At 41.1% G+C, this 72,089-nt stretch overlaps 1 protein-coding gene across 1 annotated transcript; it reads left to right on the plus strand.

The window, feature by feature from the left end:
- Nucleotides 1-19,348: 19,348 nt before the first annotated feature.
- On the plus strand, nucleotides 19,349-31,470 carry ISL1 (ISL LIM homeobox 1). Its single transcript, XM_080638720.1, has 6 exons — nucleotides 19,349-20,480; nucleotides 21,313-21,502; nucleotides 24,452-24,711; nucleotides 26,642-26,928; nucleotides 28,484-28,651; nucleotides 30,893-31,470. Exons 1-6 carry the CDS (start codon nucleotides 20,453-20,455, stop codon nucleotides 31,007-31,009), a joined length of 1,050 nt encoding a protein of 349 aa, XP_080494846.1. The 5' UTR covers nucleotides 19,349-20,452; the 3' UTR covers nucleotides 31,010-31,470.
- Nucleotides 31,471-72,089: the final 40,619 nt, after the last annotated feature.

Here is a 72,089-nt window from a genome sequence, read left to right on the forward strand (position 1 = left end):
AAAAGAAAAATGAGAAAAAAAGAAAACTTATGTGTTTTCTTTTTAAAAGTATCTCCACCTCTGCCGCAGTTGTGAGACCTTTTGCCAATCAATTATAATATTGCTGGAGACACTCGTGTCTAACTGTTGTCATCTTTCTAGTACATTTATTTGTGTCTCCCTCAAGCTCAGAGGTAGAAATGGGGTGTCTGCTGCCTCACTGGTGAGCTGATTCACACAGGTGAAGCCAAAAGTTTCCTTCTTCTGTCTCTCTGTGAGAAAGGAGATAAAAAGTGTATTCCTGTGGGACTCAGCCTGTATAAATCACAGAGCGTGGCTCAGATGTCCAGCTTTCAGTGAGTACTCTGCTGTTTGTCTGACTCCCCAGGCTTTTATAACACACTGAAAACTTGAGTATTTAGGCATCTAATGGTGCAAATGGAAAGCTACTAATGCAAGCTTTTGCTAATGAGATGCAGTGAGGATTAGGTTTAACTAAGCTATGCTGCTTTTGGCTGCAGCACAAAATTTCTGGATAAACTTTACTGCCATGTCTCAGGATTTTACTGACACACTCATAATATTTCACTTCAGCACTAAGTCCAGGAATCAGTGTTAGAGAAGATCTTGGCTTTTATATACTAAGAGATTTTAATTTTTACAGTTGTTGACAGAAGTTTAACATCATAAATTCTTAAAACCTGAAATACCAAAAGTGAACAGAAAGATCAAAAGTGTATCTATTAAAATTGAATCACTGACACCTCATTTAATAGTTATGGATCCTTGGTAACTGGCTGAAAGCAGCATCAAAATTACACGTAAATTTAAGCAACCCCTCATGCTGTACATAATGTATAACACACATGGTGATGCTGCCTTCATTTAAAGTCAGAGAGCATTCCAAATGTTCATCAGCACTTCAGACTGACTTTGTGGAGAAAAAAATATAAAGGTGATTTTTTTTACACAGGGTTACTGAAACAGATGCCCCCACTCTGAGTGAGCAGTACTTCAAAACAGGAATCAGTAACAAGTAGGCCTGACTGAAATCAGTCTACTGCGCAAATCTTGAGAACTGTGCCAGACCATATCTTGTCAGACCAAGGAGACTAAGCTATGTCTTACCATGAGCTAACGGTATCAGACTGAGCTGAGACTAGACAAAACTGAAATTGCTATGGCTGCACAACCACACACACATCAAAGAAGGGTTAATTATAAGTAAATCACTTTATGTTACAGATATCTGTAGCCCTCTAAGTCCACTGAGCAATCCTGCAGAGCACTGGGCTGCACAGTGGTGATCTCCCTGTGAGCAGGGACCCTTCTCAGGGTTACTCCTCAAGGCTGAGAGACCCCTTACTGGGTATCTGATGTCTATAACAAAGTAAGTGACATTTTACAACAGGCCTAAAACTATATTGTGTGCCAGTAACTTTTATATATTCAGCAATATCTTATTAGAAGAGTAGTAAGTAGTGGAGTGATTGCCATTTAATCACCATCTAAATTATTTTATAAATTAACATTTAAATCCTTGTTAAATTATTGTCAAATAATTGTTAAATGGTTAATTACAATTCAATTATTGCTTAATCACCATTTGATTATCTGTCATCAATTAATCATGAATAAAACCCATTTAGTTAACCCCATAACAACAACTTCACTTAATAATTCACCAGCAACAGATACGAAAAGAAAACAAGCCTCCTTCTGCCTTTCCTGACTCTCCTGGATTCAGCTGTAACATTTGTTTTTCTCCTGCTTACTAGCTAGTGCAGTGCTGTGGTTTTGACTTTAGTCTGAAAACAATGCTGATAAGAAACTGATGTTTTTAGTTGTTGTTCAGTAGCACTTACTCTGATCAAGGACTTTTTCAGTCTCATGCTCTGCCAGTGAGGAGGGGCACAAGAAGCCAGGAGGGAGCAGAGACAGGACACCTGACCCAAACTGGCCAAAGGGGTATTCCATACCACAGCACATCATGCCCACTATATAAACCAGGGGGAGTTACCTGAAAGGCTCAGATCGCTGCTTGGGATGGACTGGGCATCGGTCGGCAGGTGGTGAGCAATTGTACTGTGCATCATTTGTGTTTATTGTTTTTTTCTTTTCTTTCTGCTTTTAGTTTTATATTCTCTCCCTTTGCTATTTCCATTATTACTACTACTATTAGTAGTAGCATATTGTTATTATAATATTGTTACAGTTATTACTGGTGGTAGCAGTAGTGGTTTTGTGTTATACCTTAGTTACTGGACTGTTCTTATCTCAACCCATGGGAGTTACATTCTTTCGATTCTCCTCCTCATGCCATGGAGTGGGAGGGAAGAAGCAGGGGGAGTGAGCGAGCAGCTGCATGGTTCTGAGTTATCAGCTGGCCTTAAACCACGACAGTCCTTTCTGGCTCCCAAAGTGGGGCACGAAAGCTCGGGGATAACGACAGCCACGACACTGCCTTACTGAAATGGCAAGGAACTTCAGGAGAATACGGCAGAACTATAGCGAAAAATCATAAATCCAAGCTCCAGGTACTGCAAAAAGGCTGAACCTTAATAAAGCTGTACTACAAATATTAGATTCATGCTATTTAGTTAAAGAAAATATCAGGTTAAACATTCAAGCTAAATAAAAACTAAGGGGTAAATTTGAGTATAGCCTTGATGTTCCTGCTGCAACTGAAATACATTCATTAATTCATGAGATTTCTTAGTCTTTCTTGCTTGTCACTTCACCAGTCCCATTTTCCTTCTTTATATTATAGGCTTGAACATAACCTGTTTAAGACAATTCAGTGTTTAGGTTATTAAGAAACTAAATAATCTGAACACACTAATGCTATTAATTTATTGTATCACTTCTCACATTAGTGGACACAGTAATACACAATGCTGTACACAATAATGGGTTTTGTCACTCTTTAATTTGATAATCATTTTATTTTTCTGAAGTAACCTTTCCTTGAGTCTTAAGTCAGTATTGCCATCTATTTCCAGAAGCTGCCTCCAGACTCCTCCAGTCATCTCCTGACACTGCTGGCTTGGAATAGTTGTTCACATATTGTTCAGAATAGTACCACTTGTGCATTCAGTTATGGACTGCAATTTCATCTCATTTTTCTGAACTATTCAGAGTAAATAACCTATGCTACTTAGGTTTATTCTGGCAAATGTTTGTGCACTGAGTAGCATGTCATCTGCCCTGATATGCATAATTTTTTTTTTTTTTTTAATGTAAAACCTACTAAAACTGTCCTGCGTAGAGTTAATTTGTAGTTTCATATATTCCAGGTAGCTTCTCCTTCATACACCATGTGCACAGACACACAAGAATCTAAGAACTTGTGTTTAGAAAAGTTGTCTCACTGAGTAATTTCAGCAGTGGAAGTTACTATAGCTTGTCATCCCTTTAAGCTTTGGCTACAAACTAGAGTAGCATGATGGGCCAAACATGGCACAATTCAATAAGAACTGTCCCCAGAATTCTAGCCAAAACAGTTACATTGCAGAACAGATGAGTAGAAAGCGTCAACTTGTTGTTAAGGTTCACCAACTACAGAAAATGTAGAGAATTAAGTCAGTGGCAAGCAATCTGGACAGATTATACCAGGAAACATACAAATCAGAGGTGGTTAATGTGCTGATACTGATCTAGCCTGGGTTGCACAGAAGCATTTCTGGGGTTGAAGAATAGGCCTGGAGCAATAAGTTTAACAATAGATGTACAGATGCAGACTTAGGCCCAAAGCTTACAATTTATTGTGTGGACCTGCTTTGAGGAAAGCCTGTAGCACAAACCAGGGAAGTGAGGAGTCCCACCACATACCAAAAGAGAACTATGCCACATGCAGTGGCAAGAGAGCTAACAAGCTCAGAGCTGTTGAAATTGCAGTAGGGGTAGAACTTGTTTCTGAGGTACAATTGATTCAAAGCATGTAAAAATTTAGCGGTTATGTAAGAATTTAGCGGTTAAAGTTAGCATCACTAACTGACCTGAAAGCAAACTAGAAATCTGTGGGAAAAGAGCTAATGTAATCCTTATAGACAGTGATGCTAATGACATAATAAATTGTGCTCTGAACTACTCTCATACTGTTAGTGGACTTCAAAGCAATTTCAGAAAGCAATCTCTGAAATCATCCAGCAGAATTTATAATGAGAAGAATAACCGCACAAGGCCCATAACAGAGTAAAGAAATAAAGGCTACAGCCTCTTAAACAAATGGAAGCAATTGGAAATCTCTGTTACCTTGCAATCCAGGAACAACTCTGCTTTTCTAGTCCTGAAATTCAGGGTGGTCATATGGTTTCAAAAGAAAGGAAAAAATAAAATATAAGGTCTTCTAGATGTACATCTAACACTAGGTGTGAATCTACTGCTCAGAACATGTTCAGTCACAGAAACCATTAACTGCTGATAAAAGCAGTTACAGAATCAGGCCCCAAATGGCTCTGATGACCTACAAAGTCAATACTTGTTGTGAAATGTTCTAAATGTCAAAGTTAATCTTAGCACCCATGTCAAGTAGGAGGTCCTTTTCCTTACGGAGACTTCCTTGAAAATGTGAGCCAATACAAGTCACTGTAGACTGATAGTCCAATTAAAATTTGTCACTTCTCACTCTCTCCCCCCACTCCTCCTGAAATTCATGGTTTGGAAGACTGGTCTTTGTGAAGCTGTGAAACAACTAACAGTTCCTCCATTATCTAAGGGGAAAGGGAAGGCTGGGAGAGACAAAAAGAAAAGCTGAGGAGCAGAGCACCTGGATAATTTGTGTTTGTAATGGAACTGAGATGTCTGGAAAACCATTAATGATGTTGAGCTGAATGTGACCCCTGTTATTTAGCAGCCTGCAGCTGAGCAACACCTTTCCCTTTCTCCGATATAAAGAAGAAACTTTCATTCTGAAAGAAGTGCAGACGGGGAGCAAAGGAGGCTACTGTGTAGTTCTTCTCCCACTTCTTTCTAGCAATTCACTACCTCTCCTCTGTTGCCAGAATGAAATTTAGGAATGTTCTGACAAGACACTGAGAAATTGCAAAGGGCAGAAAAAAGAATAGGAAGGAAAAGAAATTGACAGTGCACACATGATGAGGGAAAGGGTGAGCACTCCAGAAGCGTGCGAATAGCAGAGAAAGACCAGAAAGCAAAAGGACAATTCTCAGAAAGAAGAATAATGGCAGGAAATAATGATCTCTCTTATAAAAATATCCATTAGCTGGATCCTTCCTTCAGCATACGACTGCTGTGGGTTAATTCTAAAACCATCCAGTCGAGATTTCTGTTGCGTTTGAGGGGTTGGTGGAGAACGGAGAGACGCAGTCATGGGATTTCTGCACTGTCTATTCATTGCTTGCTACAGTTTCCAAGCATTCATTAACGTAAAACAGATACTCATGAAAATATCTGCATGCGCTCATAGCACAGACACTTATTTGTTCCAAAAGACACATTGAAAGTACTTTGTTGTTGGTTGCTCACTGCGCATTTGTGTTCTCTTGGCTTACAAACAATGAGAAACAATGCTATGTGTCACTGACAAACAATTATTTCTCAGAACTATCTGACAGTAAATAAGTGAACAAGTAATAGGAACCCTTCATTTTTAAAATATTCTTTTAATTCTCTGTTGTGTTCTGACTGATATATTACCAGGAGTCAATATATGGCACTATTGCAAATACTTAAGCTAAGTACACAAACTTATGAGAGTTTGGAGTATGTTCACCCCAGGTCCATGTAGTGTCACCTGAGCTTAAGCTGAGAGGGCACAAAGTTTTGCTAACGTGTGCAGTGTCCACAACCTTTCTGACATTTTAACTGGCTTCTTCAGACATCAGAAAAGAATTTCAAAGGTTTGTAGGTCCAAAAGATGAGAACAGAGGAACACAATTCTCTAATCTGCTGCTTGAAAAGCAGAAAAGATCATATTCCTAGCTCCTCGTCCAGCCACTATATGATGCATCCATGAACAAAATGTATTTATAAGCTTTGAGACATCACAACCTGGGTTTTCTTTCATCCAAGTCAATGACCCGTCACCGAGCTTCAGAATCATGTTTCTTCCTGTTCTCACTTTCATCTCTTCTTCACAGTTGTACATCTTCAGCAGAGTGGCTGGAAGATGCCTATCCTTTGCCTTCTCTCCTGCTTCCACCAGAGTAATAACAGCGAGGTGATAGGAGCTCTCTGATGGTATATGGAAGGTGTTATCTTGAGTCTTCTCAGGTACACCTGGGATGAGCCCTGCAGTCTCTAGGTTATTTTATAACAGGTGCCTGACAGCGGCATGTAGTGGTTTGCTTTGTTTTCTGTTGGTTTTTTTCTTTGTTTTTAATAGGGACTTCTGCTCTGCTTTTCCAAAAACGATCTCTGAGATCACTGAGCTGTAATTCCCTAACAGACTAAAGTGCTTTTTAGAATCACAGAATGCTTTGGGTTGGAAGGGACCTTAAAGATCATCTATTTCAAGCCCCCTTACCATGGGCAGGGACTCCTTCCACTAGATCAGGTTGCTCAAAGCCTGGACTTGAACACTCCCAGAGATGGGGCAGCCACAGCTTCTCTGGACAATGTGTTTCTCATCTCACCATCCTCACAGTGAAGAATTTCTTCCTAATGTCTAATCTAAAGCTACCCTCTTTCGGCTTAAAGCCATTCCCTCGTGTCCTATCACTACATGCCCTCATGTAGAGAGACATAGATTTTTCTCAGCTGTGGCTAAGTAGTCGAAGCTATGAACAGGGAAAAGACTGAAGACCTAATAGTTTTCAGGTGCTTCCCATGCTGGAACTCCTAACATCTTGGTCTGCATGCTGTCTGCAGACAGACATTATTATGGTGATCATGCATTTGGGATCATGCACCTCACCCCACCCCTGCACGCTGAAACACCTAATCTAGGGTTACAGATCTTCCTCATAAAAAAATGTCTAATAATTTTGGAGGAAGAGATGTAAATCTGCTGTGATTACACCACTTTTCTTGGATCTAACCCTTACTGTACTTACAATCATGCATATTCAGCCTGCAGTATATAGAGATATTCAACAACATGGAACGCAGGAAACATGCATTTCGTTCCATGTTCTTTTCATGTGTGCTGTTTAGTCTTCCAAGACTCATTTTTTCTGCCATTTTTTTTCCTCTCCTTCTCTTCACCAGTATTATAGATCCTAAGAGGTCTGAGGCAGACAGTTTTTATTATTATGTTTTTATGGTGGCAAACACCCTATGCCTTGATTCCCACTGGGGACTGTAAGGCTAATAGCATCTCTGGTGATGTTCAAGGCAACCTGAAACACAGCTTTTAAAGAAGTGACTACTAATATTGCCTTAGTACTTTTTTTGTATCCATCGTGAATGTATTGAGGCATACCCTGAAAGCCACTCTGGCCCTGTTCACGTCAGTGATGCACAGAAGCCATTGAGTTTTTTATTCATTCAGATGCACAGAAAACTGAGTAGCAGCTGGTTCTAAGACATGCTGAAGAGATGCTCTGTGACCAGAGCATCACTGTACTCCAGTGGAGCACACATCTTGTCACAGTCCTGTAAAAAGTGCCATGCATTCTCACATCAGCATTTAGGACCTCACGATACAGGAGTTTGAAGGATGATCTCAAAGTCATAAACGACCGCACTGAGCAGAGACTCTTCACAAGTATGTGCTTACAGCAATATTTGCCAATTCCTCAGCTTTTTGAAAGTCTTTGTATATCTACTTTTAAATGGATACAAAAATGAGATTTTAATAAGTATAGGTCATATATAGTCAAATCTTTAGGCAGTATTTCACCAGGAAAATAATCAGCATATGTTTACATCAGAGTTCAGTTCATCTTTGCAACATAATCAATAGCTGTTAGCCAAAAGTGATTTTAAGCTGAGTTGTAGGACTGAACCTGGTATTCAGTTTTCATAAAAGTAGGCCCCAAAAACACAACTCTGTGACACAAACCCTATACTTATTTTGCCAAGGCTCAGTTACAGGAATCAGAAATAGAGGATATTTCCTTTTTTCTTCACTAATATAATTAATAACAAGGAAATTAAGAGTCATAATGGTTAGTTTGCCTGTTTCTTTCTCAGAGTTTGTTGCATATGCCTGCATTACCTAAGAAAAACAAAGTGCAAATTGCCTCAGATAGTCAGCATTTCATACTGAAAAAAGCTTGCCATGATGTTAAATTAGTTTCACAAGCTAATGTTGTATCAGCACACCCTTTTGTCTGTGGCTGTAATAGCTCTGTTACTGACATATTCAGGAAGGGGAGGTGGGGAGGAAGTTTCTATATAAAAGCCTGCAATTAATCAGTTAAAGATCTAGCTACTAAGTCAGAATTTATTGGTGGTTACATAGAGGATACTGAAATGATAATATTAGTGAGTTGGCAGATTTATACAGACTATATGTGTTCTATTTACGAGACACATTTTGTCTCTGAAATTTAATGAATGAGATTGCATCAAGGTACTTACTTAGCAATCCAAAACTTTTTAAGAATAATATAGGGTAGTGGGATTATCATAGAAGCTAAATATTCACATGGAAATGCCTATTTTGTGTTGGAAGTTTTCTAAAGATCTTGTTGATATTGACAGATTAATCGCACATTTGATTTAAAAAAAAAAAAAAAAAGACAGAACAAACCTAAAAAAAAAAAAAGTACAACTTAACTATACTCACTGTTTAGGGTTCTTCTACTAAAGTAGACGTGCTAGTCTACCAATTTGTCTCCTAATTATATATGATTCTATTACCATTCACTAGCCACAAGATATTCCTTCTATAAAAAAGACTATAGTTTGTGTATGACTCTACTTAATTCCACTTCATTTCTCACCACCTCCTTGTTTCTTTTCCATTTTGTTTCTGTGTCATCAGAACATGAATTGGAATACATTAAAGGATTCATAAAATTATGCTTCATTTTTAATATATATTTAAGCCTAAGAGTTCAATTTTCAACAGTATTTTGACTGTCTATAAGTGATTTCCCATGCTCATTTTCTTTTCTATAAAAGCACTTTTGTTAATTGGTTTGAACAGTTTGGTTTTGTCTTAGGTACAATTTTATGGAGCTTATATAAATTTTGCTTCTGTAACTGGACATAGACGAAAAGTGTTCTAATGACTGTGATATACTCAGTTTTGTTACTTTCTGGAAAAAAAAAAAAAAAAAAAAGAAAAAGAAAAATCCTCAGCTATAGTGTATCTATTAGACAAAAAAACAACCCTAAGGTTTTGGGTTTTTTCTCATATGAAAATTGCACTGACCTGAATGAAACAGAACCTTTTACTAAGACCACAGAACTCAATGCTGAAACTTTTATGACAAAGATACTGATAAGTAAATAAAACTATATATACCTGTCGTCTGATTCTCATCAATGTAATTGATCATCTGAGTAAAGATTTGCACATTTAAACTCCAGAATACATGTTTCTACAGTTCTGGAGTGTCATGGTTGACTATTACAGATATTCTTACTAATCTAAGTTATCTTCATGTATGCTCAATCATTCATTTTTCTTCCACTTATTGAATAGGAACAACTCACAGGAAGAAAAGATAACAGGAAATGAAGCTGTTCGTAAAACAGAAGCAAGTTGCAAGAACCTTTGCCTAATACCTGCTTGACTTTCTATAAAGACCATGAAAGCATTGCTCTGTTATTTCTCTAAATCAAAGAGCAGTCCTCCTGAAATACATGGTTATGGGGTTTTTTGAGCTCTTAAATTTATAGAAGACTCCAGTGCAAAATTAGTTTAGATACAGCCAACCTGTATAACCAAAAACACTTCTTCCAAAACAAGAAAAGACATGAAATCAACTAACAGTTCAAACTGTGACTTTCAGAAAGTCCTTTCTTCCTCTTCCATAAGAGCTCTGAAGCATAGAGGCAAGATTTCACCCAAACCAAACTAAAAATTAGACTTTTATGATGATGACAGTATGTAATATAAATGTAAATATTATTAATAATTCAGATTTATTGTATAATCATTGTTTGCATTTATTATATCAATATTGTAAATTAATGAAAGGTGACAGAGATTCGTGAAGCTTATACTTTATGTGCCTGCCTTCAAACCTATGTTTCAGGCTATTTATGATAGTAAACTGACTTGAGTTCTTAAAAGTAGAGCAATGCTTAGCCATTTTATAAACAGAGATTTTAAACCCAGGAGTCGTTCTTATACTATTTATTTGCTGAAATGTAAGGATGCAGAGCCAGTTGCTTTTTAGGGATGAGAAATATGTCAGGATATTGCACTGTAAATCAACAACAAACTTCCCACTGACAATATTGGCAGTAGAGTTCCACCTTTTTTTCACCTGAAGGACAGTTCTGTGTATCTGTGAAATGGGTATAATGACTGTTGCCTGCCTCACCATGTTGTTTGGCTAAAAACTTCTGACTGAATCCTGAAGATCCCACTCTGTGCACAGATACCCACAACTTCCTATTATTAAGGACTGAGTCCTGTAGTTAATGACTGTATTGAGTCTTTGAAACCCTAAGAAATCAACAGATGAGCACAGTATTATGATTATCATTAAAGCCAACAATTTCATCATTGTTCCAAAGTATATTCTAAAATCACAATCATTTGTGCTTCTATACAGGTGTTTCATGCATCTGACACATCTTATTTTTGTCTTATCATGTTAGCCATTTTCTCAACTTTTGAGTCCTGGGTGCTACAACAACCACATTGGTGAAGCTCCACCAAGAAACAGTGCCAACTATCTAATAGAGATTTGAGGGAGAGGAAGGACTCAACTCAAGGTTCAGCTCATCTATTCTGACCTCCTGCCATAATTCCTGCAATAAAACTGGTTTTTTCCTTTCCACCAGTAAGCAAATGTTATCAAACCCAATAGTTTCAGTATTGACAAGATGAAGAGGCAGAAAGCCTGAAGCAAATAAGGCTGACCCCAATTATCTTTGAACATCCACATATAGCAAAACATACACACATCATAAAAACATTCTTATCTTGTCACACAGAGGTGGAAGATGGTTCACTGCAACATGTGGTGCCAGTATTAGGTTTTCTAATATCACACAGCAAAGCAATTTCTAAATTAAAAAAGAAAAAACTAATTTCAGGTTTAAAAAAATCTGGTAAGAGTTCTCCATCTGCCACATATTACAGCTGACAGATGCTTCCTTTTGCATAGCTAAGATCAACCTGCCTTTAGCCAGTCAGCCTGTGTAGGATATACAAACATTGTTGAACATATTAGTGGAAAAGTCTTAAGGCTTGGCAGAATTTTCTGTTCTTTGCCTTCTATTTTTGCCTTGATTAATACCTATCCCTTTCTGTACTGTTCCTCTCTGTCTCATATTTCTACTCTGTGGTAGATGCTTTTTAAGAGTAGCTTGATTCAGCTGCAATTGACCTTTTATGGAGCAGTGCTGACTCACATCAAGTTTTTATAGGCCCGCTAGTTTCTGCACATATGTGGAGCAGGGCTCCTCTTTGACCTACAGGAGTTACAGAGAGAGAGAAATTTTTAGGAAGGGAGGTTGGGGGGTTAGTGGCTATTTCTTTTTGAAAGAGCAAAGCTTTCTCAAAACAAAACAAACAAAACAAGCAAACAAAAAGGTGTTTTATTTTTTAGGAGAAAGAAATAATATGCAAATCCAAAAGTAGCAAATAATTAAACAATTACACTGTTACAATGAATGTAAACACAGCCATGCTTTGTCAAATATATTAAGACTGATTATAGTTGTAACAACAACAACAAAAAAAAAACATTGTCAGAGAGACTGGAAAACTTCTGCAGTCGAGTACCGAACCACTGTCATTGGTAGCAGCATCTGATTTGTCAGTCACAGCATCAAACACAGACACACAGAGCATCTCCAAGGAAGAAGCTTTTTTTTAGTTTTCCTGCCCTGCTTCCATCTTCCTTCTGTTCAGTCCTTATTTTACCATGCTTTAATATGATTTTCAGAGTCAGTTTCTTTCCTCCCTCCTTATTTTACCAGTTTCCTTTAGGACTACTATCAATTTCTTACACATTTCTCTCATCTCTGCCTCTCTTGGTTCTACGTCCTCCTCGTTATATTTTTGCTTGTGCTTCTCCTACCCCTACAGTGACATTACTCCTTTTTTTATCTTCTCTCTAGACTTCATTCTCTTTACTGTAGTCACTCCTCACACACACATTTTGTCATACAACATGGCACAAATACAGTCTTCTGATGATGGCATATGGTCTTCAGATCAGACCATATCAGATCATGCCTAGCCTCTTTCAAGGCCCCCCATTCATTTTGCTGCTCTTCACGATGGTGGAAACGACATGGCCTCTTTACTAATTGCACTTGCAGCACAGCCAGTGTACTATCATCGAGTACAGTCCTGGTGCTAGAACTGGGTTTATTGGCCTGCCTCCTCCAAAGAAAAAGATTTTCTTTTCTTTCTAATCTTTCATGAAACCAAGTGGACTAGCGCATAGCAGGCAATCTACAGGCAAACTGGAAAATCGTTGTAAAGACATCAGATTTCCTCTGATCTGCAGTTCAAATGATACATTTTATGTGCAAATAGGAAGTTGATACCATTTAAAAATTCCTGATCTGCAAAACATATATTTGACAATGAAACTGTTAAAGTATACACCATACTTCTGAGGTCTTAAAATGCTCAATTCACCCTGCTTTTGTTTACAGAGAAAAACAGAAGCTTCGCGCAACAGAGTTTAAAAAGTCACAATATGTGTATGCAAATAACCATACAGGCAGAAATTGTCCCTGCCCATGGCCAGGGGGCTTGGAACTAGATGATCTTTAAAGTCCTTCCTAACTCAGACCGTTATGTGATGCTAAATCCACATCCTTTAGAGAAAAAGGACAATTACAGGCAGCCTAAGCTCTTGCTACACTTACTAATGATACATTTCTTTTCATGAGCTGGGGCTGAAGGCAGAATTCTGAGCAATAAGAAGGAAACCACAAGTAGCTTTAATAATGGTTATATGCTCCAGATGAATGTTACAAATGTGTAACACATGTATTGATGGTATCTATTGCACTAATACTCTGATTGTCTTTCTATCTATAAGCATATATAACCCAATACCACTATATTGTATGATATAGCTTTCATCTTCATACGTAATGGATGGCATATGTCCCACTAGCAGGAAAAAATGCCAAGCCGTAAGTATGTTGTGTGTGCTGCTCTTAATGTAAGATTTATGATTTATTGATGGCTTTTATTTGCCCCCATTCAAAACGGAGACAGCTGAGGTATGGACAATGCATAAAAATCCCCCCACACACACCTTTCTTTTGCTTTCATGCATGAGAAATGATTGTGCAAAGGGTCATAGTCCATCTTTAATTCATCCCTCTGACATGCTGATTGTACTGCTTTTAAATCAGGCTTCTCCTATTTTGTATGTAGTCACTTTAACAAGTTTTGAAAATTGCAGAGTTGGCATCATGCTAATTTTCTTAAGGGTTTTTTGTTTTGATTTGGTTTGGGGTTTTTTTCTGTTGTAGTGAGACAACACGTCCTCAGAACAAGTAAAACAAAAATGTGTGCATTGCAGGGATATTCATGTGAGCACACTGTACTTGTATTTATGTAGACGGAGTTCTAATTGTTCTCTGTTTAGACTTCATCTCCTTTCTGCATCTCCCTACTGCTTCTCTGGTCATTAATTTTGCGAGATTTATTTTCAGGATATAAGCAATAATAGCTAATTTAACAGGCATCATTGTGTGCTTACACATATCTACTTTCTTTGACTAGTTAACTCGACCTGTCTAACCTCCATGCAGATAACTCTGTGTATTTGTTTTTAAAATGCAGGTTGAGGTTTGAGATTTTTTTTTTTTTTTTTTTTTTTGGGGGGGGGGCCTTGTGTTTTGTTGGGTTTTGATTTGTGAATTGAAAATTTTGGGGTTTTTTTTAAGTTTTGGAGGTTTGGGGGGGGTTGTTGTTTTGTTTGGTTTGGGGGATTTTTTGTTGGTTCTTTTATTTTTATAGATTGCGTCTGTCAATTTTATCGTGTTCTTTTGGGAAGCAATAAATATAAGTACATCCTCTGCTAGATCTTAAGCAGACCATTGTCCTTCAGGCAAGTAATCCGCTAGCAATCGTCGAACTTAGTTTATTCTAGTCGCTATACTCCTGCATTTATTCGGTATTGTCTCCCCTTTGCTGCTGTTGCTGAGTCCTGTTGGTGTTTTTTGTACCGTTTCAAACCCTGTTGCTAAGGTCAGCAAGGCGCGGGGGAGGAGGGCGAGCCCCTCGGAAGGACAACCAAGCAGTGCCTTCCACACCGCGAGGTTCAGAGCTGGCGAGGCATTGAAGACGAGACTGTGATCGGGGTGGGTGGCACTAATGAACTCCTAATTGCATCCGAGGGACGGCGCCTTTGCTCAGCCAGGAGGAGCCCTTTGCGGCAGCTTGTGCCGCTCGCACCGGGAGTCTTTGCTGCTCCCCCCGCCGCCTTTAGCCCCTCACCTTGGCCGCGGGGCGGGCTGTCCGCGCAGCCGGGCTCACACGCGGAACTGCGCGGAGCAGGCAGCTCCTTCGTGAAGGCTGAAGCGGAGAGGAGCGGAGCAATGCAGAGCTGCCCGCTGCCTGCCGCCCAGCGAGGAGCGATCCACCGGATACCCCAGAGCTCCGCGGCCGGGGCGAGATGCCCCCCGCCAGTCCCGCAGCCTGCGAGGGACACCGGCACCGTACAGCAGCGGCTTTCCACGCCCGTCTCAACTGCTGCTCGTGGTGCTGTGTTACTCTTGATGATGATGAGGATGCTATTAATTATTTAGGTGGGGTTTGTTTGTGCGGTTGATTGCTTTGGTTTTCTTTTTGGTATTTCTTTTCTTTCCAAAGCCACACTCCAAAGCTGAGGGCCTGGTCTTTTTCCTAGGACTTGAAGAAGCTACCCGTGTAGCAGCACTGAGCGGGGACGCTGATTTAGGTTATTTTGGAGAGGAAAATTTTCAGTGGGAACGAGCCTATTTACAAAGGGATGGGAATAGGCTGTCCCCCCCTCACACTTATGGCAGGACAGACTCGTGGGGGGAACAGGGCTATCCCGCTGCTCTTCATCCCCCCCTCTCCAGGCCGTTTGTCCCCCCGACTTGGGCCGGGAGCACTCTGGGGCCGGGCTCGGCTCGCTGCCTTCGTTAGGCCCCCCATGGCTCCTCACGGCCAGCGGGGACAACGAAAGGGCTCAATCCCCCTGGCAGGACCCACTCCAGACCCTGGACTGGAAAGCGGGCCTTAAACTCCCTCGCTACCCAGGGACTTCTGTTCACCCCGAAGACAAAATCGCCGCCGTATTTCCTGTCCTCGAACACTTCCTGACACGGGGAAGATAACAAAGGGGAAAGTTTAAAGCAATAAATATCGCCGACCCGCCTCGTTCCCCGTGTGCGCCCGTGTCTGCCGCTCCTGAGGCCAGGCGGCACTCGGCTGAGCAGAAATTCGGCGTTTCCAGCCCTGTCTGGTCCCGACCGTTCGGCGCGACCCGCGCTCTGACACCTTCTTAACACCTTTTTGGGGATTCCAATTCTCACACACATGATCCCCCCCAACTTTGGGGGGTTTATTTTCCCCTCAACTGCCAAAGACCTTTGCTCCCTGCCTGCACTCCCCGTTACAGCGTGCCCCTTTCTAGCCAGATTAAACTGGGGCCGATGCCTCTGGACCGTCCTGTGACAGTGGACTCCGGAAAGGCTCACGGACAGAAAGGGTGGCTTTCTGAGTATATTTTTTTAAGCGATAGCGCGATTCAGTAAGCCAAATTGCATTTTTAAAGTCACGAGGGTTTCCTGGGCGCGCAGAAGACCATTGACAGTTTTCTTATGTTTTGATAGATTTAGCACTGTTACGGTACACTTCTTCCTCACACGCAGTAGCTAAGACTCGAAGATTAAAGATCGCACACCTCTAGATGAGTCAAAGCTTACACTCTGGAGGAGCTAATACATTTCGTGATTGACTTCCCCGCTGCGTTCTTTCCTGTTTCATCCTTGCGCGAAACTCCTTTCCCCTCTCTGCGCATTGCACGGACGCAGCCCTGGTCTCGCCACGTTCCGCAAGGCAGAGAGGGGAAATCTGAACTCTGACTCTTCTTGCAAAGCATCTTTCTGGCCCAAATCTCATCAATAAAAGTTTTAAACCGGAGCTGGCCGGAGGACCTTTGCCCCTGCCCGAGAGGCGAGGCTGTGCGGAGTCGCCGCGACATAGAGGGACAAAACCAGCCCTCCCAAGTGCAGTGGAAGTCACCGTGCGCAGGTGGACCTCGCTGCATCCCGCGCCCGGGTCCCCGGAGGCAGGCCCGGCGGGGCGGATGGGGAGCCCCCGCCTCCCCTCCGCTCCCGGGGCTCGGCCGCCGCAGCAGTGGCCTGCAAGGGCATCTCACCCAGCTTCCAGTGCTGCCTCCCTGCCGAAGCCAGGACTACCTCTTCCATCATCTCCCAAGGCAGATTTTTTTTCTCCTTCCCCCCTCCTCCCTGGAAGCCGTTCTAGTTTTCACCGCTAAGCAAACTCAGCACAGAATTTATAGCTGTCCTTATGGGGCGGAAAGGGTTACTCGCCGCTGTCGGGTTGGGGTTTGGTTTTTTCTTTTTTTTTTTTTTTTTTTTCTTCTTCCCTGTTCGCTTCCCTCGAATGGATATAATCTCATTTGAGCCCCTCAACGTGATGAAAGCTATTGATTGCTGTGTAGAGCCACCGACTTTTTGCTGGCTCCCCCAGCTACCTCCCAAAAGTAAATAAATAAGAAAATTACAAAGAAAAAGAAAGGGGGGGGGGGGGGTGTGTAAAATTAACACTAACATGTGTTTTCGGAAGTGTCTCAAATATGTACAAATCCCATTTTATGTCTTCCCATTCACGTGTATATTGATACCATAAAAGAGAAATCCTTCAGCAGGGTTTTTCTCTAAATACCTTATTCATTGAAACTGGCAGTTCCACTCATTATTCCACTCCCTTAAACCCGATTCTGATGGTGGCTAAATATAGAGCTTCGCCTTCCTGGGAACGCGAATCGAATACACAGTAAGCAAATCAGTGGCACAGGAGGGGGAAAAAAACCCTTGATCAAAGCCCTCCTTTTCTTCCCAATTCTGGATTATTGGGGCGGAGACAGGTTTCTCGTTTATTGCACATCATTGGCAAAGATCAAGCTTAAAATACAGTCACCTCTTCCACGAGTAGCAGTTAAACCCCCCAAAGTTAGAGGGTGGGGGTTAATAGAATTAAAACCAGATTGAATTATTTTCAGAAGCGTTTATCAGAGCAAGGAGGAAAGGAGCTTTAATCAGGCACAATTTTTAAAAGTAATACGAACATTCACAGGGGGAAAATGAATAGGATACAGTATGGAAAAGCACCTTCGCTGTTTCAGTCTCACAAAATCAGCTGATTTTTCTTTTCTCAGTCATTGGGATGACTCTTTTGTTGTTGTTGTTGCTGTTAGTTACTGGCTTCTTTCGCCAATTCGAACACCATCAGGTCACCGAGGGGGCTGGAGGTGGGTCTCGCCATGCCCCGTCCTGGAGGATAGGGGGAGAAGCGGATACTTGCAGAGTGCCCGGCGGAAAGGCACAAAAGGTACCAAACGCGCCCACCGCGCGGGGCCGCGGCTGGTCGCCTCTCGGCCAGCAGAGGTCGCCGTGCTGCCTGAGCGCTACCTGCGCACCCCGTCGAGAGGACAGCCTGTCAGGGAACTGGGAGAGCGGGCTGTGGACCGGACTCCGGCTGGGTGCGACTCCCAGACCCACCACGATGGTGCCGCCTCTGCGCACGCCGAGCTCCGCAACGCCCAGTGCGGCCACGCAGGGAGTGCGGGGTGGGTGTCCGGCTGCTACTGGCGTCGGGGAGCTCGGAGGAGAGGTGGACAAGGCGGGGCTCCCCCGGTCCGGGGGGAGCACGGGACGGCACTGCATCCTGAGCCGACTGAGGTGAAACTGGCCATAGCTAGATGTTTGCTCCGTCCAAACACGTGCCAGGCTGTCCAAAGCTGCCAGCAGCGGCAGTAATTCCTGATACCTGCTTTTGGTTTACTCAGCTAACAGGCAGAATTATGAAGTATACGTATACCGAGTCTCTTTTAGATATGTATATATACACACTCATAGGCATGAAGACAGACACCGCCACACATATGTATATCACCAGTTTCTAGGATGTAGAAGTGATCAACTAACAGAGTTGCATTCCCCACTGTTTATTTAAATGTGTAATATGTAAAGCAACTCTGTGTGTGTTTGCAACCGTATCTTTACCTCCTGACACTATCTTGAGATCACTTCAAGCTGGCTTAGTTATCTCTACAAGTGGCAACATTGGGTCTCACTTCTTGTCTGAAATAAAGCTGGAGAGTGCATTGGCTCCCTCAACTTTGGGAAGGAAAACATCTTGCAAACTAAGTTAGGGTTCCGGGGAGGTCTGTTGTTTAGTAACTGTCTCTTCAGAAAACGTGAGTTTCAGAACTTTTTCTTGGCTGTTTCATTGCAACCATATTTTCCAGCGGGAAGATATTCCCTGTGAATACTGCTTTGCCTCTCTTCTACCCAAACTTGGCTGCCTCTTAAAAAACAAAATAAGACTTTGGAAAAAAATACATTTTCCTGACGAGTAGTGATTGGAGGGCACTTATACAGTATACACGTTGATGAGGGCTGTGTAAGAGCCCATATGGAAGAAAACACAAAAGTGGGATCTAAACAAACTTAGAGGGGACGTTTACGATGGTGGGGGGAGGATTCAGGAAAGCTTGGGGTAGACCCACTGGAGAATGGGTACAGTTCCGTGCACAGAGTAGACGAAAGGCACCGTACAGCTTAAGCGGAGCCTGCCCTTTGAAAAACATAACACAAAGAAATCGGTGCCCACCAGGAAGTTGCATTTTCCCTGATTTGGGACGATTTCAGATAACGGGCCGCTGGAGCCCAAAGCCCTGCAGAGCCGGTGCCTGGTAGGGCTGGCTGAGGGGCGCCCTGCGCCGGTGCGCAGCTGGGAGCTCAGGCACTACACCGCGCCCAGCTGCAGGTCTCCGCTTCCACACATCTCCTCCAGGGAGCAGCGCCGCAGAGCCGCGCAGTCCTCCTCTTCTTCCCCCCACCATCCCCCACACCCCCCCCCCGGCCCCCCGCCCACCCACCCTTTTTTTTTTTTTTTTTTTTCAATTTTATATAAGAAATATAGGGGATTCTCCGCTGGCCCATTCCCAGCCAACCTAGGAAACCGCCTAAGCACAGGATGCGTTTCTATTTGCAGACTGGGAGGGGTGAGGGGGGTGGGAGGGAGAGAGGAAAAAAAGAAAGGAAAAGGATTTAAAAGGGATTGGAAAACATAAATAGAATGGAGGGAGTGTTGAAAGACAATTTAGGGTAAATATTTGTACCTTCTTCGACCTTGTGTTTAACAGAAATACATGAAGCTTTTATCCCCGATTTTAAGAGAAAAGGGGGTTGGAGGACAAACATAAACAGTCCCACCTCGGGGCAGCCGCTGGGGCCATGCCCAGCCAGGCTGTCCTGCCCTCCTCTACCAGGGCAGCTTTGCCTGGGGAAACCAGGACAGCGGCTCCCGCCTAGGAAAGATAAACGCCCGGAAAGGAAATAGTTGGATTAACACCACCACCTTCCTCCACCAAAAAAAAAAAAAAAAAAAAAGTTATACATATATATATATGTACATATATATGTGTATATGTGTGCATATATATATGGAAACAGCACGGTGAGCCCGAGAGGGGGAAGGGTGAAGGAGCCGGAGAGGAGCCGGGAAGGAGAATGAAAGGTGTGACGGGAGATAAGCGTCGGGGATGGAGGAGAGCGACAAGAAAAAAGTATAAAGGGAAATACAAATGAGGAGCGAGGAAAAGTTGCCTCCGAGCGCCCGAGCCGGAGCCGCCGCGCCGCCAGACGCTGAAATATGATAATCAGCGCAGCTGCGCCGTGCAGCCCGCAGCCAATGGGCGCCGCGCAGGCGTGACGTCCCCGCGCCTGACGTCAGGCCAATGGCGAGCGGGCTGAGTTGGAGCAGAGAAGTTTGAGTAAGAGATAAGGGCGAGGCGAGTGCCCGAGTCGCCAGCGCCCAGCTCGGCACCGCACCGCGACACCGCACCGCGACACCGCACCGCTCCGTGCAGCGCGGCCGGACCCTGCCGCGCCCCCCGGCGCCGCGCCCCGCACCGCTCCGCGCCCTACCGCACCGCGCCCCCCTTCTCGCTCCGCAGCCCTGACAGTATCTCCCGCGCTGGTGGTGTCTTGCCTCCTTTTTTTTTTTTTTTCATTTCGAGTGTCTACTTTTTTTTTTTGTTTTTGTTTTTGTTGTTAATACTTCTACTTTTTTATTATTTTTTATTATTATTTTCATTTTTAGCGACAGCTCTCAAACCTACTTTGGGGTCTTAAAACGAAACCGTACACCATTTCACTGTGGACATTACACCCTCTTACAGATATGGGAGACATGGGAGACCCACCAAAAAGTAAGGCGAAATTTTTACCGTTGTTGGAATAAATGTACTGTCTATTGTAATCGTCTCAGGCAGGCTAACTGCTAAAGAGCTGAAGTTCATTTGAATGGTCGAGAAGGTGCCTTTGTTGCCATGCCTGCATGCTTGTTATGTTTTAGCTTCTTTAGCCTTGTATGTTAACAGCCTGGGATCCTGCTCTCTTTTAAAAGTTTGGGCAGCAGACAGGATTTTAATGGGATCTCCAAGCATGGAGCTTTAAATTCTCCTCGTCCTAGACCGCGGTGAGGCTGTCTGACTACCCAGCACCTAGTCCGTGTAGGGGAATTAGCTTTAGACTTGCAAAAGAGAGCAAGTGACAACCGTAAAGATGCTTGTTCTTGCTAGCAGCCTGTAGTCCCCTCTTTGGTGGCACAGGGCTGAATGGGAAGCGCACCGAGACGCGTCCACCGTTTCAAGTCATAGCCTCTTAAAAAACGAAATCAAACATACAGGTGCATTCCCCGTGAGGCAAGGCATGCAAACAAGCAAACAATAAAATGAAAACACCGAGGGAGTTTGGAGTTTTGATTCTGTGCAAAGCTTGTGAAATGAGAACCTTCACCTCTAAGACTGTTCACATCTGCATTTTAGCATATGTTCCGCCTCCTTTCTGAGCTAGGCATGGTTTTGATGGCATACTTCAACAATCTTCAATTACCATCCAAAAGTGTGATATTCAAAAAAAAAAAAAAAAAAAAAGAACAACGCTCCCAGAGTACTCCCTATAAGGGAACGACACTAAAAGTGTGTTTATCTCTGTAGGAGTGCAAGCAGATAGTCAATCATGTATTTATTTTCATTTCAGAAAAACGCCTGATTTCCCTATGTGTTGGTTGCGGCAATCAAATTCACGATCAGTATATTCTGAGGGTTTCTCCGGATTTGGAATGGCATGCGGCGTGTTTGAAGTGTGCAGAGTGTAATCAGTATTTGGACGAGACCTGTACGTGCTTTGTTAGGGATGGCAAAACCTACTGTAAAAGAGATTATATCAGGTACGCCATTTACCTTGTTTAATTCTTCATTGATTTTCCTTTTTTAATTCTTTATTTAACTTTATAAATCTGACTGAGGTAGGAAGAGGAAAAATTGTAAGAAGAGTCTGAAACGACAACTGTTACGTTTCCAAGTGATTTAGCTATAGATATACAGGCAAGGAAAAAAGTTAGAGGAGCCAAGTTTTTTGTTCCACAAATTTCTGTATACGAAAACCCCACTTTCGGGAACAGCTAGCGACTGTGTGGGACCCTCCCGAGGACTTTGGCAATGTATCCTGTGATTCTAAAAGTGGGAAATCGTATGTAATGCGGCAAATTTTCAGTGGTGTAGGTACTAAGTCCAACACGGAACTGAATGCTTCTTAACAAAACCTGAGAAACGTGTGTGTCTGTGTTTTTGCAAAGGCATAAAGGCATTCATAAGAAAAATACTTAAAGCATGTATGCCGTAAAAATAAATACACGGGTAGAAAGAAAAAAAAAAAAAAAAAAAGAACAACACACACAAAACCCGTTATTTAACCCAGGCCTATCAAAAACAAAAAGGCAAAAGAAAAACAAAAACAAAACCGAAGTTTCCTTTAGAATGAAGGTTCATTTTATGGGGAGGTTAAAACCTAGACTGAAATGTTTCTTTGCTAAAATAACTGACATTTAATCTTTTTAAATATTAACCCCTTTGGTGATATCTGACTGCCTTTTCTTTCTTATCTTATCTGTACTGATGAATTAGACAGAGCAGATCAAATTGCCCATCATCTGTTCGCGAACAATTGGGTATATTTAGATAATGGAACCGCTTCCTTCCTCACATTAAAATCTGGTAACTGATAAAATGTGAGAGTTGCCAAACCTGACACTATAGAGAAACCAAAGGAGGAATTTCCAGTGTGTTTATTATTTGTGCTCCTGGGTCATGCTGATCCGTTTCAGTGTCGCCTACTGCGTTTGCCAAACCAGAACTTTGCCTGATACTGAGGTAGGGACAGTATTTATTTTTTTACAGAAAGTTTAGGAACCTAGTACCTATCTATCCACCGAAGATACCTTTTCTAGTTCCTTTGTAATCCTGGACTGAATAAAGCACTTGAGTCTTGACTCCTCCAGTGCAGAATTCATAAACAGATCATTCCTTCAAGCCATTGTGAGAATTGCTCAAAGTTTTACCATAGTAAAAACCAGACCACTTCTTATTTATTTATTTATTTATTTTTATTTCTTTCTTTGCTTTTAAACGCACTTAGGAGCTGTGTTTTGAACATCTCCTTTTTACTAATTTCAAATGAAAGGGGAAGGTTTGTACAGAGATGTGCTCACCTCCCTCCTGCTAGAACTCAGCGGGAGAAATGAAGAAAAAAAAAAAAAAGGCAGCTCTTTTAAGTTAAAACTGGAAATATTAAATTTGCTACAATTTTAAAAATCAGATGTATATTATGTGCAAGCCGTCTTTGAATTAAACCGTGACCCAATCTACAATTGTCAGATATGTGGGCATTCCCCCAACTTTTGTACTTATTAATGAATGCACTCTGCGATCGCTCTGTTCTTTTTCTGCTTAGCTGTATTTTTGGGGAGGGTGTTCTTCTCAGAACTTTAATTCGGAAATGCGTAGTTCTACATATAGATTTGTACACCTCTGTAGAGTCAGCAGCTAAAGTTGTGTATAAATATACATCTGCACCCACATGCTTACACTACAGACTATCTCTAAGGAAGTGTACTTGTGAGGAAATGGGTTGAATATTAGCTCAGCTTAAGCAATAGTTTTCACAGTTCTGTGGATCGTGTATGTGCATATGTGCGTGTACCCGCACATCTGCGAAAAGATGTTAATGTTACCTAATGCTAAGGAGTCCGTCAGAGGAGCACTCGGCAAGAGCCGGGAGATTGCAGTTCTAGGCACCCGAGTTGGAGCGTTTCCTCGTGTTCATCTGCTGATGGGTGAACTATTCCACTCTCCTCCACGGGAGACGAGAAGCCCGCTGCTTACGTCAGAAACCCATTATTTGCGGCGTGGGGCTGTCAGCGAGAAGCTGCCCTTTCACTCATGCTGGAGGGCTTAAGCCCCGGGGCAAGTTGGGATCGTCAGCGGGAGGTAAACGGACCCGGGTGGGCTGAAGCAGGGGCAGGCTGCAGAGTCAAGGCACCTAAAATGCCTTCTGGTGAGGGGCGGGTGGGAGTTTCACTGCTTATATACGTGAGCGTGTGTAAACGTATATCTAAGAAGATGTGTGTATAAAGTAGACCTGGTGAGATGGGACAAGAGGAAGAGCCCACTCCGCTGGCAGAGCCGCCCCTGCTGCTAAGTCCCAAGGGCTGAGCAGCCGGCAGCCCGGCACGCATTAAGAGCGAAGTCTTGAGTGGGTTCCTTGCAAAAATAATACCTTTAGGTGAGGCTGGCATGTTTGCGAGTGAGGAGTGAATGGCGGGTTCGCCAGCTTCTCCTTCACCCGGTGTAGCCGGGCGTTTCGGTTCAGCCCCGGGACAGTCTATATCCCGCCGTAAGGAGGAAGGGAAGGAGAAGGCAGGGAAGGCCCGTCGCCTGCTGCAGCCCAGGCGCTGGGGCGGGAGGGAGAGGTCTGCATCTCCTCGGGAAGGAAGGGGGTCGTTTTTTTGTTTCTACCGCTGTTTCTCCTTCAACCTCCGCAGCCCCTTCCCTTCCCCCTCTCCTTACACACCGGTGTGTCCGGGTCCTCATCGCCTTTCACGGCAGGGTACCGGCAGCAAACAAATCCTATTTATTCCTTTCCTCTACTGACTTCTGTATTTTTAAGGCTTGTTTAACTAGTGGACTGCGTGTGGCTGCCCACGAGTGGGAGTGAAAACCTCTCTCTTTCTTTTTCTCCTTCCTTTCCCCCCCATCTATTCCCTGCCCTCCCCTTTCCCCCTCCCGTGTTCTCTCTCCTTCCTTCCCTTCTCCTTCTATCTGGGCTGGGCCCTGCTCAGGTTATACGGCATCAAGTGCGCCAAGTGCAGCATCGGCTTCAGCAAGAATGACTTCGTGATGCGCGCCCGCGCCAAGGTGTACCACATCGAGTGTTTCCGCTGCGTGGCCTGCAGCCGCCAGCTCATTCCCGGCGACGAATTCGCGCTGCGGGAAGACGGCCTTTTCTGCAGGGCGGACCACGACGTGGTGGAGCGGGCCAGCCTGGGCGCCGGGGACCCGCTCAGCCCCCTGCATCCAGCCCGGCCGCTGCAGATGGCAGGTACCGCCCCACACCCGGCGCCGCGGGACCCGGCGGGGTTCAGCGCATCCCGGCCCCGCTGTGGAGGGAGTGGGCAGCCACTTGCGCCCAGTCCCGCAACCGCGCGGAAAGGCGGCCCTGGGCTTGCGCGCCTGCGGCGAGGCGGCCGTGAGAAAAGCCCGCGCATGTGGTGCGCGTGAGGCGGAGCCACCTGCGGGGGGCGCGCCCCCCATCCTCCAGCCCTCCCGCTCCTGCTGCGCACCGGGTGCGGGGGTCCTGTGTGTGCCCCCCACCCCATCCGGGGTCAGCCCAATGGCCTAAGCCGGAGCGGGACGAGCCGCTGCAGGGAGCAAGTCTGTGGCAATGAGCTCTCCGCTTCCGGAGCGTGTGGAGCTAAGCACTGGAGGAAGCGGGGACCGAGGAGAGATAGACTTCGTTGCTACAGGCGAGCACTTAGGCTGTAATTTAAAACTGTCAACAAGTTAATCTTCGGTAATTGCCTTTTAAAGTGACTCTGCCTTCCTGAAACGTTTTATGTGATTTGGTGAGAATTTCAGGTTAAAATTCGGCATTGTAACTTCACAGTCACCTCACCTTACAACTTTGCTTACATTTTTAGTTCTCGATGAGCACATTAGATACTCAGAGACGCTTAGCTTTAGGAAAGGGCACGCCTCTGAGGCAAACTAGGCTGGACAATATACGGTTGGCTGGCGTTATTGCTGTGCAAGTAGCTGTAACTCGAAAAGTTGTTTACAAACATAGGTATGTTTAAACGGGCTTCTTTCCCGCTTCTGAGCCACTTTCAGGTGACGTATCTATATACAGGGAGAAATAATCCCATAGCTGATCACGGCAGAATTGTGTAAAGATGGTGCGTGCTCTCTACAGCATGTTTATGCATGCTCTGAAAGGCATACTGTGAGGGCAGGTACAACACTGCTAAGGTCTGAAGCTTCGTATCGTCTTTATCGCATTTGCTGATTCATTGTTATAGTCAAAAAAGTCGGAACTCGACTGTACAAAAGCGAACACTTCTGAATATTAGCTAACCAGAGTTTAAGGGGATAGGGGGGTTCAAATTACATCTATATAGCTACAGCTACACAATACATATAAGAATATCAGAATCACAAGAATACTTTCAGTTCTTGATGTACATACCCGTAGGTTTGCACTTCTTGGTGGCTTCCACAAGTTGCTAGGCTTGCTCCCCTTTTAAAGAATTGGCGAAACGTTCCTATTTTTTTCAAGTATTTGTCAAAAGTTGACATAAATTCATCTAGCACCTCCACTTTCTAAGATAGACTCCGTCTTCCAAGCTCTGAGATACTGGGCTGTCGTAGGATTTTCCTCCAAGGTGGATGGAGGAAAATTCACTCCAATGCAGTGGATTTGGCTTGTTCTGCTTCTATTTGGTGGCAACAAAGTGCCGGGAGCTGTTGCATGTTATCGCGGCCTTTGACTAAACTGAGCTTGATTCCGTATGCAAGAAGCAGACAGAAAATATGATTAATATAAGAAGTATTCTTTCATTAATTTTAAGGCAAAAAAATCTGTTTTGGTGATTTGTCAGGGAATAAATACATAAAACCCTCCCACTCCTTCCCTAGCGCACGCACACCTTGGCGAACTCGCCCTCTCCTGTCAAGTCTCACACAGGTTCAAGCTTCTGTCATTAAGGGTTTTAGAGGGGTGGTTTGTTTTTGCAAATTAATTATCTGTGGAGTCAGAAATGTCAGTCCTGTCACTCCACCGACGCATAAAGCAGAGGAGGCTGTAGGAGCTCCGATAGATCTGACTGCTTGAATGGCCTTTGAAAAGTGGGTTCACCATCACACCCCCCCCTTCCTTGCCTCCCCCTGTCCCACCAGCTTAGATTCATAACCTCTGCAGACTCCCTGCTTCCTACTCATGGGGATCCTGTTCCTCCCTTCCCCTTCCCTTACAGCAGAACCTATCTCTGCCAGACAGCCAGCTCTGCGACCCCACGTCCACAAGCAGCCCGAGAAGACCACGCGAGTCCGGACTGTCCTTAATGAAAAGCAGCTTCACACCTTGAGGACCTGCTACGCTGCCAATCCCAGACCTGACGCCCTCATGAAGGAGCAACTGGTAGAAATGACTGGCCTCAGCCCGAGGGTCATCAGGGTTTGGTTTCAAAACAAGCGGTGCAAGGACAAAAAAAGGAGCATTATGATGAAGCAACTTCAGCAGCAGCAACCCAATGACAAAACCGTAAGTGGCTTCAGCTTCTGACCGTGCACTGCCTCCCTTCCCGAGGAGAAACACCTGGGTTGTGTCCAGCCCGGCCAGCCTCCGGGGTCTGTCTGACGCTTTTGATTTTGAGGGAGCTCCCTTAAAACAAAGAAAATGATAGTGGTTAACTATTATCCGCTTGTTTCTGTCGTCAGTGCAATTAAAACAGATCACAGCGAGAAGCCGGTATAGGCTGCTCAAGAGAACACATGTCATTTTGAGGGTCTAAGGATACACAGAGGATTAGACTAACTTCTCTGCAGCATGAATTGCGACCTGCAGAGCTTAAGGGATATAATAAGACCAGCCTTGTGTAATATTTATATTGCAAATGCAAAGCAGTTCTCGAGGGGAAAATGATGCTTTCACCCTCTTCAATGGTTTTATGCAGGAGTAAACCGAGAAGTAAACCCCATGAGTAAAAGGGAAATTTGATGTATTTTCTTAGTGCTTTACATACTACAATGTGCATGTACAATGTTCAAGGCCAGGTTGGATGAGGCCTTGGGTGGCATGGTTTAGTGTGAGGTGTCTCTGCCCATGGCAGGGGGGTTGGAACTAGATGATCTTAAGGTCCTTTCCAACCCTAACTATTCTATGATTCTATGTGTATGCTTCTCAGTGCATTTACTGCAGCAAAAGACAAAGGCAATGCAAAGTTTTTGGAATCACCATCGTGTTTGCAGGTTAATTTAACTATATATAGTCATCGTGAAGAAATATATTCAGTTCTTGTCTTCAGGCATATGCACATGTGGTGCAAATAAACGAAAGCGCTGGGTACAACAGAGCAAACTGTCTCTCTCCCTTTTAAGTCAACTTTTTTCTTTCTTCGTCTCCCCTCCCCCCTCGTTGTTGTTATCCACTTGAAGAAGAGTCTGTTTTTCTCCCTGTGTATATTGACTGACCTGAGAATGACTATTAATTCATAAGCCTGCCTGTTTAAGCAGAATTTAAGGAGTTTCATTTTACCCTGTTGGAATGTAATAAAACACGATGTTATTAACTCTCCCGAACAATATATTCGTCGAGGCTTACAGTTATTTTGTACACAGTGTTTGTGCCACAGGGCTTACTGGGAGGGCTGGGGTTTCTTTTTTTTTTTTTTAATGTTTCAGATAGACATACCCCAGGTTTGCCGTGCCGTGGTTATACGATACAGTTAAGGTCATGCAAAACAAAACCCGCTTGGATGCGAAATAGAAAGGCATAGAAAGGCAGCATGATTAACCGTTTCTTGTGCATCGGCAGCCAAGATAGAGAGTGCTCGTGTTTTAAAAAGCTTGGGGTGGAGGGGGTATGCCTTGAGAGAAATGGGAGGATTAAAGGGAAAGAAAGTAAACTTCCACAGTGATAAATGCAGCGGGTAGGAATAGGCTGACCTAGAGCAGAATAGAGTAAGACATTCACAGCAGATTAACAAAGCAAATACAAGCGACTGTATAGATAAGATAGAAAGCAGTTTATTGACTCAGCGCTTATATACAATAAAGTTAACCAAGCTCATTAACAACTTTTGCTGGGCTGTTTACAGAATATCCAGGGGATGACAGGAACTCCGATGGTGGCTGCTAGTCCGGAGAGACATGACGGTGGTTTACAGGCGAACCCGGTGGAGGTGCAGAGTTACCAGCCTCCTTGGAAAGTACTGAGCGACTTCGCATTGCAGAGTGACATAGACCAACCTGCTTTTCAGCAACTAGTAAGTGTCGGTTCCCAGCCGGAGCAGGCCAGCCGGTACCCGGGGCAGAACAATGGGGGATTCCCTAAAGGTACCGGATGCTCTCAGAGAGATGAACCATCCAGACTAGCCGGGTTTTCCTGAAATTGCAAGGTGAGCATGACAACACTCTGTAAACGTGGCGAATTGGATTAATTTCACAGGTCTTGGTGTGAAACCTAGCTTAGGGCACAGCAGGGCTCTTGCTGAAGTGTGAGAGAGATGGATAAGGCCTGAAGTAGGTCTCAAACATAACTCAGCTCGCACACCTCTGAAAATTGAGAGATCCACAGAACTAAAACATTCCTCACGTGTAAATTATATGCACATTGGTGAAAGCCTTTTCTAAAACTCGCCCCTCCCCACTTTGGACCAATTTTGCCTTTCTGAGGTAGGGCAGATTTTAAATAGTTGATTGCAATGTCAGCCTGAGCCGCTGTTATTTTCACAAAAACACGAATAGATTAATTAAAGTTTTGAAGTCCTTGTTTTAAGCAGACACCTCTAGATATAACTTCATATAGCTATAGATACATATGTACACACAAACATATACATACATATAGCTTACATTAAATGTTGTTTGGAAAGTGAAGTGCTAGTACATATTTAGGTGAAAAATTCAAACAATATAATAAACTGCCTTTAGCCAAAAGAAAACAGACCTCTTAGAATAAATTCTGTTCTTAACTCACTTCCTCATGCCTGCGTCACTTGGCAGCTTATAAGGGACCATATAATCTAATACCTAGGCCCAACAAGGTGAATTAAGGACAGAAGTTCAGCCTTAATTCAATTTCTTGGCCTAAATTTATTAAAACTGGATCCTTAATAAGATACTTTTTTCAGTGATTCAAAACCCAAAAGTTAATGATGAAAAATTAACATATAGACCGTTTTTTGATCTGCTGGGCATTTTTCTGACATGAAGCAATAGAAAATGTAGGCTTGTAGCCACATCTAAGGTAGTTTTCAGACCTTTTCAGTGCCAACCCCTCTTGCAGGATTGCTTTTCTTTTGCCGGTGGTGGGTTGCAGCCTGCTTCCCCTCCCCTGGCACATCGTGCTCTCTCAGGAAGCTTTAGCACAGCAGCAGGACTGTTTGCATCATCTTACCTCTAGAGCAACTGCAGGTTTTTCTGCTTTAGCCAAGCTGTCAAGCAGACACGAGAAAAAAAATCATCTCTTTTGGCTGCCTTACTTATTGTGCCTTAACAGAATAGGTGACCTTAGAAACTTTTAATGCAGTGAGTTTCTGTATGGAGCAGTTGTTAAAAAAAAAAAAAAAAAAAAAAAAAGAAGAGGGATGGGCAAGGATGGAAGACGGATAGCCCAAACACACACATATAGGTAGATAGATCTTTAGGTAGACAGATCAAGATTGATATATATGGGACATAATGTCTGACACTGGAAAGAGTTAAAATAAAGAACAGTGGATGGAACAGAAAGTTCACCGACTGTTCAAAACACGTCTCTAATCTGGAGAAGGCCTTAATCACAGGATCGGCAAGCTAAATAGGTGCCAATGAAATGCTTTTGCATTAGTAAAGCGCTACCTTTCAAACCATGCCTTTTCCCATCGCTGCTCCCAAACCTACGGGAGCCGCAGGGCACGTTAGGATGGAGAAGTGTGACCTTTTTTATCAAACTGACTCTCGTTAAAAAGAGATAGCACCCTCACAAACGACAGAGAATGGCTTGTTTCAAATACTTTCTGCTCCTGGATGCTCCTTCCTCGTTTATTTTAGCATGTGCACAAAAGAGGAAAAAAAGTAACCTTGCAGTTTCGTGTCAAAAAACCACATGCACTCTTAAATAATTGACTAGAACATCCTGTTGGGATTGCCAGTCTTGGAAGAAAGGGAGGAAGGCCTCATTAATAAGTCTGTTTGTTTACTTGCTTGATTTCTCCATCTTTTATATCTATTTTTATTATTATTTTTTTAACCTGCTTTTTTTCCCTGTGACTTGGCTGAAGGCCTGAAGAAGATTCCTGTGAAGTCAATGGGGAAGCTAAACAAAGCAACAAACTCTGACACAGCCTCCTGTGGAGATGTGTCAGGCCGTTTGGCTGCATGCCTGTGTGTTTATTTTTGGGTTCTTCTTTGCCTGGTACTCATCTTTGATTGTTACACTTGTAACAACACTTCTTTTCTTTTTCTTTTTTTTTTTTTTTTCTTTTTTTCTTTTCTTTTTTTTTTTTTTTTTTTTTTTTTGTCAGGTTAATTTTTCGGAAGGAGGACCCGGTTCCAATTCTACTGGAAGTGAAGTAGCATCAATGTCTTCTCAGCTTCCAGATACACCTAACAGCATGGTAGCCAGTCCTATTGAGGCATGAGGAACATTCATTCAGATTTCTGTTGTTGTTGTTTCTGCCCTTACCCTCACCCCTGCTGGAGAGAGTGGGAAAGTGATCTTGTTGGGATTCCGAAGTTTAGGGGGAAAAAGTATTTAACAGCCCTGTAATGAACCTAGCAAGGAACTGCTCCATGAAATGAACGGAGTCATGTTTGAAAAGACAAGGTAATATGGTAGCAACACTGTGAAGACAATCATGGGATCTTACTAGAATACTTAAAAAAAAAAAAAAAGAAAAAAAAGAAAAAAAGAAAAAGGAACCCAACAACAAACCACGCGCTATTCAATGATCAGAGGAGGATTGAAAAGACTTTTTCAAAATGTAAAGGATTTGTACACGTGGCTCACAAAAAGAAAACAAAACAAAACAAAAAAGTGGAAAAAAATTACCTGTTCATTTGACTGCAAATCTTAGGAAGAAACCAAGGTAGAGGGAGCTTCTATCTAATCTCTCCCAATCCGAACGGTGCTGTTTCTATATTGGTGATTGCCTTGCCAAAAGGAGCTCCAGCAGGTTTTCCATCATCAGGAAAGAGACGATGTAGCCCTGAATTGTTGAAAGATCCATTGCAGGAAGGTGGAGCTACATTGGTTTGCAATGTTGTTTTTAGTTGACTCTTAATATGGGGATATTTCCTGGGTCTCTTCTAGCATGTACTGTAGCGGGGTTTTGGTTTTGTTTGGTTGAGATCCACTCTCTTTATCAAGTCTGAAGCGATTTAAAAATAAGTTTTTGAATTCCTCTTTAAAAGACCAATTTATAAAAACATTGCAACAAGTTATACCTCTATTTTGCCACAAAGCGTCTCGGGATTGTGTTTGAAATGTGTCCGTCCAAGAACATTCCCCTCCCCCAAAGACGTGTATAGTCATTGGTTAAAACGACTGTTTTTCTCTCTTTCCCTTTCTCTCTCACTCTCTAAAAATAAAGAGAAAAAAAAAAAAAAAAGGAAAAGGAAAAAAGGAAAGAAACCCTTTTTTGTTTGCTCTTGCATTGCAAATTATAAAGTAATTTATTATTTATTATCGGAAGACTTGCCACTTTTCATGTCATTTGACTATTTTTTGTTTGTTGAAGTAAAAGAAAAAAAAAAAAAAAAAAAAAAAAAAGGAAAGGTTGTACCGTGGTCTTTGAATTATATGTCTAATTCTATGTGGATTTTGTCTTTTTTTTTTTTTCTTAAATATTATGTGAACTGAAAGCGCCATATGTAGAATTATTATATCTTCAGGACTATTTCACTAAATAAGCGTTCAGAATAAAGAAAATAATAATAATATTAATATTAAATAATGAACAAAGTTCCCTCTTCTAAATATTTACAAGTTAGCAGCTAAAATACCTGAAATAAAATATTGCATGCAAAGCAGGTCGTTAGCGAATAAAAGGAGTGTGATATTTTATTGCAAGTATTAACGACCAGCTTGTAAATTTCCGTTTCAACAACTATATCAGGGCTATTTGGATGCCTTAGCTTTCAATCGATAATGTTAGAAGCTCTCTTGTCCCCGTCCCCGCATCCCTTGACCTGAAAAGTGATATTACTCTAGGCATGATCTGACATAACGTTAAAACATCTAAAAAACTGGGAGCTCAGGCTTTTTTGCTGAGTTCTGTTATTTTTTAAAAATAATAAAAAAGAAAGTGCTGTATACCAAAGCCTCGTTGTTGAGATTGTTGAAGTGACCTGTACTTTAAATATAAGCTCCTGATAAAAGGGACGCTTTTTGCTTAACAAGTCAAGTATGACCATTATTTATCAGTGTCTGCTGTCAAAACAATTGAATAATGCTGCAGGAGGTATACGTTATGGGGATATTGCTATGAAATTGCACGAATAGTGTTTCTTATTTTCTGTCGACTTCCCTCTCTTCACTCCCTCTTTTCTTCCTTTTTTAATTTGCGGGGGAGAGGGTGGTGAAAGCTAGAAGCGTGGGTGATTTCTTGGGGAAAAGTATTAAAAAAAAAAAACTAAAAAAAAAAAGGGTTGTTTTTGCTCCGAGTGCTCCCTAGTGCTCCCGGCCAGCACAAGACAAAGGCTCGCTTTAAAAACTCCTAAACTGGAATATACAGAGATTTTTCGTCTGACAAACACAAGTTGGTTTGCATGATAGTTACTCCAAAGTCTAATGTTTTTTTAACATAACCTTCTTTTTTCTCCCTTCTCACCATCTCAGCCCACCCTGAGCAAGCTCAGCTATAGAGACAAACCACTTCGACAGTACTGAGAACATAAAAAAAAAGTTAAAAGTCTAATACAAGGATTTCAATAATCCTGATTAGAAACTGGATTCATTTTGTATGCTCAAGTGTAATACATTTTTGAGTACTTGATAAATATTTAAATAAATATGAAATCTACCTTAAACTGTGTGATCAGTAACCTTTGTGTTTTTATGCAGGATCACAGGCTTGGTTCCACGCTTCGGGTGGTGGGAGGGAGAAAGGGTGTCATTTCTCCGGTGTTTTAACCTGTAAGTTGCTTGAGTCGCTCTTATTGACCCGGGGGAAAGAAGGGGGTTGGGGATGTTGGAGACCGACATTCCGACCTGGGGGGTGTCTTCAAATGGCGCTGGAAACCTGTAAGGTCAGGGCAAAGCGAGGGCCTTTGCATTCACTCTTCACCGCCTGGGAGCTAACGTGTAGGGGGAAAGGCACAGGGTTACGCTGGGGGTGGGAGGGGGGTGACCCAGCGGGAGAGCAATTTCGCGTCGGTGGGTTGCTGTGACACCTCCCCCTCCCCACTTTTCCCAGGATCTTAGGGTCGGTGAGGGTCTGTCGTCTCCGAGGGCTACACGGGAGCGAAAGGTGGATTTTGGCAGTTGCTCCTTGCCAGGAGGCAGCCCCCCCAGCCCTGCGCAGTGCTGCCTGGCGCCCAGCGGTCCCGGCGAGCCCTCCCGGCTGCTGGGGTTGCCGCCGAGATAAGCGGCCTGGCGGGAGGCAGGGGTTTGCTTTTGGGCTGCCAAAGTAGCGTCTTGGTCCTCCAAGTGCATAGGGCAGCGTGTCTTTGGAGGGCTGCGGGCGGGAGCCCCGGTCGGGATGTGCCTCCACTCACACCTACGGCCGGGCTTCTTCTTGCATCCCCAAGGGGCGCTTGCCCCTCCGAGCCTTCCACGGGGGCTGTGGTCGCTTCTCCTGCGGTTACTAGGGGTCTCCGCCCCCCCCCGGCAGCAGACATCCCGCTCCAGCCCGCCCGCTGCGCAGACGTGCTGCCCGGGGTCACCGGAGCCTTCTCCCGCGAGCCCTCAGTTAAACACAACTCGTCCTAATACAATATCATTTCTCTTGTGTGTGGTGGTAGGGGATTCTTCTATGGCCTTTGGGTCTCTTTCCGCTTCATACACTTGTGGCATATTTCCCTCCATTCCTCCAACCTCCAAAGACTATTATCCACCATGGAACAGAGACAAACTTTCGAGAGGTCTCTCCTAATGCCTTCAGGAGAACACCCTTTCTGAGCTCGGAAAAGATTTGTGCAAGCGAAAGAAAACATCCTCTTGGTGAAATGCGTGTCTTTATAGTGCTCTGTGCACCTTCCTGCTATGCTTTCTCTTTAGGATACGGGTACGGCCGGCAATTAACAGATCCAGGTCCTCCGGTTTTCTTGCTCCAGCCTCCCTCAACAATGTCAAGTAAGGTCTGTTAAGCCTTGATGTAATTTCTCTGAGAATTCTGTTTTCACGCGCAGAGACCAATATTCAAACTCTTCTAATTTCAATATTTGCACCAGGTTAATTAACTCTCAGCATCTCCAGCCAACGTAGCATCGAGACACAGAAGCCAGGCACGTGAATTCCAGCGCTGAGATCAGTCGAACATGTCAAAAGTAAGTGCTTGCCTTTATATATATATATGTATATATATGTATATATGCATACATGTTTTAACAAATTCACGTTGGGTCAACCAGAGATGGGCAGTGGTGAAAGAATGAGGGGCCCTCAGGAGATGCCGGCCCTTGGGTCGCCGCAGCCCCAGTGCAGCGCCCGGGAAGGAGCCACAGCCGGAGCGGATGCAGGGTTAGAGGTGCTGGGTGCGTTTCACGAGCACCGTTTCACAACCCCCCTGCACGCCCGAAAGGCCGACAGCTTTTTACGGTGCGAAGTGCCACTGCTGGGCGGTTTGCGTGCTTCAGTGAAACTGTAAGTAGTTAATAAAGGGGCTGGAAAGAGATCCTGTTTACTGATTGTTCCTGATTGTTGTTTTCTTGATAACAGAGCAAGCCACTGAATGACTGTTTGAGCTCAGGCGCCACAAATATAAACTTAACTGCTCCCAGTGTGCCGGCCCTGCTGGAGGATCACTCCTCAAGTCCCGGGACTTGTGAAGTGCAGGCGGAGGAGGCAGCTCCGAAGGAGGCAGGCACCGGGGGGAGCGGGTGGATGGAAAAGGCTCTCCTGCGTAGGACCGAGCTTTCCATATCGCAGGGCATCTGCCGCGGGGGTACCAAATTAACCAGTATCTCTCCCGAAGCCTCCTGCCCGTGCCGGGGGTCCGGGCAGGAGCTCTGCGCCACTCTCCGCAGCATCCCAGTCCGGGGGTGCAGCTTTTATGTTAGATTCCCTTTTCGTTTGAATGTCGTTGAACTTTCTTGCCGCGACTGAGAGCCACCAAACAAGTGCTCGGGGCTGACCCGTGGAGGGGAAGGAGAGGAGAAGTGTCGTAGCCTTCCCTCCGTGCTGGGCCGGGTCTTCCGGAATCAGCAGCACAGGGGCAGCGACAGGGCCGCTCTCCGTCGCGGATCTCCTGGGATGTGTGGTGTGGGGAGAGAAGGAAGGAGGAAGGTTTGAAAACAGGATTTTGCTGAAGTGCCTCTTTGCATTTTTTTTTCCCCTGCGAATTTTTTTTTTTTTTTTTTTTTTTTTTTGTTTTGTTTTGTTTTTCTTTCCCCTGGCAGACAAAACAGGGCAAGGTGTGTTTGTCAGAGAGAGAGAGGGCGGAAAAGTTTTCCAGAAATAAGTGACACACACCAAAGCAGACCTCGCCTCCTATCTCCGGGCAGACGTCGGGCGGCAATGGGAAGAGGAAAATAGGGTGTTACTGTGGCTTTTCTTTAGGAGGGCTGTTCAGGTCGGTAGATCTCCAAGGCTAATCCAAACAACCAGTTTGACTTGTGAGGTCCAGAGTCTAGACAGAGCTGGTGGCTCGGCGGCTTCTTATCTGGTTTTGGAATCAGCCAAAAGAGACTTTTCTTGATGTCCACAGCAGCACTGGGATCTGCCGGGGCCGGGGAGCCACCGCACCTCGCAGACAGGACAACAAATACACCCACCACCTGGAGGCTTTACAGCCCGCTTTGTTGTTCCCTGGCCTCCCCCCGCCCCGGCCGCCGGGCAGGGGTGACGGGCGGGCTGCTCAGTTAAACGTACGCCCCGCTGCTTGCCACCGCAGCTGCCCCTGTGCCCCCCAGGGCACGGGAGGGCCACCCCCACGGCAGACCGTGGCCGTGAGTACTCGAGGCCCGCTGGGGTCAGATAGGATGGTTTTAATATTCCGTTTTTGTCCCCCCTCTCCCCGCCCAGTGTGTGTGTGTTTGTCGCTACTGGTAATTTTTTTCCAGTTGAAATTTTGCGGAGAATGGGAAAAAAAAATATATAAACCCACTCTAGTTCACCAACATTAAGGAATATTAGAAGCAAATCAGCTGAAAGAGAGGAAGTCAGTATGGATAGATATTTGGGAGCAGAAAATTGCCTGTTGTATCAGCCCCTTTATGCTGAGTTTATGGATATTGCAAGCTGTAAATTTTTTTGAGGTGAGTGAGATCAATAAAAGCATTTAACCCAACAGCAACTAGCATTTTGGAAAGTAGAGAGAAAGAGGCAACTTTTGATTGGATGTCACTCTGTTCACTTGTTTTCTTAAGCTTTCAAACTCTCTGCTTTTTGGGCAGCTGGATAGTAGGTTTCCACATTTCTGTGGGTGAAACAGTGCATGAATGGCCTCTGCTGCTTCTCTACTGTAACACAAAACTGTTCACAGTGAATCTGCATGATTCCTCTCCAAACTCTGTGCAGCATGCTTCTCAGTGCAGTTGAGTTCAGGGCCATGATATCCCATTTTGGAAGAAAGTAAACTGATTGCTATAACCATGATGCTATTTGCAGTGGATACTGTAATTGAATCTGCTAATGTGGTATTATGAAATTTGTCGGTGGGTAGGACTCTTTCTCTGTGCAGTTTAGGTTTGTGGTTAAGTGCTGTTTTCTAGATTCAGTAGCTGTGAATTTCCTTGTGTATAGACCAAATTATATTGCAAGGCTTTTGTAATAACTTTCCATCAAACACATTTAAACCATTTAGAACTCCCAATAACTCAGGGAATTCAGGATCAAGAGAGCAACATATCCTAGGAAAGGAATCTTAACCATAATCCTGGTACTTCTCTATTTTTTTCTCATGGGTAAAACTTTGTGTTTATTTTTAACTGTCACAAATACAAGGTGTTGTTTGAAAAGTGTTAAACTTAGCAGATATATAGAGATAATATTGATGTGTCACTGCGCATGATAACATAAAATATGGTGGAAATTAACTTGAAAAGTTTATGAAGTTTTTCACTACAGCCCATAAATTAACCTTTTTTTTTTTTTTTTTACAAAGATATAATGATATATAGAAGATCTTACAATATATATGATACTTAAAAAAAGCCTCCAATATTTGGGGCCCAAACACTTTTTTCCCAACTTGAGACACAAACTGAGGTCCTAGTCCTTGAAGAGCGTACTGTAAGTAATCTGAACTAATTAATATTAGATCACTGTAGTGAACCAGAAATTGCAGGAGCAAACTTTCTAGTTCACACAGGGCCTTCTGTAAAGGTAGTAAAAGATTTGCTGCTAACCTTTACGGAAGCAGGAATGCATAGCTCTAAAAGGTCAAAACCAACTCTTGCTGAACTTAGTGGCAAAAATCCTCTAGACATGTGGGTATCAAATCACTGTTTTGATTTTGTAGGAAGAAAATAATTTCGTTTTTATCACCAAAATTTTTTTCATATTTGACCTTAAAGGTCTGCATAATTTTCTGTTGTAAGAGAAAAACCCTCTTAAACTATCAGTTCATCAGTAAAAGCATCTTGCTTTGTGTAGTGATCAGAAACAGGAGCCAATATCTCATCTGGATATACAGAATAAAATAAAGTAAACCAAACCAAAATAAAATAAAATAGCCACTCCCTGTCTCACTTATTGCCCCATAAAGGAAATTTCATTCATTGTGAATTCTGGGGGAGGAGACTACATATAAATCACTTGCATTATATTTTATAGGAGAGAACTCTTAGCCTTAATAGAATTAGCCCCACACCAGCTCTGAAGTTCTAATATACACATATTTCACCTTCATGATATGAAGAAAGGAAGCGTTTGCAGGATTTGGCCCTGTGAGCACGACTCAAATTCAGGCTTGTTCGGAGCCAAGCGACTGTTCAATTGTCTGTTGCAAAATGGTTCCAGTCTTCACACACAGCGCAGTCAGTGGGATCTGAGGTGTGCTAAAGGTGCAGTGTTTCCATGAGTGAAAATGAATTGATAGTAAATACATTTTTATTTTTTTTTTTTTTTTACTTTACCCAGGTTCTCTTTCTGCAGCACAAATTTCATGATTTTAGCAGTTGAAAGGCCAGAGCTTCTTTAGTTATTCAAGTAACCTTATACAGGGCATCGCCTTTACAATCTGAAAACCGTGGGAAGTTTTGATAATTAAGTCAGGATGAGCAGGATTGAGCACTTACTGGCCAGAGGTCTCAAGCTGTTGTATCACTCTAAATAAAAGTGTTTTAGTCCAGCATTCATTCTAGATCTTGCTGGCTTACTGGTTAGTGTAAACTGGGGAAACAACTAGCTCCCTGTATTCACACAGGAGCAGTATATTCAAGACATTAGACTTCAGAATATTTTTTAAATGCTGGGGTTTTAAGTCTCTGTTCTTGTCATTCACTGTCTTTCCTCTGACGAGTTAGTTTCCGAGGCCTGTCCTTCCAGTAAACACAGCTGTTTTATGCCCTGATCTTAATTTCTTTTCTGAGTAAAGCCCCACTGGACTTGAAGAGAGTCATGTGTCCTCAATTCAGTTGAGCTCATCCTGTTTCGAAGTCAGCAATCTCTGCCAATTACATAGTGGCAAAGGCAAGAAAAGAACATCAAGACTTTTGCATTGACCACCACATACCATATTTCTCATACTATTATGAGGTACTTCAAAGCAGAAGAATTCATCATTAAGGTAGTCCTGGAAGCGAAGTTTCACCATTTGGGAATAAAAGAACATGGTGGTGTTAATGCAACTTTGCAGTAGTAAGTGGCTAATATAAACATGAAGCCTTGTGTCTTATAGAGGCTGAATTCCCACAAAATAATTTTTCGACACTGCACTTATTCCTATTTCTATGGCAAAATTATTGCTAACTTCCACAGGAAAATTTGGTCTCTTTATTCAGTAAGTGCATCAAAGTAAAAATGGGAATTAAAAATGAAAAAGCATGACAAGTAGCAGCACGGCAATTAACAGTACAAGTTTTATGCTGCAAGGACTGAAAAGGGATGGAAAAAAACTCAAAAGCTGTCTTGTACTGAAGGATCAAATATTTGGCTGATTATTACAGTTTCTGACTCCCTCCCCCCAAAATATAACCCCAACAACCCAATCATTCTTCAGAGTTTTATCTGCCTTCAGCTATTTAGCAAGACAATTCTATACCTAATATGTCAGAAAGTATTTTCAGTTTTAATATATATTTAAATATACTGCTGGATTAAAGGCAGTTAAAGCATCTGTTGATAAAGCAGAGAATGAAAAAAAAAATAACTAGCTAATGATAAATTAGGTATAGTGAGTTATATGCTGCAATTCTTAATCATCTCCTTTAGTAAGGTGGTGTTAGTCTGAGTTGCCCTTTAGTTAATGATTGTTTTATACCTTTTTTAATACTGTTTAATATTTCTTATTTGGGGATAAAAGTGAATAGAGCTGGGAGAGGTATGGACTTTTGTGAATGTGGAGTCTAAAAGGAGCAAATAATTAGTACTTCCACTTAGGTCAGTGAAATTCCCAGGGGCAGGAGGGTGGTAAATACAACTGTGAGGCCATCACAGAAGAGGAAAAGGGAGGGTAGAGCCAGCTTATGTCTACTGTGACATGACACAGAGCCTTTGACACCTTGATAATGCTCTCTGGTATTGAAGCCTTTGTTTCACGCGGCTCAGCCTTGCGTGGACTCATGAAGGGGCTCACTGCTAGCGAGAGGCAGCAGAGCTCCTTGGAGAAAAGACAGTTTCCAGGTTTTTGGACAGAAGCTGGGAAACCTTTGTGGAGATGGTTAGACAGGTACTCTCTTTCTAGGAGGGATGCTGAAAAAAGTTGTACCAGAATAGCTCCCCAAGCATAGAGCTTCCTCAGATTCACATCTGCATGGAAAGAGGCACTGACCACAATGAGAGCTGATGATGGATAGAGATCAGGCATCCCTGATGAACTTCCTCATGCCTTTGTTACAGTTGAAATGGAGTACTGGTAGCTGGTCTGCAGAGCTTACAGGGGAGATGCGGGCTTGTGTTTCAGTCAAGGCTTTCTCCCTCCCTATGAAAGCCCCTCCTGAGTGGTTGCAGGAAGGCTGGGACAGGGAGCTGAAACATGCCTGTTCTCAGGAGTGTGGCTGCCTTAATGCATTTCTCCTCTTCCTCCCCCTGCACTGCTCAGACCGTGACTTGGAAGACTCCAGATGTGGGAAAGCCCTGCCTTGGCTGGCTTCTCCTGACTTCCCAGGCTCCTCAGTCCTGCCTCTATCATGAGCTGTTCTGTTGGTGCAGCCCCAGCTACGTGCAGGACACTGAGCTGGCTTAGGCAAGGTTTCATGTGGACCTCCTCCATTTCCTCAGCTGGCATGGGATCTATGAGGGGATGTAGGCCTCCCTCCAGAAAGCCAGGATGTGTGACTGAGCACATGGAACCTGCTGTGTAAACCCTGTGATGTGAAAGGACCAGCATGGTTCTGCCTCTGCACAGGCCTTGTGAGAAGGCAAGGTGCTGCAACTCACCTCTTCTGCATGCTGCCTGGAGAGCAGCTGCAGCTCCCTGCTAGTGCCATGCTTGACATGTCTGAAAGCCTGCACCATGGCCAAAGCTTGGGAGAGAGCAAGGGCTGCCCACCAGCCAGGGAAAGCTTTGGTGGGGCAGACTGCATGCTGCAATAGCTGTGTTTAAGACACCGAGCTCTGTAATGGATTACAGGCTATGGAGTGTCATCTGTCGCTGGGCAGGTGGATAGGGAGAGCTGAGTCCTCCTGAGTGGGGTCCACAGAGAAACACCTGCTGCTTATCAAGCAGAGGGATATATCACAGATGCTACCATTCTTCAGCATGTAGGCCTCTGTGCTACTAGAAGTCACTTACCAGAATTTATAGCCCAGGCTCTTCCTTAATAGACGGCAGTCACTCATTTTTCCCTTCCCTTCCCTTCCCTTCCCTTCCCTTCCCTTCCCTTCCCTTCCCTTCCCTTCCCTTCCCTTCCCTTCCCTTCCCTTCCCTTCCCTTCCCTTCCCTTCCCTTCCCTTCCCTTCCCTTCCCTTCCCTTCCCTTCCCTTCCCTTCCCTTCCCTTCCCTTCCCTTCCCTTCCCTTCCCTTCCCTTCCCTTCCCTTCCCCCTTCCCTTCCCTTCCCCCTTCCCTTCCCTCCTTCCCCCTTCCCTCCCTCCCTCCCTTCTTCTCTTCCTCCCTTTCTCCCTTCCTTCCTTTTCATTTTTAATTTGAGGGATGCAAGTTGTCATTTTTAGCTTTCAGAAGATACCTGGAGCAGTAGCTCCCCCTACTCTAAAAGTGATCAGTGTTTTCAATGGTTACCTAGGTCAGACAGATGTGGTTTCAGATTCCCTCTGCGCCTGAGGGGATTCAGCCATGCATCCCTCCCCCAGCCAAGGCAGCCCTGTGTAGGGCTGGGGTATGTGTGTGTGATGGGGTGTTTCCATCTTTTCCACTGAACTATTCTGCAGCACCGGGAAGACTGGAGAGGTGAAATGAGAGTATGAGGGTTGAAACCTGTGTCATGGGAAGCAAGTCTGAGTCAATTTAAGGATGGGTTTTGTCTCAGATGTGTGTCCTGTCAGGACTGGGCATGCATATGGGTGTTTGAGAAACTCCAGTGCAGAAGATGGAGGCCTTTCCAGAGGTCAAATACGTTTGGGAATGGTCATCAGCTGGGCAAAGTTCTGAATATCACAGTTTTGGGTCTAAGTGCTTAAATCACACCTAAACCTCTCACAGGGCACCTCAGTCCCTCTTTGTAAGGCTGCTGTTGTGGAGCGTGTTTGCAGTGTGCTGACAATACCCGCAAGAAGGGGCCCACAACCTCCACATGAGGAAAGATTTGGACAGCTTTCATCTTCCTAGCAGTGTCAGGGTGCTGTGGCAGAGGGTCACATGAGGGAAAACGGAGACCCTCGGTCTCCACCTTATTTAACTGGCTTACTGCTATCAAATGCCTTGTCTAGTGTGTGGGTGAGAGTAGGAAATGGCTGAGAGCTCATTTGCCACAGCTCAGTCTGCACAAGTCTTAAGGGAATGCCGGAAGCTGGAGAAATGTGCCAGCAGGTAAGGCAGAGCTTGTATCTGCCCTGCTCACTGTGGGGATCTGCCGGCTGTCAAGCTGGAAGCATTACTGGGGCTTTGGCTGCTGCTAGGTGATCCTATCTCAGCAGGTGGAAGCTTCCCCACAGTACATCAGTCTGTGCTATAACCTGATCAGTGTCACCTCTGCTCACTAAGCAATATATCTTCACTGGAACACAAGGTCCCAGATTTTCTCTTCAAAGACGGTGAGTAACTCTTGTGTTTCTTCCTAGAGTGCTAGTACAGATGGTCTCCTCTTCCCGAGCTTGTCAGAAACTTCCTGTCATATTTATATCAGGAATACCACTGTTATATTGAGAAACTCTGAAACTGTGGTACTTGCTGTGCAACTGTTCAGTGCAATGTGTGAAGAATTGAGCAGTTCCTGTGCAAGAACTTGATCTTGCACAGAGCTCTAAGGTACTCTTCCGTCTTCAAATTAGGTTTGGTAATCCTTGCTTTATTCAGTTCTACAGAGTGAGTCAAACACCAGCAGCTTTAGACAAGCAGACTTGTCTAAAAGCACATTGTAAGTATAATTTGGATAACAATTGTAATTTGTAATGCAACTGACTCCCCGAATATTAGGAGAAATCTCTTGGCAAAGGAAGGCTGTATCAGGCAGTGTAAAAGAATATTACCAGGATTTTTAATGGAAATTTTCTTGGATCATTTAAAGTGATCAATTTTAAATTTATTCCATTTGATGGAATATAATGGTTGGACAGTGTTTGGTCAATACAAAGATTCAGCTGTATTATGCCTTATTTTCACCATTATTCATTCAGAGCTCAAGCAACAAAATAAGGACTGGAACGGGTAGAACAGAAGAGCAACATCATATCTTTTTCCTAGAATAATGAGGTTTTAAAGATTATGAACTCATTCTGATCATAATTTTTATCAGCATGTAATTGATATTCTATAAAATAGTTTAGTGCCATCTTAAACATAAATGAGGAAACCATAGCAGTTTTCCTTCCTTTTCTCATTTTACCTGGTTTAGGTACACTGCTGTGTCCTGATTCGCAACATACACTGAGCAGGCTCATGAAGGTGTGACAAAGCCCTACAAGGGCAGCTTTTTGTCTTTTGTACCACACTCACAACACAAAGAGGTTGGGGCACAGTCTGACGATCTGATCCAGGATGTTTAAAAATACTATATGTCTAATGACTAAGCTAACCCTCCCCAAAGACATTTTGAGAGAATTTATCCTACACTTAATCACCAAACCGTTCTTTCTGCTTGCCCTTAGCAAGATTCAAGGTCATAAAGAAAGTTAGGGATTTTCCCACAGGGAGGCTGTCTCTCTGAGGTTTGGAGATTCTACCCAGTATAGCATTATACAGCAGAATGTCAGTGTATGAAACTTCGTACACTTTTTTAAGGATCGTGTGAAACCATCCTAAACTGCAAGGCTCTTGTGGGCTTGACTGTGTTTTTCCTGCTCTTTAATATTAAATGCATCTGTGGCCATTTCTTCTTTCACCTAGCTTGTCTGCTGTCATTTTAACACAATGTTTACTTTTAAAAAAGTAGTTATGGTGTTTCTATACTTTACAGTGTTATGACACTATTAATTCTTTGTCATGATACGTTAGACTGCAAATTTACTCAAATGTGCAGGCTAAGATATATTTGAAATAACCCACACAATCAAATACATTTTAGTTTCTCTGTGACTGGACATCTACCAGAGGCAGATGGTGACTCCTACTTTCAGTTTCATACTGCTCAATTACATTGGTCTGAATACAGTTTAATGAGTATAAATCAAAGTTTGACTCTGAAGTATCCTTTAGCTCTGTTACACAGTCACATTTGTAAGAGTGTATAATGTAAAATGATTGTACATGGAAACTTTTATTTCATTAGGCAAAACAGAATCCTGTTTCCCTCAAAGCAGCACGTCTCTGGAACAGGCAGCAATCATGCTTCAGCTCCATACAGCAGCACAATAAACGTCATATCTGGTGAGTCCCAGTACAGGTGGGGAAACAGTAAGAAAGTCACTGAAAGAGAGTAGCCACACACAGGCATGACCAGTTACCATTACACTTCACACATCCTCAGCAAGCTGTTGCCTTCTGTGTGGGCAGTGAGGCCTGACATAAGCTATTGCTTCTAGCAAAGTAATACCACTGACTCACCACCATCCTGTTCCACTTTGGATGATTAGTCACAAACATGACCTTATGCTGTGCCTCACTGGAAATAGGACCCACTGGAGATTCCTAAGGAGGATATGACTGAGCATGTACTGAAGCCCCTTAGAAAGCTGGAAATAGCTTTTACATTGTTTCTCTTTGGAGATACCTGTAAAAGTAGCATACATTTGCATTCTTAGTAGATACATAGGTTCTGTGCCTATGTTTCTGTATGCTGAAGTTTTAGTAATAAAACCACTTTGCTTTAGCAGTCTTTCTTTTTTTTTCTTGAAAAGAAAATAATACTATACTATAGTACTGTGTTTAAAATTAGTAAAGTATGAAAGGTCTGCTTTTTTTTAGAGGAGAAACTATATTTACCCCAATAAACACAAATAAACAAAACCGGTTCATGCACATGAGTTTTGGCCTCTAGAAGGATCTATCAGGGATGGGTCACCCTATTTGTATCTTGTTCTTTTATGCTTTTGCAAGAGACAGGAGAGAATGAAGTTGTCTGATGTGGTGCTGTGGTTCTTAACACGGTCAGGACTTTGTCTTGTCTCACTAAATGGCATGGAATTTCAATCTACTGACTTCACTATCAGGATGATTGAGTTCTTGCAATTTGTAGGCTTCAGCCTCTTTATTAAAATAAAGTTTTGACTCATCTCTACAGAGGCAATGGTACTTGACATCACCCCCTTGTCTTTCACTGGAGGTGATGGTTGTTGACATTTTATTGAAGTTATCATTGAATGACTGGGATTTACCTTTTTTTCAGCCCTCATAATTCTAGTTCATTCATTCCAAGTAAGCTATACAACTGTAAACTGAGATTAAACATTCTGATTGAAATGAAATTTAATATTTCAGTGTAGTAAAATATGTCTAAATCCTTTCAAATTAGTGACAGTATTGTAACATTTTAAACAATCATCTTAATCATTATTTAAATATTTCTATATATATGTGTGTGTGTATATAGGAAGTTTCATTCTTATCTAGTTATTCCTGAAAATTTTATTTGAGTTCTTCAAGTAAAAAAGATATTGGGGTCAAAATTCTATATTTTGGCTTAACCTCCCCTTTTGCAAATTCTGAACAACTTTGTTACTCTTATTTCTGGCAGTCCATAAAACCCAGCAGGTAACATCATTTCGTTGCCTTCTCCTTTTGATTTTTATTTCCAATCAAATGGTACTGGATTTTCAAAAACACTTCTTCTGTGATAAGTTGCTTTTCGTTCACGTCACATCATATATTAGCAGTTCTATGCAGCTCTCTCAAACTACAAAGCTTTGTCTAGCTTGTATGTATTTTTCAAATTCTACATTGTATATAATTTATTAATGACTGTTCTTTGTATGCACAGTGTACTCTCAGTGAAGGTCATTCCTAAGGAAACCATATTTCAAAAAGGGTGGTAAGGGCAACGCCTCCTTCTTATCATTCAGGATTTTGTCCAAATATATGAACTTGGGTATGAACTAAATTGGCATAAGCTGATAGGATTCTGCAAATAGATGGGTTTTGTCACCAAAAGAAATTAACTGGACTTCTCCAAGTCAAGCAAATGACTGGACCAAAAGTAATTCAGAGAAGAATGAAACCCAGGATGTGGGATCTGATCTCTTCACCATCATGTATAACACTACTTCTAGCCTGGAATTTTTCTGCAGTAACTACAACAATATGCTCTCATGCACTGCAACAATAAAACATAAGGACAAGAGACAATTTCAAATGAAAACTGCATTTTCCCATCTATTCCCACTGGAGAAAAAAAGAAAATATATTGAATCATGGCATTTAGAGCTCAACTAGTAAAATCTTTACAAGAAGCCACTATCACTATAAACCACCCAGGCTCTTTATGGATATACTAAGAAAAATTTTGTGGCATTTATGTGAGTTCTTGTTTGTTACAGAGCTCAGCCTTTTGAATAGAACCCTTTTTAATAGCTGTCACAATTATCAGGATAATGACATTTTCTCCTCATCCTGATTTGCTCCTGTTGTAGGTGAACATAGTTGCAATCTGCATAAGGAAGCTAGGCAGAGGTGCAGTATTGACACACATGTCCTTTCTGATATTGTGATAATGAGAGAGGGCAACTGAACTAGGAGCAGGGACAGAATTTCTTAGGTCTCCCATTTATATATCAGCTCTTGGTCAAAATTTCTCCAAGTAACCCGATTCAGTACTTACATCATTCTCTCCATGACTTTGCAACCACTGGTCAGCCTTCTTAAAGAAGCAATTATTTGTCTTTTTCTTTTTTCTTTTCTTTTCTTTTCTTTTCTTTTCTTTTCTTTTCTTTTCTTTTCTTTTCTTTTCTTTTCTTTTCTTTTCTTTTCTTTTCTTTTCTTTTCTTTTCTTTTCTTTTCTTTTCTTTTCTTCTTTTTTTTTTTTTTTTTTTTTTTGTAGCATTACCAAAGCAGTAAAGGGATTATGATGCACTCAACACCCTTTAAGTATGACATTTCACCTAATAGAATATCTCTGTAGCAAACAATTTCCTCAAATGACTCCAGTCATAAAGCCTTATCATGACTCTCTCAAGCTAATTCTTACTGTCTTGAAAAATAGATTTTCATTTTTTTGCTCTGCTGGGCTTTGACACTTATGGAATTGTTTTGTAGTTATCTGGATAAAATGTAAAATACCCCAAAGTAACAGTTTAGATATGGTCTTTTAACTAGCATTAGATTTGTGTAATGTAATAACTCATCTGAAGAAACTGCTTCCTTTACTCTTCTTCTGTAAATCCTTAGTGTAAATCCTTAGTTTAATAAGAACTTCTAAGCCAGAATGATCACAGAACATCTCACTGACCTAATTATATTCATTCTTTATGAATTATTACAGGCTTGTTACCTTTGAATCCAGTTATAATACAAAAATGAAAATGTAGGCCAGTATCTGCCCCTTATTGAGTGAGTAACAGGGAGTAACAGCAGCCATCCAAGTACATACTGAAGAACACAACTACTCCAAGGTATGAATCTGTCTCAAAAATGTAACGTGAGCAGGCGGTAGAAATGCTATCTCCGTGAATTCTTTTCTTTTTTCATCATAACTCAATATTTTACTTTTCAAGTCTTCTCATTGTCAGACTCCTCCATGAAACTGAAGTTCATGCTTTTTTGTTTCCTCTGCTGAGAAGGAGAATATTTCAACATCCTAATGAAAAGATGTTTTAAGCAGTTTTCTTGAGTAATGCTTTAGATGAAATTACACGTTTCTTAGAAAATTTATGGAGAATGCCACTACATGGCATGAACAAAATTGGTTTCAAAGAAAAGTACAAGGAAAACATCTATGTCTTTTTTGTTGTTCAGTCTATTAAGGCACTGGTGGTTCTTATACATTATGAATATCACTCAGATTTGTTTATGCAGTCTTTTACAAAAAGACCTGTGTGCATCTCTGTGTCTACCTGTGGTACAATACCACTAACTCCAGCCATGTACAATAAAGCCCCAAGTGAATAAAACAGTGGGAAAAGTAATTAAAGGCATATCACAGGGACCACACTTTATTAATCAGTAATATTTATGACTCTAAGTCAGTGCTGCAAATTTTTATTCACCCACTTGCTCTGTGCAGTTTGGTGGGGTTCTTTTGAGAGGGTTATAAAACACGACTAGATTTTTTTATTAGTGTTAATCACAATGGTAAAGGGTAGTCAGGTACGGTAAATTTTAGTGACAGCTGTCTGAAGCTGGTTTAAGATGAGTACTATTCAAATATTATTTGCAGATTTATTTTCTCAGTGATTTTTCTCTGCCTTGTAATGAATATGTTATTTGTGAAGGCATTGTCTGGTTCCCCTAGAGAGATGATTCCTCTTCCCTAGTTCTAGTGCTATTTTTCTTATCAAAGAGATTGATTATTCAGTATTAATTTCCTGCTGTTACTTAGTGTGTTCTGCCTTTTTTATATGGAAATCAGAATATGAATTCATGATATGCTAAAGAGAAAGGATGTCATGCTTTTTCCATATGCTACTGAAGAAGCAGTTTGAGATTGCTTCAGCAAATGCTCATGAGATTCAGGAGCGTCTGACACCAACCATGTCATAGCCTGGCGGGGAGACAACTTAGTCCTTCTGGTTTTCCCTATGTAGCTGCATGGTTCCTCTTGTGTTTGCAAAATGCAGTGAAAAGGCTGGCTCTTTTTTTGGATAGAAAATTTATCCTACATAAATGATGTAAGTTAGCCTGCACTTGACAGCTTCTAGGTTCCAGCCTGGCCCCTCTGAAAGATACCACCTTACTTTAAAATAAACCTGGAACTCTTCTCTTGTCGTCTAACATTCCAGTTTTAATTGGCTTCCCTTGACTCCTCTCCTGAATGGTGCGATAAGATATGCAAATTTCAGGTGTCTAATACAGATGAAGCTTGCCTCTGGAGGCTCATGGAAATTATAGAGCCACAGTGTCACCTGAGGCAACTGTTTTCTGGCTTCTAACTTTTTAAAAATATGGTCCAAGTATGGCTTGAATATAGCTTACCCTAATAACTTCAAGATCTGTCACTGATGTATCTTTATTCCTGGCTTTGGATTCCATTCTTAACTTCCTAAACTGTAGCACTAGGCTGAGGATGTAGACGCAGTCAGTTCTCAAAAGGTGGTAGTGAAATCACTTGATTAAAAAGTTGAGGACTGTTTCTCAGGAAAACAAAATATGTAATGGGAATAATTTCAGCAGTATACCATAGCATTAACAGAAGTTTACACTGGTTACTTGCCTTTACATTTTTCATTTAGAGAAAATTCCTGCTTTATTCCCAGACTAATTCTCCTTCCCCTTCTCTTTTACTTCAATGGCACAGTGGTCTGTGGCATGGTCATGAGTGTGCACTCTCTCGGGGCTGGAGGATTCCTGTAGGGACAGGCAAAGCTTCCCACTTTTGGGTGACTGCACATCACATTTTTCATTCTGTCAACGTTGCTCATATAGTCACATAATGCAGACAACCTAACAAGAGGCTCTGCATGTGATGGTGTCTTTTAAGTCAGATGAGCTGATCCTAGACGGCATGTAGGTTGGACAGAAGCATTCCAACAAGCTGTTTGCTTTTCTACTGATATTTTTCGCTTCCTTTCCACATGACTGTACTCAGCCTCTCACGATACAATTTATTAGCACTCTGGCAAATTGGTAGTGTGAATTAATATTGTTCAATATTGTTGTACAGATATTGATGAAATTTACTGCAAAGTCTGTCTGGTCTATACCAAATGAGGGATCCATATTATGGGTCATGTTAAAATCTCCTTTATTTACATTAAAAAAATTAAAATCTTCATTACAGTTTTATTACACTTGCTAACTTACATGAAAACAGAAATGCAAAGATATATAAAAAAATCCTCCAAGACACAAAAAGTGAGACACAGACTTTTAAAGCTGCAAGAATTTGAATAGAAGGATATGAAGTAGAAGTATCTCTAAATACAGCCTGGCGCTGCAGGTGCTGTAGTGATGGAGGTGTGACAAACGCTTCAACAAGCAGAGAAATTGTAAGCTCTTTGAGAGGAGAATCGCACCTTTCAGAATCTCACCTTCACTCTTCAGTGTCTCTTACTTTAGGTTTGCTCTATTTTGCAGCAGTTGCAAGAGGGTGAAAGTGAATACAGTATGGAAGAAAGATTTATTTTTGAATGCAGTGCAGTAGATTATGGTCCTATTTAAAGCTCTGTTGCTTTCCATCCACAATAAAGCAGCTGTTTAAAAATGAGATGCTCATGGTTACGCTTGAAATTTTTCGTATGTGCTCCATGTCACAAAGGCACTCTGCTCCTGGTTACACCTGAGTATGCTCATTGAAATCACTGTGACAGTCACATGTGTGTAATTGAGAGTAGAATTTGGCCCCCTGTGTTGAAGTTGCTCCTTTGAAAGCTGTTCCACCTCCTTTAGCTTAATCCTGCCCCATTAGGGCAATGTAATCCCGCTCTTGTATAAATGTAATGTGACTCGAGTTGCAGCCTGATAACTGGAGAGGGAAACCCAGAGGCAGAGGCAGTGTAGCTTAAATTCAAAGCCTCATTATACGTCTCTCCTGTGAAAATTACATGAACAGTTAAGTCAGATAAAGAGCACATTCTCATTTTTCTTCCACATATCCGTTTCACACTCTTGCAAATCCAGCAGATGGACTGAGCCTCAATACACCATACACATTTTTTTTTCCCTCATGTACTTTAAATATTTTGTTGATTTTAGAAAATAAGTGTAATTTTAGGAAAAATATCAGGCCTTCAAAAGTGGAGCAAGAATACCAAAGAAAATAAAAAACTGAATTATTCAAAAGTTATTAAAAGGTTGGAAGGGATCACTGGAGATCATTTGGTTCAACCTTCTGTTGAAAACAGAGCTTTAGAGTAGATTTTCCAGGGCCCTGTTAGGTCATGTCTTTAGTATTTCCGGCAAAGGAGTTTCCACTACTTTTTTGGGCATCCTACTCCAATGGTCAATTTTTCTCACAGGAGGGAATATTTTTCTTATATCCAAAGAGAATTTCTTCTGAAGCAACTTGCTCCCGTTGTCTTGTCACCATGCTCCCTTCTAAAGTGAATACCTTGATCTCTATAAATATACTTAAGGAATTGGTGGAGAGTGACTAAGTTCCCTCTGAGCCTTCTGTCCTTTAGGTTAAACAAATTCAATTCCATCAACATTTCTTTATTTGTTAAGTTCTCCAGTTCTGTCACCATTTTGGTGGCCCTCTCAATTTTTTTGGTATCTTTCCTGAATCTGGGAATGAATCTGAACACTTTTCCAGGTGTGGCCTGAAAAGTGCTGAGTGGGGTTAAATAATCATAGCACTTGATCTGGTGATTCTCCTGCTGATGCACCTTGCTGATGCTGCAGCCTTTGCTGCTGCCAAGCCCACAGTGGCTCCAGGACAGCTTGCTATCTCCCAGCTATTAGATGTACTAATTTTCTTGTCCTCTTTCCTATGTTTTTGCAAAAATATGAATCACATAAGCTGTGTTGGCCCTACCAGCCATAACATCAGGTTTTAACTCAGTTAAGATTTACACCTAATTAAGTGTTTGAATCTGGTGGAGAAAATGATTTTCTTTTGTTCAACCTTGCTTAAACTAACGTTATTGAAAAAGGTAGATAAAAACTTGTAAGGGATTTAATTTGCATGTGATTTAGATGCCTTAGTCATTCCAGTACTGAAGGATGACTAGAATTACAGCAGGATGAATGAATATGAGTTCAAAATGTCTGCTTCAGGCTATGAAAACAATGAAAACTGCATCATGATGGGTAGGTTTTCTTATGTACCTGCTTTTTTTGCAACTGAACATTAAGGCTCTGCATTTAATTTTGTATACAGATTCTTTACAAGCATAAAAAATTGATAGAGTATTTAAGGCAAAATACACCTTGGCGCAGGACTGTAAAATCTTTTTAAAGTGGCAGTGACCCCATAATTAGGGTTGAATATACCAATGAATAAGTATCAGCATAGGAGTATGAACATGTATAAGATTGCAAAAAAATTTAAATGTTCTCATGTGTTGAGAGTGCATGATGGAGAACAGGACCTGTGTGATTCAAAGGCAGGAGCTCACTCCACCTTCCTTCCACTTGTTTTTCCCAGTTGAGCCCCTTATAAAGAACCATTTTGTTGGAGAATCAGAAGTTGTTGGGTAAGATGCCAGTTATTTCATTTGTTTTTATTCCATTTGCTACAGGAATTACCCTTACCTGCTGCGGCCCACAAAGCAGTTTAGGCTGAGGGGAGAACTTCTGACCCCTTCTTCTTTCTTCTACTTATTCTTGTTGAATTCATTTCTGAATGAAGCAAGAGTGGAGAATCAGGGAACCATGGTTATACTTTCATGCTTTTGCCATGCCTTTTTCTTCCCAAGTATAAGGTGAGTTAAGGAAAACCAAATATATTTGTGAGAAAAGTTAACTGACCAAGCAAGATTATTTGCCGATTTCACTTTTGCAGTGTAGAAGGTGGGTATTTTTTAAAGATTTTAATGTTATTAGATTAAGCAATTTTTCTATTTTTTCTTTCCCTTTTTTTTTTTTTTTTTTTTTTTTTTCCCCAAGGCAGTTACTTCGTTATACAAATCAGCATAAAGAACTTGTGTAAAGATGATGCTATGACAGGTTATGATAAAAAAAAATAAAAAAAGCTAGCTGTGAAAGAAAATGAATTTCTTTATTTGAATTAATCTGGAGGTATTTATTCCTTTAGTTTCTTTTGTTCCTAATTGTTATTATTTTTTTCCTTTAAATAAGAACCCCCTGCCTATCTTATCTATCTGACTCATTTTTTTAAGCAGGAATTTGTCTGTCTGTGAGATTTGTTCAATGTGTTTCATTTAGCCGCTGCACAAGGCCAAAGCCAGATAGGTTTTGTGATGTTCCTTTGCTTGAAGTGGAACTTCATTCATGGCTTCAGCAATTGTGTATGAAGGACAGTACCTCAGTGGTGGCTCAGGCAGAGTCTGAAAAACTGCCTGAGCCCTGGACTGGAGAATCCACTTTCTGTATTAAATTCATCCTGACCAGTTATACAACGTGATAACTGGTTGTATAATTAGCACGTTCTTTATGCAGAATGTGCTAACGTTATCTTGAAGACTCTCAAGCTTACCATTACTTGATTATTAAAGGGCTAGCAGCCCAATTTTAATATTTGTCAGTTTAAAATGCTGTCAGTTAGGACAATAAAATGCAGCACTTCAGTGAACGGAAGTTTTAGGAACTTCAGGGGTGGAGTTTCATTAATCTTACGGTGATATTATGTCTTGCCAGACTCAAAGTTTCTTTTAAACCTCCAGCTATTTTATACATTTTCCCTAGGGTATTTATCATCCAGCCAATCAGCTGAGCAAACAGTCATAAAAACTTTCAGTTTCTAGTACTTATGACTGTAGAAAGCAAAACAAAACATGGGTTATGGATACTGCTTACAGATTTTGAAACTAGAAGGTGAACACAGAGAAACTAACTGTAGTCAGTAAAAAAAAGCTGGTAATTTTTGACGGTGAGGCAAGACCTGAAAGGATTAGACTCATGCCTTCTAAAGGTTTGGAGTTGGATTAAGTTAAACATTAGTTGTATCCTGGATTAAACTTCAGATAAACGCACTCCAGAACTTCGTATTTTGTGTATCGGAGTTCTTGAGTAGCGTCAACTTGTTCTGTTGCTGCAGGTTGTGTCAGTGTTCTCTCCTGTACACCTACCTCCCTTCCTCTTTGTTATGTGCTTCAGAAAACCCCTACTAGCAAATATTTTGTGTAGTTTATAAAAACTACACAAAATATTGTTATAAAGTTATAAAATTGTGTTTATAAAAACCACAAACCCGATTTTTTTCTTTCTTTCAAATGCAGCAGAACTGTCAGAACCCCTTGCATGTTGCTTTGTGCAAATTGCAAGTAATTACATTGTTAAAGTTTTCAGCTTTGGGAATCTTATGTATTACAAGGAAAATCCCAGGACCAGAAAGCACAGAGGAAACGGTAGCTATATGTAACTTTAAAAGTCCAGTGAGGTTGTGAAGCATAGCAGGAGAGATGAAAATGAGGAACTCTGCCACTAGCTCTCAAAAAAAGGCTGACTTTTTTCTTTTTTTTTTTTTTTTTTTTTTTTTTTTTAAAGAAAAAAGCAAACAGCCTTCTCTGTTCTGATTGCTCTACTGTGTCTGCAGGCAGGAGACAGTCCTTAGGGCATTCATTGTCTCCTACTGTTCACAGGTATGTTCTGAACAGTAGGAGACTCACTCATTTCCAATGCACACTTTATGGTAAAAAGAGGATTTTGCTCCATTTTTGTATTCTCACTCCCATAATTTCTTTTCTTATGGTTTGAAAAATGTCTAAGCAAATGTTGGCAAAGGGATGTTAGATTTTGTAGTGCAGATAAAAAGAGAGCAGTTTGCATGGAAATTGTTGCAGCTCTTCAGCTCACTTCCTTCCTATTATGAAACATGGAATTGTAAAAAAACCCTAAGTGGTGATGGAACACAAAATAATCAAAGGAGATGAAGAGGTGTGTGTGCGATATCAGCATGCTTGATGCTTTGGCTTGCCAGATTAACAGCTGTATTACATATGAATTATCAGCACATCAAGTGAAATGAACTGCTTAGTACTGTTCCACAGTGCCTGAATTTTAAAACAGTGGAAGGTTAGACTTATTTAGAAGAAACTGTCAGATTCTGTACTGAATCCTCGGTTATGGCAGAAATCCAGGGCTCTACAGCTGCCATGCTGCTTTGGGCAATACCCACATAGGGAAACAACTACCCACTTTATATAGTACAAGGGCACTAGGTTGATTTTCTTTTTAAAATTGGTAAATTCAAGTAAAATTTATATCTTAAAAAGGAAAAAAGAAAAAAAAAAAAAAAGGAAAGGGAAAACTTCTTTTGTGACTTTTATTTCTTTTTCCTTTTCTATTGCCTCCTTCTTTTTCTTCCATGATTTTGTGAGTTTCTTTTTTTAAGAAAAATTCCTTCCATGAAAAAATTTTAATTCTTCAACCCAGAATTTACCCCCAGGCTACTCTAAGCACAACAATTATGTTGACATTGAAGTATAATTGTTGTGCCTCAAGGCTGGTAAAAGTCACCTCCCTGAGCCACTGTTTCAGGCTATCTTCAGAAGCTGGTGGGCATCATTTCCAACAAAGAATGGACTGCCTTTGCAGTCAAAAGGGCTAGACATCATTAGATTTTAGTGAGTTTGAAAGTGGGAAAGGGCACAGAAATACATGATGTGGTTCAGCTGCAGCATATGCATGTTACACACTTGCTTAAGAGTTTGCAGAGGTCTTTGGTTCACATATGAATACAAAAAGCCTAGGAGGCTGAAGTGCTCTAGGGTGTCGGTACTGATGTGGAAGATAGTGAATTTGTCTGGCTGAGATTTCCATTCATATTGAAGCCTCATGAAGCCCAGAGTAGCACCTCTCTTTCTTTTTGTCATGATACTTTCACAATTTGTAGTAGAAGTAGGAAGCAATTAGGTCAGCTTTGAAAGAAGGCAAACCCACAATTAATGATGTGCATATAGCTACATAGTAACTTACAACTTCTGTGATTAACAAAAATGCTTCTAAACCTGAAGCAATTTTCTTCAAGCTGATCTCGTTCAAACTGAATTAAGCAATTCTCAAAACAAGGGTCACAGCTGGGTATGGTCATAGTTTGAGAACAAAATTAGAAGACTGAGCTGAGACATGGATGTGCAGTGAATACTGTTTGATAATTAGGATTATTAGAAGAGGTTGGTATTCTGTTTTCTCTTTTGGACATAACTAGGTGTAAAGACTCAGGGGAAAGATGCCCTATATCCATCAGTCTTGTGGCAGGATGGAGACATGTCTTGGTTCATTTTTCACTAAATTCTATGCCACTTTGCTTGTATGTAAAGGACATATAGCAAGTTACAACAATCAATCTAGTTCTCAGTGAACTGGTCTGTATTCCTCTATTTTAACAGAAAAGGAAAACCATAAAAAACTCTTGATACTGAAAAACTCAGAAGTCCTCCCTAAATAAGATACTTGTAACCACAGGAAAGAACATGTACAAGTACAACTGGAAGAGCTCAGATCTTCCTGATCATAGAAAAAAATAAAAAACACCAAAAAACCCTCCCAAAAAACTCAAACACAAAAGCAACTCCCCCCAAACAAAACAAATAAAAAAAACCCCACAAAAACAACCAAAGAAAAAATAAAAAGAAATCTGACTCATACCTAACAGTTGCCTGCATAAAGGACCTGCAGTGGCATAGGTCTGTAATGATTCCAGACTCACACTGTCCCTTATTCTATTATAGATAATCATACAGAAAGAATTAAACTTTCCTGTTTCCCCAATCACTTCTACCTGTAAACCTGCCATTTCTTTTGTGGTAGTCCTCTAAAGGTAAAACAAACTCAGATATCAAAGACTGATACATAAAATTTTGGAAAGTCAAAATCTAGTCCTACAATTCTATATGATAAAATTATATGTATACAAACCCAAACTAGCTCTCAAGTGAAGTGTAAATACAGATTTTCAGGCAACAAGTCTCACTGCTGTCTGTTAGGCTTTCTTCTAGGGAGCCCAAGATGCCTAATCTCAATACAGAAATGAAGAGGTTTACCAGGTACCCAGCACAAAGAAATCATTGGCAGTGATTCATCAGTAAATCAAGAAACATTCAGGAAACAGCAGTAAGTCATTGTAAAATATAAATTTAGAGATTACAAACAAATGAACAACCTATCCTGAGCATAAATAATCTAAAAATTCCTACCTGTAGGGTCTATTTCTTAAAACTAAATTCCTCTCTCTCATGAAATATCTTGAAATATCTGTGTTTGCAGTCTTGTCTTTTCTTTCTTTTTTTTTTTTTTTTAAATGCAGTCAGGATGTGCAGCTAATAGGCCATTGTGAAAGACTGTGGCCATACATTGCCCTGTGGAGAATGACTTGGGGGTGTTGGTCGATGAGAAAATGAACATGAGCCGGCAGCGTGTGCTCGCAGCCCAGAAAGACAACTGTATCTTGGGCTGCATCAAAAGGAGCGTGACCAGCAGGTCGAAGGAGGTGATCCTGCCCCTCTACTCTGCTCTCGTGAGACCTCACTTGGAGTATTGTGTGCAATTCTGGTGTCCTCACCATAAAAAGGACATGGAACTGTTGGAACAAGTCCAGAGGAGGGCCACAAGGATGATCATGGGACTGGAGCACCTCCCGCATGAGGACAGACTGACAAAGTTGGGGCTGGAGAAGAGAAGGCTGCGTGGAGACCTCATAGCAGTCTTCCAGTATCTGAAGTGGGCCTACAAGGATGCTGGGTAGGGATTCTTCATTAGGGACTGTAGTGATAGGACCAAGGGTAACAAGTTAGAACTCAAACAGGGAAAGCTTATATTGGATATAAAGAGGAAGTTCTTTACTGTAGGGGTGATGAGGCACCGGAATGGGTTGCCCAGGGAAGCTGTGAATGCTCCATCCCTGACGGTGTTCAAGGCCAGGTTGGACAGAGCCTTGGGTGACATGGTTTACTGTGAGCTGCTCCAGCCCATGGCAGGCAGGTTGTAACTTGATGATCTTAAGGTCTTTTCCAACCTTAACTATTCTATGATTCTATGATACTGCACCTATTACTTATGTCTGTCTGCACTGGTGAGAATTGGGTGGGGAACACAGTGATGAAGAGGAAGAAGCAGACCTTGTTTCATCACTTTGAATAGCCTAAAGAGGCCATGCAAGAAATACAAGGGAGGTGAATTGGCTAATGCAAAGAAGACAGCTTAAAGGCTTAAAAATAGCACTTCACAAAAAAGGGAAGAAATAATAAATTCTGTATGAAAAACTAAATTCTTAACATCATTATTGTATTTTTGTGCTTTTACTAAGTTTATTCCTGAGTAAAGCTGAATGGGTTTTGTCAAACATGTTTCTTTCCTGAGCCCAGAGGATTCCACATTCAGGACTCATCACATTGATAAGTGCATTCTGATGAAATCTTGGTTCATCAAATCAAGGTTTCAAACTTGAAAAATAATAATGAAAAGCTTGAGTGGTTGCATTTCTGTTCAGTACAGTATGTGGATACCTCTCTGTGTTTGTGGTTAGAGATGAGGTGAGCCCTGTGGTCTGGCAGCTTCCCACATATCACCTCTGCCTTTCCCAGGCATTGCTTGAGGTCCAGGCATCCCTGTCTGTAAGCACAAGAGTTTCACTGACTTCTGCAGGATAATACTATGAAATGCAATGTTTCCCACAGTTCTGGGTCAAGTCTATCCAGGCCCTGTGGCAAGTGTGTGGGGAAGCCATTGCTGACATTCCTGTGGTGATCTTGGGAAGGGTGGCCCAGTTATGTTTTAGTGTCCCCTCCCTAAGTGAGTCTCAGCTTTACTGTCTTCAACCTGATGCTGTGTAAAGCAGAGTTGTAACAAGTCTGAATTCTGAAAAAGAAGAATCACTAATATTCTGGCTGTTAGGAAAATGGATGAAGATATGCAGTCCTTCAGTCTCTTGTTTAGTTTCACAGAAGATAATTATGTTTCTTACAACCCATTTACTGCAGACAGAGAACAGAAAAAAAAAACCATTAGAACACCCAAGAGGCAACAATTAGTTTGATGGTGGAATCTGGTCATTTGGATTTTGTCTTGTTTTGTTAAGCTTCAAGGAAAGATGACCCTGTACTTAAAATGTGTTAGAATGTGGCCAGAGCCCTCAAATGTTCAAAACTGTTGGGATTGTGGTAGCTCCTTGTACTGCACCGCTGTGGCTGCTAGCTCTGATGATTCATTTATACAGATTTTTCTAAGGAAAAGTTGTGTGTGCAAGAAAACAGACCTCTATGCATTTTGTGTCTGCGGAATGTGGGATTGCATTAAGAATCTCTATGTTGAGTATGCAGTAAAAATGGGAATGCTTATATTTTATTTGGAATAAGCATATTTTAAAATTATTTTATGTTAAACCAAAAATAAATTTAACATTCTGTAAATTATAAAATGATGTTTTGCCTCCCCAAAGATTCTGGTGTTTCTTCTCTCAACATGTTTACATTTCTGGCAAGTATGATTTTATTGGCTGAACCAAGTCATTAAAGTGTGATGGAGTAGAGTTTGTCTAGCAGTGTATTCAGAGAGAAGGGGCATATTTTTCCTTGAAGCCTGGCTTCTTTTCTGTGCTTGTATACATTGAATGCTTGATACCTTTGACTGAATTTGTAGTCACCCACTCCAGAGACGAAGGAGCCTGTGGAGTTTAGCTATGAGGGACCTGCTATCTCAGCATGTTTCAAGAGGACTTTTGCTAGTGGGAGATTTGTGGGTGTGGAGTAAACTGCAATGCCTTCAAATTGATCCTACTTGGAGCTGGTTTAGAGATTTGAGTCATTTTCTAATTAATGGTCTTTACAGGAGACTGAGTCACCACAGCCAATTTTACTGATGGTTGTTAGACAAAGGGGACGCAAGGACAACCACTGATTTCCTCCTGGATAGTGATACAAAGCTGGTAGACCCCACGTACCTGCAGGCAAATGACTCGTAGCAGCGATTATTACAGTAGAACGTGGATGGCGTGTCTCCAGGAGAGCCACTGCCGGGCTTCCTGAGGCATTCGCGAAGGGAGAACCTCTTTGCAGTGTGTTCCTCAGCCACAAGAGGTCTCTGCCTTATGTTTGGTGGTGCAGGCTTTTCTCTGATAAACAAAGGAGACAAGGCTGGAACTCAAGTTCATGTCTGTGGGTTTTGGTCCAAGTTGCTTTAATTTGATTTAACGCACTTGTTCTTGAATGAAGGCTTCCATTGCACGAATCTTCTTGTGATGATGGTGGGTTACAGGTAAGGAATCAAGGGTAGTGGGCCAAAAGTCTTTCCACATAGTGTTGACATTATTGCTAGTTTCTGTGACTTTTCACAGAATTGGGTTTCTTATATCAATCACAGTTTAGAGCACCAATATTATGTTAAAAGATTTTTTTTATCTGACTGTGTGCAGTATAGTTAAAAGTATTACTAGGAAAATGAAAGATATTTAATGTTTAAAATCATCTGCAAGTACTTGAAATCATTGTATTTCAATAAGTACTGCAAATTTTCTTTCAATGAGTTTTGTATAAAACTCAGGATAGTACTTATAATTTTGTTTTAAAACATCAACTTTTTTCCTTTTTTCATTTCTGTTAGTGCAAAGCCAACTTGTAGAAAGGATGCAAATTGGCAACAAGCCTAAATACCAGTGGAAATATATTGCCAGTGTTGGATTTGTATTCTTAAATACTACCTTAAAAGCTCTGTATAATGATTATTGAAATGATCTTGAAAATATCAATCAGAAAAGGAGCTAATAATTACTAAGCCTGTAACAAAACAGGAGCTAATTAGAGTTAACTGCAGATTTTGTGTGTATGCATGTGTAATTGATGAAAACACTTTTCAGTGGCTTGCCTGGTATGAAGAAAAGCTGCTTGTTTCTGTTAATAAGCTCCATAATGCAATACAGAAAGAAAGAGAAAACCAAAAAGTGTTAATTTTTTGTGACCAATTACTTATTTACATTTTGGAATCTATACCTAGCATTGATTTCTTTTATGGGCAGAACACTTTCAGATGCATGCAGCTATTCTGAAATATAAGACTGCTCCTCTCACATCAATCAGGATTAAGACAAAGTAATTTCTGAATGGGTGAGTATGACTTATCCTCCAAAATCTATATTTTCATCAGAGTGTTTTCCACTGTTATGTAGAACAGTATACATAGTTCTTAAGACAGGTTATAGTTTTTGCCTCACATTTCACTAGAAGTACTTCCCATTTTCATGGTAAAATTATGGTCCAAATCACATCATCGTCTTACTTTATTCTTGGATTTTATATTTAGTCATGTGTATGTGGACTCACACAAAACTTGCCTGTAGTTAGAAGTGTGGAAAAGAAGGGTGATACAGCTTGCTCTCTGCAGTGTTTGCTCTGCAATGCTAAAAGAAGGAAAACACAGTAAGGCCGAAATTTTGTTTCTTCAGGCAGCAGGTATGACTCCAGCTCTGAATGTGCACAAAGAACAGATGTGCAGAATAAGAAGGTGTCACTTCTACACCATCCCCTTTCAGAACTGAGCAGCATTTTAAGAGTATTTAGAGACCTGTGGGTAGGAGAATATCCTGGATCCTCCATGGCCTCTGGTTGTTTTGGACACAATCTTAAAAGTAACACCCAGTAAATGTCCTGTAACATCGAAAGAATGACATGAATTCTTCTTGGCTCATTATCTGACATCATGCTAGGAGATGGTGCCAATGATGTGTAAGTCCATGAATGTTAACTTCAATTTAGTTTTCAGACTCTCTTTCACTTTTCTAGGCCCAGTGGGCCAAAGACATAGGTGATTTTTTAGTGAGGGGATATAAATAACAAACTGGCAGTTGGCAGTGAGTCCTTGTGCATGTTGGTTAGGGAGAGTATGCAGAGGATATGCACAGCTGAGATGTTGTAGAGAAGGTCCAAACTGATGCAGGGACCATAATGTGAATGAGCTCAGATTTCTTGAGTTACCAGCTCAGAATCTGTGTAAATCATACTCAGTTTTGAGTTTATGGTTATCTAAATACAGTTTATATGCAGAGTATTGAGATTCTAGCTTTTGTCCTGAACACAGTTTCAGCCTCAGATTATTACTCCATGCTGTATAAACTGAGGTTTAAAGTTACTTAAAAGTAATGATTAGTACCAAGTTTGGATAAACAATATGACAAATTAACACAATGTGTAAAAAAATTGTCTCCTTTTGTTATCATTTTGTGCAAGCAAATTAAATGCCTGATCACACTGGTCATCAAGCCAACTTTGATGTGAAGATAGCTTGTGTATCAGATTGGGTGCAAGCAAAACTGTCTCTCTGTCTTTATTGTAAAAAAAACAAATTAAAACCAAAACCAAACCAGAAGTAACAGAAAAAAGTCTGTCATTGTGTCTCAGCTAGTTATTTCTGTACATGCAAGGTGGTACCGGACACAGAGCAGAACAGTTAAGAGATCAAACTCACAATTCCTCAATTTCAGATCATCTGGGGTGGTAAGTCTCAGACAGGTAAAGTAACTTATGCCAGCTTTCAAATTAGGAACCATGAAAACAAAGTACTTTATATATATATGCATATATATATATATTTTTCTCCTGTATGGAATAGCTACAGGAATTGTCCATATATATGTCTAATCCTCTATGGCTCCTACCTAGATACTTATTTTGTTAATGCTTTGCAGAAGTAGTTTGTTTGAATTTGTTTTAATTTATTTAACACCCCCACACTATATGCTTATTAATCATCATTCAGATAATTCACTGTTGATTTCTTTGTGAGAAAAAAACCTGCACCGTCATTTCCCCTAATGATGTTGTCTGTGTTGTCATGCACAAATTACCTTTTTCTCTCCTTTTTCAACAGTCCGAATCTCTGAACATTTCTTCTTATAGATGGACATTTTATAATTTTTATTTTTTGTTAATAAAACTTGAAATCATTCCACTGAAGTTTAGGCTCCTAATTGAAGCTCTTGATTTAGAGCCCTCCTTACTAACGTAACTAATGCAAGTTACATTTTGCATCTTAATTATAAAGTGACGTAAATAGAGTTTCCATTAAAACTTAATACCAATTATTTCTGTCTGATTTAGCTTGGGAGTCCTATTGACACTGCTGATCTGTTATTGATATTATTTCATTTGGTATTAGTATTACAATGCCAATAATTCGATCAGCAGTGGTTAGGGCAAATTTTTAAAATGAAGGCATAAATATTGCTTATGACACCTGCTTTCTTATTAAGCCTGCAGCAATTCCAGCTAGGGAAATTAATGATCTCAGCTGAGGAAATAGGCCTTAAAGATTAAGTATCTGATAAATACAAAAAGAGATCTAGGAACTTTAACTGGAAAAGCAGTCCAAAAAACAGGCGTTACATCTGCATGCTTTTTTTTGGTCTGCTTGTATTTGCATAACTCCCTTGGCAGGCAAGAAAGTTTTTTAATGTTTTAGGAATGCCAGCATTTTCAGGCTGAATACAAAAATTTAAATATTCAAATCCAGATAGAAGCACTTGAAGAAATATTTTACACCTCAAGGGCCACTTATGTTTTTTCGTGAAAACACATAGAGTTCTTAAGAGTTTGGGGAGAATACTCATTTAGCATTTATGCACCTCTCTAGATATTCTGCTGCTACTCAAAAGTTTCAAAGACAATTTTAAATTAAAACTTTGCCATTTAAGAAAAAGTTTTTGATTTTTTATGAATGAGGAAAATTTTTTAGTGTCTGCTTGCTGTTTTGATTTTGTTCTTCATAATCTTTCATACTTTCAGTTGCTTTAGACATATGTGGCATCTAAATTTTAATTACATCTATGCATTCTACCTGTCTTTTTAACCAGTTTTCAATCAGCATATGCTTCCTCTGGAAGAATATGGTATTCAGATTCTTTTTTAGTCAATTTTATGGCCAAATCCTTTTTGCCTTACTCATGCAAGTATTCCTGCAGAAATCAATTGGACTACTTGTATGAGAAAAGCAAGCAGTTCTTGCCTTTATTTGGTAAAGCAACAGACTTGAACAAAAGCAGTACTGTACCTGCTATGGGCAGCCAGAAACAATGACGAGCTCCTTGATAAGATTAGATGTAATTTTAAATGCAACTGGGACAAAGAATCCCTCCCACAAACTCCAACTCCTAACTCTCTACAGTAATTCTGCAGCAGCAAAGCAGTTGAAGAATTACTGACAAGAGCCAGACTGCCCGGTAAGCACCACCTAGCAGACATAGAAACATGATCCACATCATTTTTAAGCTTGGCAGACATTTTGTGCTTCTTTCAAAAAAGAAAAAAAAAACCCACACCCCACAACAATCTTTTAAACCAGGCACACATAAACCTTATACATTCCATGTTTTATTGCTACAGGAACACCTTAAATTTGAAACATCCTTATAGGTACATACAAAAAATACTTTCGTGAACCAGCTACTTCTGGCTGATTGTTTCAGAATAGACATATGTTCTACACTGTCATTGCATGTGAACAAATTGGTTTAACTTTAAAACAAAAAGGCTCTCTCCAGTCTCCAGCTAATCACTGACCTTTCACTCACAAAATTTATGCCAGCAAAGCTGACAACTGAGTCTGCTGCTATGAAATGGGTGCAGGACTGCAAGCAACACAGATTCTCTGACTTCCTATTTGTTCTTTGAAGTAATGTATTTGATTAATTCTGTCTCTAGCAACGAAGAGAAAGCTCCAATGTAATGTCTACTTATATCTTTATTTACAATCCTGAGATAAGCACTATGCAAATCCACACACAGTGAAATTCAGACATGATTTGCTTTTCAGCATAAATTCTTTATTCCTTTTTTCTTTTTTTCGTTTTACTTTTGCCTGTTTAAACATACTGTTTTGTAAGGGGGTCAAACGTATTCAAATTGTAACCTTACAGCTAACAACATATGTTTAGATGGCAATTCAGCAGCTTGCTGCAAAGGTCATTGAAGCCAGTGGAATAATACTCATAGGCTTTGGACCAAACCCAGGCAGAGGGGAACAGAGGTAGATTAGGGAGCTCAAACAGCATGGGCAGTGTTTCTGAATATCAGACAAAGGTGACTAAAGCAGAGCACAACAGGGTGTTATAAAAAGTGTCACCAATATCTTGCTCCTGAACCTAAGATTTTTGTTAAAAAAGAAAAAAAATATTTTTGCCCTGTTCCCTGAAGAATATGTTTTTTTTTTTTACAGATAGAATATTTTTTTTTTTTTTACAGATAGCCTGGGACATTGACTCTTGCAGCCTGCACAGTACTTCCTGGGGAGCAAAAGGTGCAACATTAAAAGTGAACTAGCATGGCTGTTAAGTGCCTCAGTGCAGGTTAGCTGGTTGCCCCAAGGGGTGGAAGGCACCAGCCTCCATCCTCCGCTGCCTTCTGAGAGCAGGTGTGCTCCAAGGCCATAGCAGACAATGTCTGGTTTTATTGACTAAAAGTCAGGAAGTGCTGTATCATTGTATTAGTGGAAGTGGCTTTTTCATTGCAGTTTTCCACCATTCCGTAATAATTTTTAGGCCTTGGATTTATCTGGAAGTATGTTACCCTTGAACCAGGAAGGCTTTGTCCTTGCCAATCACATACTTTGTTCTAGACTTTGTGATCTATGCTGTTCTGAGAAGCACAAGAGTCCTTACTAGACAGTCTTGGCACACATCTGTGACATGTTTGACTTGGACACAAATGTGTGATGTGACTCTGTTCTGTTTACCTGGACCTTATTTCTCCACCTGAATAACAGAGATAACACCAACTCTGCTCTATCGCAGACAGCTAGTGGGAGGATAAAAACCATTAGTGATTGCAACGTGCTAGGATATAATCGCAGTGAAGGCTCTGTAAGTGCCTTCATAGATAGCGGGTCTCAAAAGTGTGCAAGGTAAATATAACTCCATTTCAATTGTAACTAAGTCTGTTGCTTTTCATTTTATGAAACTTAAGAAAGTCACATCAGTTTAGAACAGTGGAGAGTTGGAATTTAGATGTTAGAAGACTGATTAATTAAAACTATGAAATAATATTAATTGAATTAATAGTTTGTAAGGCATTTTATAAAACTCAGTATTTTTATCCTATACTAAAAAAGGAAACTGAGCCATTAAGTGGCACAAGCAGGGTCAGAGAATTAGCTGCTAATGGCACTGAAACACATTGATGGGGCTGACATACAGCCCAGAACTCATCTTTTCCTTTTTCCTTTTTCAGAAAGCATAACAATTCCAGCTGGGTCATGACAAGACAGCTTTCATACAGTAGTAATGATATAGGAATTTCTCAGTTCCCAGATTTGAAACACAGAGTGATTATTTTCCAAGATTTGTCTTTCATCATAGCATCCAATAATGTGAATAAGTTTTGATTTGTAAAGCATAATCTAAAATCTGAAAGCAGGATGAAAATTTAATTTTATTGGTTTATGTTCTTGGCCGGAAAATTTACTGTTAGTATGCAAGGGGGAATTAAGATATAGAGATATTCGGTACTTGGCTTTTCTACCTTTATTAGAGTTCTAACAGAGGGAAAGTCTGCCCTCCATGCTCTGAATTTACTCTGGCGGTATCTGCCTTTTGTCATTGACTGTCCATGGAATAAGACAGAGATAGAGAGAGCCCTTCTCTCCAAAACAATGAGTGCCCACTGCTATGGAACTTGTGGGAACTTCATGTCATAAGACAGAGCTGTTGTGACCATGCCTATGTTGCCTTCAGTAGCTGCGCTTGCTATCAGAGAGACCTTGATCCCACAGAATGAGCTGTTATATTTCAGACTGGAGGAAGAGCAAGAAAATATCTGTAAATAATATGGGTGATACGTCAGTGCTTTCTTTAAGGTAAAATGACAGTACGTAGTGAATGAACAAACTGCTAGAACGACAGTATGTATGTAGCCTGTCTACCTCAGTGGCATCAATGTTACTCATATTTAATGGAATTTATAGAAATAGTGAAGAATTTTCAGCATGGCTTTGGATGGCCAAAGTCAGATGTTTAATAGGGACCTGTTTTCAGAGGAAGGGTGCCCAGCATGTGCTGATAGTTAGCACATGCCTTTTTGTGGTAATAAAACCCAAAGGCACCTAAGACTATGAGTCATTCTGAAAGCACGAACTTGGATCCCTTTTTCCCTGATGATATGTGAACCCTTATTTGTGATAAATCTATATTTTGCACGTAGGCAATCTAGACTGCAGCAATTACTAAGAGTTAAAACAGGGAGCAAAACTTAGAGTGCCAATGGCTTAAAAGTCACGCATTTCTGAGACATGCCTCGTCCTCCCATATCATTCTCCGACGGGTTATCAGAGCCACTTTCTGCATTCAAAAGAGCTGTGCTTCACAGCTCAGCTAAAGTGACCACAGCACAGTGTGAGGTGACATGTCACTCCCTTGCTTTCCCCCCCTTCCCTTCCTTTAATCCTCCCTGGACCGATCTGAGTTGCTTGTCATCAGCCGGGAGCCCAGCTCTGCCAGGCGCAGCTGCCCGGGACGTGTTGGTGAAGGGGATGCTCCAGGCAGCCCCTCGGCCTGTCGGCTGCCTGGGTGTGAAGGTGAAGGCTGAGAGTGCCCAGCACCAGTGCTGCTGCAGGCTTCAATCAGGAAGAGGAGAGCAGCCCTGCTGGGAATGAATCCTGGTGCTGAAAGGGTGCACTTCAACCTTTCAGTTTGTACACAAGCCTCCCTGTACCAGCATTATCTGGCAATTGGCCTTCTTAGGCCTAATTTTCAACCCACAAGTAGGAGTTAGGTCATTGAGGATATCCTCACCATTAGAGTTATTCAGTTTGCATAAAGGCTCTACTTAGCACTTCAGGAAAGAGTGCTGATTTCCAGAGTGTTGATTTGATCCCCAGCCACTGCTGTGTGCACAGCAAGGCAGTGCGGCATTGGAGGCTGAAGCTTTGCTTATGATCAACAAATGGCAAGGTTGGTCTAGAAATGTCCAGGATCAGCTGTGGGCAAAATCCCAGAACTTCCATAAACAGGAACATGATACCTGCCTCACAAATGAAGATTGTGTTCAGCATGATGGTACAAAGAGTGAAAAAAGCATCTTGCAATGACCACTGAAGTCACCAGTTATAAATGTGGGGAAAAAAAAAACCCCAGATATAGGTATTAATGAAAATAAACTTGAAAAGTGAAATATGTCAGATGAAGCTTGTTATGTGTATATTTACAAAGTACAGTTATGTTTGAAATCACAAGTGTTCCTTGCGCTTTAAAGGTCCTAATTTAGTTGTTTCTAAGAGAGCTGTAGTTAGGGATCAAGGAAAGATATTATAGCTCTAGGTAAGTTACTAATGATTTTGAAGCTGGCCTGAAACAAAATGCAATTTATCATCTCTCAACAGTAGAGAATATTTTTATTCAAGATTCAAAGCTATATGTTGTACCTGATAACTTTCACGGTAATCAAACAAGCTATATCCCACACTAAACCTCATCACTTACCATTTGTGAAGGAATTCAGCTCTGTTCCAGGTTCAGCTCAGGCTTATTGCTGATGGCTAATAGGCAGCCCATGGTTAAATTGCATTTTTACCTGCTGGATGATATCTAACTGCTATGAGAGCAAGCACTGCTGCCCTTAAAAGGACATCTTTGCTTATCTAAAAATAGATGTGTTTTTGTTCCATCACATTTGAAAATTCCTGCTGTTGACCAAAATGACTGACATTCAAGAAACAGCATGGATCTTCTCCACTTTCATATGGATTATTAGGATATTACAAGCCAAGATGAGGTTGAATTCTTGAATTACTGGTCTACATAGAAGTCCTAATGTGCAGAAAAACCTCAGTGCTGAAGTCCTGTATATTCCTTTTTTATTTCATGGTTGTTTATTTACTCAGAAGATAAACAACTTCAGCATAGGCAAAAAAAGACAAACCCCATCGAATTCTAACTTGATGGATAGATTTGCAAATCAAAACAGAGAAGCTGTGATTTCTCTGTATTTGTGTAAGTATCAACTATTTTCTTTAGCTTCTTCAGTACAGGTGTGGAAATCTTAATCCAATTTGATTGAGAACAGGAACTCTACCTAATTTTTATTTTTTTAAGAACTCTCTGAAAAAGCAACCATGTGTAAGCAAAGGAGAGACAGAATTGTCATTATTGAATTGTGTAGACTCTGGGTTGATACTAACAACTGATGACAGTTTTGAGTCTTTCTGAGAGGTTCTTCCTCTTTCCAACTATATAGGAAGTCCACAGTGAGTACCAATGTAAGGTAGGGATATGCCAGGAATACTACATTTCAGTAAGCTGCTTTCAATGATGATTATTTCTAATACAGAAAAAAAAAAAAAAAAAAAAGAAAAATTTTTCATTTTTGCAACATTCTGGTTTGGATAAAGTAAGTTATTCCGTTAAAATATTAAAAATCAGTCTTTGCTTTTGAGTCTTTAGAACTGTCATTGGTCAACAGGGATCCTCTAACCATGTAACCATAACTCAGAGAAATTATAAACCTGCTGCCTCATAAACATGATAGCCCTGAAATTCTTTCTTTTCTCTGTTATTATCTGAATCTATTTTAAGATGTACGTATCTGCAGTTGATAGCAAATGTCAAGCCACTGATGAACTTTGCACATTCATTAATGGTAACAAAAATAATGATGATTTGTCCTCACCAACACATTTTTCATTCAAGAAAGCAAAACTGGAAAGACTATGTAGGTATCTTGTTACTCTTTTTTACTAATTCACCTATATGGTTACCTAAGTAACTATATTTGAGGCTAAGGATTGTCCAGACTCAGTCTAAGAGGACAACAGATGTGTTATTAGGATAGTTTAAAAGTTAATGGACTTTCAGCCCATTAATGGATTTTTAGTTTCCTGTTCAGACATATATTCTGTTTTGTGGGATGATGCCGTTTTTGTTGCCAGGTGTCAACAAGAAGGTTTGCAATAACTTCTCTCCTCCACCCACCCTCTAGCAAGGTGTCTTCATGTTTTCAGGGATGGGAGGGATGAAGGAGATGAAGTTCCATTCTGAGAGTTTTGACTCAGGCCACTCTTTTGTTTCTGACAGCTGTGTGACTTTTGTATATTTACTGTTAGTAGACAGAGACTGCGATCCATGTTCATGCTGCCAGCACAAGGAAATGAAGCATGATCAGCAGGATAAGGGTTTTGATCTTGTTAGATGCGAAGGGCTTTCTAAAAGGTGCTCAGTAGACTTTGAGAAATGTGTGTGCCTTGCAGCTTGCACTTAACTGAATTTCTTGAATTATAGTGCTACCATTATATCTGGGCAAGTGACAACAACAACAATAATAATAGTAATAATTGCAGACTGAAAGGCAGGAATGAGTTCAGTGTTTCAGGACTACCATTTTGATGGCATTAGAGAAAACTAAAATGACTGTATTTCTGAACATGCTGTGTTTAGTATGCATTATGAAGTTTGCTCTGAAATTGTACAGATGAAGTTGTTGAGATATTTCTTCCTGGGTTTTTGTAGAAGACGGGATTCTTGTTTTTTCTTGTGTCCTCAAGCAGACTAAAAATTGTTCTCATCTGACCTTCAAATATGGAAAATTTAACTGCCAGCCTGTTGGAGGGTCTACATTTAGTTAAAAAGTCAAAGTGGATGTTGATGAAATACTACAAAATGCAAATGCTTCAGTTTGTTGTTATTCTGTAAGGACCTAATGAAATTTTTGAATTAATGGGAAGTCCCCACGTGACTTCATTCAAAAGGTCTTACTATACAGATCTTACTATACAGAAATTTTCTATTCTGTTTACAGTCATCATCTGCATCATTAGGCAATTGCATGGGAGTAATGTAATCAGTTAATTTGCACTGAAGCATAGCCCAGAGATTTGTAACTGCTATGGTAGGCAAGCTGCTTCTTCCTCTAAATTAAATTCAAAATCATTGTTAAATCAGGAGTTTTGATTAACTGCTTTGTGGTAGATCTGTCCCTTGAATTTCATTCAACCTGTCGATACATCATAACAAATAATACCTTCATTGTTGTTTGCTTTACTTGTACAAATTAATGGGAAAATATAGTTATGGAAATATATATCTGACCTGTTTTTCACAACAGTGAGGGACTCCAAGGAGATCTAGGATTAAAATCTTCCTGGCAGCAGTCATATGCATAGACCACAAGACCAGTGATTGTAAAACTGATTTGGTTCCTGACCGCAGTGTTGTTGTTGACGTGTTTCTAATGCTTGGGAATAATATATAGAATTCAACAGAAACTCTTTTTTTTTGGAAAACAATTCTTGTTTCTCCAGGCTGTCATCATTTATAAAGCCTTTAATAGAAGTTGACATCATGTGCCATTTATGTGTCAGACTGGTTAGCAAAATCTTTAGATACCTAGACTTATTTGTCAGGCAGAAGATTCACCATACTCCTTTTTACCTTTAAACTGCTATATCCTTCTTTTGTCAAAAATACTTGAAAACAGTACTTCAGCATGAATCTTGTCACATGAAGTTGGTGTTTTCCTCTTCTTCATTTTTTTTGTCAAGCAATTTATTTTTAAATACATGTCATGTTCAGCTTCTTGTTACTGCTCTACTTCACCATGAAAAAGAAAATCACTAGATGCTTGTAATTCTTAAAGTTATGTAGCAACTGGCTCTGGGTTTTTAGGAGGAAATCAACTGCAATGATTGGTTTGTGTTAAAAAAAATAAATATTAAAAATGTTGCTATGAAAATGGGTGTTGGTTGTGGCGCACTTTTAATTCTTTGCTCTTTCATTTTTTTAGTGCTAATAAATTAAAGTTTTTGTGAATAAGAACTTGTGAATAAGAGCTATGTTAAAATGGCTAAGCATGATTCGGTATGTAGAATTCAGCCCTATATGCTCATGTGAGAGAGAAAAATGAAACGTAAAACATTAATTGCTTAATACAAATTGTTCAGATTGTTCCATCACAATACATCATGCAGGCACTGCAGTCCTATGGCATTATCCTGAATACCCAGAACACAGTCTTGATTATCCATATGTGGATACTCCCCCTGATTCTCTCACTTTGATGGTATAGCATGTGTGATACCGGCAAGAGTTAGCAGAGAGGAAAAGCAGTCTGAGTCTGAGAAATTGACCTTTTGCCATGTTGTGTCTTGGTTTTGTAAAGTTACGACTATACAGACATGCTGCCCAAAGAGGAACAAAGTAGTAAGACAATCTTATTTCTAGTACTAACA

Source organism: Psittacula echo (genome assembly GCF_963264785.1).
Source record: "Psittacula echo genome assembly, chromosome: Z".
Lineage (NCBI taxonomy): Eukaryota > Metazoa > Chordata > Aves > Psittaciformes > Psittacidae > Psittacula > Psittacula echo.

Coding starts and splice junctions, on each gene's coding strand:
- ISL1 (XM_080638720.1), top strand. CDS start 20,453: ATGGGAGACATGGGAGACCCACCAAAAA. Junction 20,481..21,312: donor CATGGGAGACCCACCAAAAA/GTAAGGCGAAAT, acceptor TTTTCATTTCAG/AAAAACGCCTGATTTCCCTA. Junction 28,652..30,892: donor AACCTGCTTTTCAGCAACTA/GTAAGTGTCGGT, acceptor TTTTTTTGTCAG/GTTAATTTTTCGGAAGGAGG.